Source organism: Lycium barbarum, chromosome 9 (assembly GCF_019175385.1).
Source record: "Lycium barbarum isolate Lr01 chromosome 9, ASM1917538v2, whole genome shotgun sequence".
Classification (NCBI taxonomy): Eukaryota; Viridiplantae; Streptophyta; class Magnoliopsida; order Solanales; family Solanaceae; genus Lycium; species Lycium barbarum.
This window is the reverse complement of record NC_083345.1, coordinates 25,673,475-25,745,563: the sequence shown is the minus strand read 5'-3', so window position 1 is coordinate 25,745,563 and position 72,089 is coordinate 25,673,475. Positions and strand designations below refer to the sequence as shown.

General features: G+C 38.8%; 1 pseudogene; it reads right to left on the bottom strand.

The window, feature by feature from the left end:
- Positions 1–37,463: 37,463 nt before the first annotated feature.
- Positions 37,464–39,449, bottom strand: LOC132610635 (premnaspirodiene oxygenase-like; annotated as a pseudogene).
- Between the last annotated feature and the right edge of the window lie 32,640 nt (positions 39,450–72,089).

Sequence of the window (72,089 nt, the reverse complement as noted above, 5' to 3'; positions counted from 1 at the left end):
AGATTAATAGGAATTGGACAAGTTGAAGCCATACGAATGAACTTGTTCATTCAGAGCCTATCAGGGTTAGCATTAGATTGGTACACAGAATAAGACTTTCGCGACTTTGTAGAACAATTCAAGTTTAACATCGGGGTTAGTCCAAATCTTTATAATATGCGTGAGATAGAAAGAATGCCACATGAGTCTTTTCAGGAATATGCCATCCGATGGAGATTGGAAGCTTCAAAAATACGCCCTTCATTACCCGAGAATGAGTTGATTTCAACTTTCATCCAAATACAAAAGGGCATATATTATGACAAGTTGTTATGTGCACAGTTACGTGACTTTTCTGATCTAATTCAAGTTGGAAAGCAAGTAGAAGTGGGCATTCGAGCAGGAAGAATTGTTGACACTTCATCAGTACAAGCAACTTTTCAATCTCAGACATTCAACAACTTGCAAGGCAAAAAGAGAGAAACCGACTCAGCTGTCAGGTCTACATATCAGCCGCTATCAAGACAGAACCATCAAGTTTCGCGTGATCATATATCTCTTCACGAACGAGGCTTTCAATATCAACCCGATCAAGTACAGTCTAGTTTACGACAGTCAGAGCACGTAAAATTCCGCACTTTTACTCCCCTTGAAGAGTCATTAACCAGCATATTTGAGAGAATGAAAGCCAAGGGACTCCTGAAGCCAAAGAAAGGATGGATCCCTAAAAGCCTACCGCCAGATTTTGATTGGTCCAAGAGTTGTGCCTACCACTCTAATATTCCAGGTCATGACACAGAGAATTGCCCAGCACTTAAGCATAAGATCCAGAACATGATTGAAAGGGATAAGATAAGCGTGCAACAAAATAAATTGTGCGACAATGATGGCCCACCAGTTGCAAATGCAATTATTGGTTACCGGTGATCCATCAAAATTGGCACCGAGAAATTTGAAAAGGAAGCGTGAAATTAATAGGATGATTGAAAGGATCCACCGTCACTAGCATTCTCCACCCGCTCACCCTATGATTAGCTTTCTTTCTTGTAATTTTTGCTAAAGCTTTGTATGAACTACTTTTGACCTGATTCCTTCGGGATAAGTAGGCAGTCCATTCTTGGACACGGTTTTAATATAATGAAAAATTCCATTTTTCCCATAAAGCAACACTGGGGCAGCTTTGCAAATGGCAATATATTAGCGTCACCAGATTGTTGCAATGCCATCACCACGAGAAATGCAGATTCAACGCTAAAGCTTCAATGTTCAGTGCAAGGCAACCACTTTGTTTTATACTAACAAATTTTCTTTGAGTAACGCAGGGACATATTTTAGCTATTCTTGAAGGATACCGCACATTATCCGAAAGCTCAATGTCAAGTCGGCAATTGCAAGATTCAGATAAAGCAAAGGGCAAAGCCAACTTAATATTGATTTAATTTGAAACTTACAAATTTGTTTGAGTGGAGGAACTTTTTAGATGTAAATTTTGGCAGGGTAGAAGATTCCCAAATCATTGGCACTGCATCATGAGTATTTGTTGCTGCAAGGTACGCACTGCATCAAACTCGTCTCACCGCATATGAATGTTCGCTACTATAAATCAAGCATCGCATCAAGCTCTTCGCTCTGCACTAATTTTAGTAATCATAAATTAAGCATCGCATTTTTAGGCTAGTGCGCCTTTAATAGGACATTATAGGCTCGTCCGCCTTTAATTGGACATTGTAGGCTCGTTCGCCTTTAATAATAGGATTAAACTAGGCAATGCACAAGCTCTCCTCACTGCATCATGGATATTCACTACTGCAAATCAAGCATCGCATCAAACTCTTCACTCCGCACCAGTTTTGTTTTAGATCAAGCACCGCATATAGGCTCGTTCGCCTTTAATTGGACATTTTACGTTTGTTCTCCTTTAATTGAACATTTTAGGCTTTTCCGCCTTCAATTGGACATTTTAGGCTTGTTCGCCTTTAATTGAACATCTTAGGTTTGTCCGCCTTTAATAGGACTTGATTGTTTGGGTTTGTCCACCTTAAAATAGGACTTGATTATTTGGGTTTGTCCACCTTAAAATAGGACTTGATTATTTAGGTTTGTCCACCTTATAATAGGATTTAATTATTTATTTAGGTTTGTCCACCTTATAATAAGACTTAATTATGTTATCTGGGTTGTCCACCTTAAAATTGGACGCAATATTATTAGGTTTGTCCGCCTTACAATAGGACTTAATCATTCTATTCGGGTTCGTCCGCCGTATAATAGGACTTGATTAATTTATTTGGGCATGTCCGCCTTAAAATTGGACATATTAAGTTTTACAAAAGCGCACTGATGTTGCACTTGCACTATTTTTTCCTCGAATATTTTTTGTACTAATCTCGCACTAGTACTACTTTATCTCAAATATTTTGAATTGATCTCGCACTTGCACAACTTTTACCTCAAATATTTTGTACTAATCTCGCACTAGCACTACTTTTATCTCAAATATTTTGCACTAATCTCGTATCTGCACAACTTTTATCCCAAATATTTTGTACGAATCTCGCACATGCATTATTACTTCTAAATGCCCTGCGAATGCTCGCAAATGCACCGCACATGCATTGCATTAGTACTTTCAAATGCACCGCACATGCATTGCATTATTACTTTTAAATGCTTTGCGAATTCTCGCAAATGCACCGCACATGCATTGCATTATTACTTCTAAATGCCCTGCGAATGCTCGCAAATGCACCGCACATGCGTTACATTATTACTTTCAAATGCCCTGCGAATGTTCGCAGGCGCACCGCACATGCATTGCTTTCAAATGTCTTGCAATTGCTCCCAAACGCACCGCACATACATTGCATTATTACTTTCAAATGTCCTACGAATGCTCGCAAATGCACCGCACATACATTGCATTCAAATGCCCTGCAAAGGCACTGCATCAATGCTCGCAAATGCACCACACATACATTGCATTCAAATGCCCTGCAGAGGCACTGCATCAATGCTCGCAAAAGCACCGCACATACATTGCATTCAAATGCCCTGCAAAGGCACTGCATCAATGCTCGCAAACGTACCGCACAGGCATTGCATTATTACTTTCAAATGCCTTGCGAATGCTCACAAACGCACCGCACATGCATTGCATTATTACTATCAAATGCCTTACGAATGCTCGCAAACACACTGCACATGCATTGCATTATTAATTTGAAATGCCCAGCAAAGGCACCACATCATTGCTCGCAAACGCACCGCACATGCATTGCATCGTTACTTTCAGATGCCCTGCAAGCGTATTGCATCAATGCTCGCAAATGCACTGCACATCTATTGCATTATTACTTTCTAATGCCCTGCAAACGCACCACATTATGCCGGCTTAGAAAGCCTCATTTCTCATAAATCATTCGACTTAAATAGCCCATATTCATATCCGGTTTAAGGCCTCATTAATCATCGCCAAAGGCATCATTCTCATGAATCATCGGCCTAGAACCTCATTTGCATTAGCCTCAGTAAAGGCTATCATTTATTTAAATCATCGCAGCTTTTATGGGCTTATTTTACATTGCTTTACTTTTGATATTTATTTTCACTGACTATTTTACCTAGCTTAAGTTTCGCAGGAGCTTTAGCGCAATGTGGAACTATTTCTTCGACAGCGAACTGGGGCAATGCGTTGGGAAAGATTAGCAGACTTCCCGACAAGGGTCAAAGATCTACCTCGAACACTCGCCTCCAGCTCCAAATATCCCGCTTGCATTCCAGCATACTCAATTTTCAGAATTCTCGAGTTCTACCCTAATACCCAGTGTCATCATAATTCGACACTGGGACAATATTTTGTAAAGATTCGCACAAATCAGGATACGTTATTCATAGGAGTCGTAGTTATCCCAGAATTACACGCGGCCTGATTCTCATGCAACCCGAGATATGTAGGAAACTCGGAGACCGTAGTTCGGCCATAATCCCCTCCAAATTTCTTTACCCTTAGTCCTCCAAAATCCTTTAGCCGGGACAAAATAAGCTACTGAGTCAACGTCTTTGCCCGAAAATTCTTTCATCATTACCGGTCAAAGAAGGACAAGTTGTTGACACCCAATTGTGTCCCGCCTTCCCCAAAATATCTATTTACGCTTCTACTATTTTGGCTACTGAAGAAATAATTATTTATATTTTTACTATAATTATTAACTTATATTAATACTGGCGTTTCATTATCCTGTTGGAGTCACCACTGTTATTATCTTTTATTTTATTACCGTTACTACTACCATTATTATTATTATTATTATTATTATTATTATTATTATTATTACTATTATTTTTAGCATTATTATTATTATTATTATCATTATTTTTTTTAATTATTATTATTATTATTATTATTATTATTGTTATTATCATTATTACCAGTTTTATTATAATTCGCATTTTTTATCATTTCAGCATTTTGATCAGCTTACGCACACGCATCGCATTTATCTTCGCATAATTAAATAATAGATTTATTTACTGTTGACTTTCAAAATATTATTGCACGGCTATTGCGACGTAATATAATTTTTATTTTTTTATCTGAGCACTAATAATTACATACTTTTATATTAAATAATATTTAGGCACCCGTTAATATATAATTAATTAAAATAGGTCTTTTACTTAAATTCAGAAAAAAAATTATTTTTAATCACCCAGCCCATATTTTCAGCCAACCTAGTCCACTACCCCTTTGAGTCCGACCCAGTCCATTAATCATTTTAACTTACCCGACCCGACCCGTCTGTTTAAGAAAAGGAAATTAGGTTTTAGGTTTTCATCTTTTCCACAGCGCCGCACCCTCCCCTCCTTTTCTCTCTCTTCCCGCTCCTCTCTCTCCTCACTCCCTCTCTCTTCCGCTCCTTTTTTAGCAAACCCTAATCTTCGCTTTAACCATGGACAGATTTGTCCACCCTCTTTCCGTGCCTTGTCCGTTTTCAAATACCCATCAGTTCCTCTTCAGCCGCTCATCTCTCTCTCTCTCTCTCTCTCTCTCTCTCTCTCTCTCTCTCTCCCACGAATGGCTCTGTCAATGGCAGAGCCAAGCTTGGCTTCATCCCCATTTTGGAAAAGATTTGACTATCATATATCAAGATCAGAAGATGGTGAGTCAGTTCTAAGCAAAAATCATTTTCCTCACCGCTGTATCAACATAAATAGGCAAGGCAACTTGTACTTTAATTCAGTTTCAGTTCCTTTTAGCCAAGTTCGAGTAAAATCTCAGCTCATCTCTACTTTTCTGAGTTTTCGTTCTGATGAATCCGTCCAAAATCCCAACGTTCAGATTCAAACGACTTGAAAATAATTCAAATTCCGCCCAATTTCGAACCCCGAGCAAAACCCTAGTGGAGGGATATAAATAATCCTTTCGGGGTTCATTTGAAAGGAGTTCTTTTGGTCACTGAAATTCCCCCCTAAAAAACAAGTTCTGGAACAAGTTAGAGCCGCCTGAAAATTCCCTAAAAAAAAAAAGAAGAAGTTCTGGTTAGCCGCCCAAATTCCCCTAAAATATTAGTTTTCATAATTCTTCTTGATATTGATTCAAAATACTACACATTTTTATTCCCTTTTCGCTGTTTCAAATTCGAGTGCACGCAAATTCGGAGGTTTGTAGTGTTTGAGTATGTGTCGGAGACCCTGCACCCACATCGCTGCACCCAAAAAAGGTCGGTAAACCTATTTCCTTTCTTTTACTTTTAGCGGTTCTTGCAATTTTTTTGTGTATGTACGTTCACGTTTTTAATCCCTTGTTTAGTCTTGGTTTGCTGTTTAGATTATTAGTTTAGTCTTTATTGTGGCTTAGCTTAGTTTAGACCATATTGGATACTATTGCTTTGTTTAGGTTAGTTTATGTTCCTAAGACGCCTGCGTAGTCAAATATGTGTGATTCTTAGTATAGTGGTTGATTGGTATGTGCTCATGTTTGTTGAAGCATGATTAGTTTGCTATTAAACCCATGTTTTAGTTTAGACTAGGATAGTTGCATTCAGCTACTCTGCGCTATGTGATTGACTTCTGGCAGTAATACGAGTCATAGGGTATGTTTTAAGAAGGATTAAATGCATTAAGAGCATAATCTTAGTATCTTTAGACATGTAAAATGACCTGCTAAATCTGGAAAAGTGTTCGAGATTCCTTATTTGCTAAAACATGATATGCATACTATATTATTACCCCCCTTGGACCTGTTTGAAAAACCCTGTTTAATCTACCTTTCTTGGGCATGAAATAATTCAGTTTCTTTTTCTCAGTTTCCCCCTCTGGTTAACAAGCTAGTCTGAAATTTCTAAACATATGTCTATGATGGTTTTAATACGATGTGTGTGTTTTAACTGATCTAATTCTGTATGCTTAAAGTCTGTAATTTATCTAAATGTGTCGCATGCTGCCTTGTAATTTGTACATAAAAATACATGATCTTTATGTTGTATATTTAACAAGTGTGTCGAGTATGCATATCTTTCTGCTAGTCAACTGCAAGGGATTACATACATAGAGTCCTGAAGTAATATGTTAAGATTGGTATAGGTGTCTTAAGATTCAATATTGATTGATTAAGTGTACAGAATGTTAGTTGCATCTCAAAATGTTCACTCTTTGATGCATCTGCATTTGCCTCTTTCATTTTTGACACATTGGTTACCTTCCAAGCATCATACGAACCTGTGAAAATATTTTCCTTTTCTCATAAATGCATTCTGCACGTTAAATGCTTGTGGTATATTTTTTTTCTTTCATATAGGATATGCTTACTCCCTTCCGTATATGCTGCATATTGAGTTCCCCTTTGAATATTAGAATGACATGAAATGACCTAATGTATCAAACCATGCATCTGATGGTATATTAGTACTTAATTTCTGTTTTTATGCATACCATACTGCATCTTTTTTTGTTTACCTCTTTTGTTCTTGGTACTGTCTCTGTACTTTGAAAGCAGTCTAAACATGCTAAGTAGATGTGAACATGTTCCTGTGCGGATCTGATTGTTGATTTATGGGTAAATATACCATGAATATGCCTGAATATACAAGATATATGCAGTCTTGCATACTGTTAGCATAAGGGAACTTATATATTTTGGTATAGGTTAAGTATATCACTAATATAGGTATAGATTTTGTAACCTATGCATGCAGTTTGGGTTAAGTCTCTTTTGACTATTTATTTTTGGGCCTCCTTTATGTGCTAAGCTTTTAGTTTATGTTGGGCCAGTCTGAATTGGTTTTAAGTGACCTATTTGGTTTGGGCGTTCTGTGTATTGTTTGAATTGGTTTAAGGCCTTTTCTTTTCTTCCTGTCTCTATTTCATTTTTTCTCTTATATACACAATATATACATAAATCACTTGTTTGTTTCGAATATTGAAATTATTCTATTAAGTTAGCATGTCAAGGTTTGGTCCTTGTTTGTTATTTACGTGATATCTTATATTTGTTTCGGCTATTTGCTTTCTCTTTTATTCGAAGAACAAATCTTGTAAATCTTCACTCTACTAATCCTTTTCTTTCGTTTTATGCATGACCATCGCACACGAGTCCGAGGGACTCGTCTCCTCCCATATTCGGTGTTGGGCTAAAAGCCCAACGCAATTTCTCTCTCGTGTCAGCCCAGCCGTAGCAGATATAAAAAGAGGGGATTTCTGGGCTAAGCCCAACAGCAGCCTGATCACAACAGTCCTAAAATGGGCTGAGCCCATTTAAATTATATCTACTCCTCTATTTTATTCTTTGTGCATTTAATTTGTATTGTATGACTAACACTTTGTTTTGTTAATTTAGATGAACCTTAGCTAAATTAGTGGGGTTTAGTTTTAGTAATGGGTAGTTAATTTAAGGAAAGCCAACAGTTAATAAGATTTCATTCTCTCTTTCTTTTGTTAAATTATTCATAGTATCTACAATATTTATTTTCATTAGAATAATTGATTTTTCAAATAACATGACAACATATTTTGAGTTAAAGGAATCATGATTTATTCTTGCTATCTTAGAAATTTAAAAACGTCACTAATACGCAAATATGAACTTAAGTATATTTTATAAACATTGTTTTTAAGGTTTATCCAACTATGCATAATTTTAGTCGAATAGAGTTAAATAAAGTTAATAAAAAGAGAAATAAAACTCACTTCCTTTTGCATCCTATTTATAAAAAATAAGTCTAGATTTTTTTACATTGCCATATTCATATAACATAGTTTTATCCAAAGTTCAAATTTGCTAAGTCTTCTTTTTAAAGCTATTACTTATATGCAAACTATTATATTTTATGCAAGCCCTATTTTAAATAGCATTATTTTTCATTTAAAGCCTTAGCAACATTTATAAGTCCTATTTTAAATAGCATTTAAAGTCTTCTTTTTATGCAAATCATTATATCTTCTACAAATCTTATTTTAAATAGCATTATTGTATTTTGAGTTTAAAGCCTTAACCACATTTATAAGCATTATTTTAAATAGCATTATTATATTTTCCTTAAAAACCTTAGCAACATTTACAAGCTATTTTCTTAAAATTTAAATGCTATATTTGCATCTTTAGCCCTAATTAATTAACCTAAGTTGGACGGTAACCATAATTAATGGATTCTAAAGGATGCCTAACCCTTCCCTTTAGGATAATCTAGAACCCTTACCTAGAATCATAAGTGAAGTAGACCATTAACGGAGGTTTAGTTAGCTTTACCTTAGTTAATAATTAGGTGCCCTAATTCACCTTTAAAATTAATTAGGGGGCGACTCCTTAAAATAAATAAAATAGGAATCATCAATATGTTGTGCTCCACTTTAACCCGGTTTAAATGGGTTATAACGCTAGTGGCTTGTAGACTCCATAGGACCCTGTTTGGTATGTTGTGTATAAATTGGTGGATTGTTTGTGATTTGTGAGTAAATTGGAATATGAAATTATTTGATATTGATATTGGTACTTAGTGTACGCCTCGTTATTGGTATAGCCATTGTGAGGTAGTTCGCTCTTATTGTTATGGAAATTAGAAATTCATTATGATTATTGTGTGGATTACTTGTTGATGATATTGGTGCGTTGTGTGTGGCCCAACTTGAACTTGATATTCTTTATTGTCTGTACTTGCATCGTTCCATATTCATTTCATATCATCTTATTATACTGTGTGACTGGCACTATTGATGGAAATGAGAAGGGACATTGATGATTATGGAACATGCCAAGTCACCTCTGGGCTGTGTACGGAGGGGCTGATTATGGAATATGGTAAGTCACGTCTGAGCTATGTGCGGAGGGACTGATATGGAACATCGATATTGCGACACTGGTTGATAATAGAGTCCTCTGAGCTGTGTGAGGAGTGACGGTGCTTGGACTTCACGGGTCCCCCATGGGTTGTGCTGTTGAGGTGTGGAGGTATTCCACTTTTGGAGTACACGAGTACAGGCATTGCATTGCATTCATATCTCATATTGCATTGCTTGACTATCCTTTGTGGTTGCTTATGATTTGGATACTGTGTTGGTCATATTCTTAGACTGTATTAATATGAGCTACGTGCTGATTTGACTTGATAAGACTTGGCTTTCGGTATACTTGGATATCTGTTTTACTTGGGGCTAGATGTTACATTGAGGCATTGATTTTGTGAGTCGATTTCTTGTGAGTATGACTTGTACTCTATGGTTTGCTTGTTTTCTTTTACCTTATTGTCTTTTTATATGCTAACTGGTCTTAGTCGGCCTATGATACCTACTAGTACTTGTTGTTTGTACTGACCTACACTTGCTGCATTCTTTTATGAATGGAGAATTCCAGGTGTGATTGACCTATGTTTCTCGTGGCTGATAGCCGTTCCGAGAGTTGCTGTTTAGAGTCTACAGGGTGAGCTTGAGGACGTTCACCGTCTTGAAGATTCTTCTTTCATTTATGTCTTAATTACTATTCCGAGACATATTCAGACTTTGATGTATTACGGATAATTCCAAACTTATAGATTCTAGTTAGATGCTTTTGTATGGATTAGACCAAACCCTGGGTGTATTTTCTTATTTTCGCACTTTTTCTAAATTATTATCGTCTGACTTACATGATTTATTCTTTTTCGCTTATTTGATTTATTTATTTACGTCTTTACGATCGTTGGGTTAAGAGTTCGCTGACCGAGGTGAAAAAGGTAAGTGCCCGCACGGCTTTGCCAAATTTGGTTGTGACAAGTTGGTATCAAAGCCCTGGATTACCGGTCTATAATACAAAAGCGTGTCTTGTAGAGTCTCGTGAATCGGTATGATAAGATCCGTACTTATATGCGAGAGACTATTGGACATTTAGGAAATCTCACTTTCTTTCGTTCTTCCGTGCTACATTATTCTAGTTCGTATATGGAACAATCGAATTGTTATCTGACTCTTATCCCTTCTCCCTCACCGATGGTGAGGACTCAAACAATAATAGCCCGAGACCAGGTGCAGAGCCCGCAACTATGACTGGCACTAGAGGTCGAACGACAGCCAGAGGATGCGGTAGAGCTAGAGGCCACAGGGCTTCCCCAGCTAGGGATAAGGCTCCTGCAGTAAGGCAGCAGGATCGAGACCAGGCCACTGAGGAGGATGTGGCCCCAGCACAGACATAACCCAAGATTACTTCTGATCAGACTAGGGTTACGGCGCAGACCCCTGAGTGGATACCTACTCATGTAGCATACCGTGCTGCAGCTATGGCTCCCCGTATTGATGCTGTACCAGCCCCGGGAGATGATTTTAGGCCCGTGACAGGACTTTTTATGACCGTGACTGATCAAGATCTTGTTGGGAGGTTTAAGAAGTTGGAGCCGCCGAGGTTTTCGGGTACTTTTTTTGAGGATGCTTATGAGTTCATCTTGGATATGCATGTGTTGCTACATAGGATTGGGATCGTAAAGTCCCATGGAGTTGACTATGTGTAATATCAATTTTGCGGTGATGCGAAGACTTGGTAGAGGTATTTTGTTGCTTGAAGACCTGAGGGTTCTCCTCTCCTGACTTGGACTCTGTTCTACCGGGTCTTCCTTGAGAAGTATGTGCCCTGATCTTTAAGAGAAACGCGTATGGAGGAGTTTCTACATCTACAGCAGGGGGGTTTATCTGTGGAGGCCTATGTGACTCGTTATCTGTATCTGGCTCGTTATTCTACTCTCTTGATCCCTACTGAGCCTGACAGGATTAGGTGTTTTGTTAGTGGGTTGGTCGGTTCTCTTCAGATTCCTTGCCTTCAGATGGAGGCAATGGGGGCTTCCTTCCAGTCCATCGTTTAGCATGCTTCTTTAGTCGAGGCCACTAAGGCCCGTTCATTTGGAGGGGGTAGTGAGAAGAGGCAGCGACAGATTGGGAGTTATGGTGGTTTTAGCTCGAGGGGCGCCGGTCAGTCTTCTAGGCCGTATCAGCCATATTCCGAAAGTCCCATGCAGTCAGTTTTACAGGCTTCATCTAGTGGCCCTTCCAAGTAGAGTGTTTCTGAGAGATCTTGTTACATCCGGCATTTTTGCATATTCGAAAAATTCGAGATAACTTGGCTTGTAATGAATGAGGCCATATTTGGACCTTACTTGGTATGAATGTGTCGGCTAAGAATACATTGGTGTGGAATTACGAAAGGAGGCCAAGGGCGAAATTGGAATTTTGAAAACTTGTTCCATGAATTATAATGTTTAGCCTACAATTTGGGCTCACAAAATAATAAGAAAGTGAGGCCCAAATCCAAGAGCCCAACCGGCCATGTACACATGACCCAAGTCCATGGATTAATAAATTTCCATGTGATGAATTATATTATATAAGTCATCTATATCACTTAGAAGGTTCAAGAAAACACAAAGCAAAAACAAGAACAAGAGAGCACGGCCAAGAGAGAAAGAAAGGAAAGAAAAGGAAAAAAAATTCTTGGAGCTAAATCCTTGGTTCAAAAATCCATTTCTTGTGGGATTATTACTAAGTGCAAGATCCTCTACAAAGTGATATAATTATTTTGGCAAGAAAGTAGTTTTGGTGGCAAGTGAAGAACTTGAAGAAAAGGTAAGAATCAATTCATTTTCTTATGTTATGAAGTTTGGTTTATGTTGTGGTATGTAGAAATGAGTAGAATTTATGAAAATATGGAAGTTTGTAAAGTGGGTGTGTTGTTTGAAAGTTGGCCGTGAGTATGTGTTAATGTGTAGGAAATATGAATTGAATTTTATGTGGTAATCTAGTTGTAGTTATGGTGGAATTTGTATTAGAAATGAAAGTTGAATGAATTAGTGGAAGTTGGAAATTATAGTGTGTGGCCGTGTGGTGTATGTTGATGATGGAAGGTGAACTAAATTTTGTTAGTATGTTAATTGTGTTATTGTAAAATGAACGGAAGAATAATGGTTCTTGTTGTTAAGTTGTTGTAGGAAGTTATACAACTTTATTGTAGTTTATGTAAATGTGGAAATGAAAGTAGGAAGATGCAAATTATGATTATCATTGATGAAGTTGGAAGATAGAATATGTCATGAACGTATATGCTAAAGATTAGAAGTTGTGGGTGAAATATGACTTTGGTAGGAGGCTTGTATAATGTGTATACTTTATGAATATTTGGTGAAAACGATATGATATGCCTCCGAATTATGTTGTAATGATCTTGATGAGTGATGAATATGAAAATGGTAAGATTGATTTGGAAATGTAAGGTCGGAATGAAAGATGTCATGTTATGTCGAAAAGATGGCTAGTTGTGCCATATTGTGTAATTTGTAATACTTGTTGTTGTTATTGATGTTGTTGTTGGGTGCTGTGTTGATATATTAAGCCGAGCTAAGTCTCGGGGATGTTATATATATAAGGGAAATGCTGCCGAAATTTCGGTAGGCAAGTATGTAATAAAATTTGGATTCTTAAAGGCTTGAATTTGACAATTGGTAAACATGACCATTTGTAGATTCTGGACGAAATTGAAAGTGAAGCTAAGCGAGCATAAGGCGCAATTGAGGTATGTAAAGCCTACCCCGTCATTCTTAGGCATGTTCTGAACATAATAGGCTCGGCCGCGGGCCTTAAATACGACTCCGCTCCTCGAAATTCGAGAATGAAATCCGCTCCAATTCCTTCAGTAAGATTGAGTCAATTTTCTTATAATTTGTCTTTAAAGTGAACCTTAAGTATGCAACTTTCCTAAACGGAGTCGGAATACTTCCAAATGATTATGGATGACCTCATAAGGTCTATTATCAGTAATTTACGTATGTCGCCTCAAGTCGGTCCAAGGTGGGCCTACAAGGCCCCGACACTCTTTGTATGACCTAAACTGCCTTATTTCTGTCCGTTTTTCACAGGCAACATCTGGACTATTATTCTGATCATGATATGACTGTTTTTATACAAATCTTACAAAATGGTATTTGACATCTGAAAATCAGATTCTGGTAATAATCTGTCGTGCCTTCCCAAGTAGGATATAGGCGCGTATTATGAACACTATTCGAATACTCTGATTTGACTCACCGTTTGTCCTACTTCAGTTTGATTGAGTCTGTATAATGATCTGTATGTGTGTGGTTTCTCATTAATCTGTTCGTGGATGTCTCAACGTTTCCTTCACTGCGTCCCGGACCAGGTTCTGTTATCGTGCATATTCCTCTGCATTGTTCGCCGCGTCCCTCGGTGTGCGGGCCGGGATCTGTTTATATCTGTATGATATTATGATTTGTGTATGGGGATGGCGGCTAGGATGGCATATGATCTGATTCTGTCTGTCCACCGCGTCCCGTACTAAGAGGGCCGGGTTCTGTTACCGCGCCCCTCATGAGAGGGCCGGGATCTGTATGTATGTACGTATGTGCTATCAGCATTTATATAAGCACATGACTCTGTATGACTCTGTATGACTCTGCATGCATGATTCTGTCCGTCCGTTTGGATCATACTTCTGTCTGTCCGTATGGATTATGATTCTCTCTGTTCATCTGGACTATGATTCTATCCGTCCGTCTGGACTATGATTCTGTCTGTCCATCTGGGTTATGATTATGTCCGGTACATTTCTGTCTGTCCGTTCGGATTATGATTCTGTCCGGTATACTTCCGTCTGTCTGTCTGAATTATGACTCTGTCCGGTATACCTCTGTCTGTCCGTTGGATTATGATTCCGTTCGCTATACTTCTGTGCTTCTGATTCAGACTATGATTATGTTATTATATTTTGACTTTACATACTCGGTACATTTTTCGTACTAACCCCCGGTTCTTCGGGGGCTGCGTTACATGCCTGCAGGTACAGACGCACCCGGTGATACGCCGCCAGTCTAGGGCACAGATTCTGCTATTTTGGAGAGCTCCTTTGATCCGGAGCGTGTACTTTTGGTATATATCTTTTGACATCTGTATATTCTGTACGTATGGTAATTCTGGGTACGGCGGGGCCCTGTCCCGTCATATGATTCTGTATGTCTGTTAGAGGCCTGTAAATATGTATGTGGGTTCCGGGTTGCTACGATTCGGGTAGGTACGTACGATTTTGTGACTCTGTCCGTTATGTTAGCCTCATCGGCTTATATGTAATTTCAGTATGTTCGAGTATGTGTATGTTATAGCGCGCGCTGCATTTGTATTGGCTTAATTCTGTATACAGCTAGAGTGAATTATCTGTCTGGTATGCCGATTCTGTCAGGTAGGTACGTTTGGGTATCCAGTTAGGATACCAGTCGCGGCCCACGGCGTTGGGTCGTGACAGAAGTGGTATCAGAGCGGTTAGTCCTCGGAATATCTACAGGCCGTGTCTAGTAGAGTCTTGTTTATCGGTGTGTTGTGCACCACATCTATAAACAGGAGGCTACAGGACATCTAGGATGTTACCCTTCTTTGGATCTTAGATTGTGCGATAGAACTGCGTTAGTAAGATGATCCCTTCCTAACGATTTGTTATGTTTTCAGCGATGCCTCCGAGGAAAGCAACAGCTGCCCAGAAGGGCAAAGCGGGGGTTGAGGTAGGAGAAACCAGCCGGGCCCAGAGAGTTACCAGGGCCAATGCGCAGCTAGCGCTTGAGGATGAACCCCCGTCAGCCGGATCTGTTACACCCCCCTTACCGGAGGAGATCGGAGCAGCAAAAGCTGCTGATCAGGAGACGGCTCCACCGCGAGCTCCCGGGGTTCCAGTGCCCGAGCCTCCAGCTCCACAGCCAGGGGCGGAGGATAGGGCCATGCGAGATGCGGTTCAGTTATTGACCACACTGATGACAGAGCAGGTTCGCAGGCATGGATTTGGGGGTGGTCGTGCGGACAGATATTAAAGCTCCAGGGCTCGTGAGTTCTTGACATGTAATCCTCCAGAATTCTCCGAGACAAAACCCGAAGAGGACCCCCAGGAGTTTATCAGAAAGATGGAGAGCACGATACAGTTGATTAAGGCTTCGCCGACTGAGTCCGTTGAGTTGGCCTCGTATTGGTTATACGAGGTAGCGGCGAATTGGTATGAGTCCTAGCAGCTATTCAGGGGTGACGGTGCTGCCCCAGTAGTATGGGTCGAGTTTACTAAGGCCTTTCTGGGTCATTTTCTACCTCCAGAGCTACGGAGAGCTAGGGTTGATCGATTCTTGCACCTGAAACAGAACGGTAGAAGTGTTCGAGAGTATAGCCTAGAGTTCGACTCACTGGCTAGGTATGCACCCGTTATAGTAGCGGAGATGGCCGACAGGGTGCACCGGTATGTGATGGGGCTAGACCCTTATTTGATCGATGGTTGCTTGGCGATGGCTTCTCAGCCGGGGATGCATGTTGCCCGGGTACAGGCATACGCCTAGGGCATGGAGGACCGACGTAGGGAACGTCGGCCTGATAGGGGTCACGACAGGAGCCGGCCTAAGAGAGCCAGATCGGCCGGGTATTCAGGGGGATTTCAGAGTGAGTTTTCTCAGCGGCAGGGTAACAGGTATTCGTCCCAGCCTGCACACAGTACGCCCCCACAGTTCTCGGGCCAGAGCTCCAGAATTCCAGGCTCACAAGCGAGCAGAGGTCCCGGTCAGTCGAGGTCACCCATGCCCCCATGTTCCTACTGTGGGAGGCCCCACCCGGGGGAGTGTTATCGCGCTACAGGCGCTTGTTATTTTTGTGGCAACCCAGATCATTGTGTGAGAGAGTGCCCGCATAAGGGTGGTTCAGGCTCAGTCCAACCTACTGGGTCCGTTGCTGGCTCATCTTCTCCTTCGGCAGCCATACGCCCCACAGGGCGAGGAGCACCAGCACCAGCGCCAGCGAGTCGTGGCAGAGGTCGAGGTGCAGCTTCTGGTCACAGCGGTCCTACGAACCGCGTATTTGCTTTGACCGGCCGGCTGGACCCAAGAGCGTCTTCAAGTGCACACCCAGGTATGTTAGTGATCTTTTCTTGAGGGATATGTGTATGAATGGGTCTATACTTTATCATATTATGTGACTTTCTTCTTCTGGGTATTAGTAAGAGTAAGGTAATTGTCAACTTAATAGACATTGAGGATTCGGAAGGGCGATATGATAATTGTATGGTTTAGCCCGGGGTGGGACCCATTATGAGAATTTTCCGAAAATTTACTAAGATCCCGATCTGCCCTAAATTACGTGACGAAGGTCATGCGGGGCAGTCGACGAAATTATACTGGCCTTAATGGGTCCAAACGCATGAAAGTTTCGAGGTTAAGCGTGCTAAGGCTAGAGCAATTTTGGGATGGGTGACCCCTGGGAAGGATACAAAAAAAAAAGGGAATAAATAAAAAATATATTTTCACAAGTATAAGTAGGATTTATATATATATATATAAATGGAAATATGGGGTAACCAACAGGGAAAGAGAATGTGTGGAATAGCTGGTGCCCTTACAAGAGTCGCGTAGACCGAGGCGGACTAAATGGGCGAAAGGAAGAAGCGTAATACCGCTCGGGAAATTGAGCGAACTTGAATAACGGTCGGAGACGTTCGCAAGTAAGATATTAGTAAATGTATATGTATGTGTATGATTTTCGTCTGGTGACCATATAGATCAAGAGCTGAGTCCCGACGACTAATGTTGTGATAGACGAAAGGTTTTACTAAACCGAATGCATGAAACGAAGCGGAGGTGAGGATACGAATGTTGTCAAAGGATAGGAAAAACCCTGATTACATTACAAGTTGGTTTAGTGCGACGATATCTGAAAAAGAAAATGAGTATGGATAGTAGGAAAGATGAAGGATAAGAGATGTGATTAAGCAAAACTTTCGAAAGAGTCGATAAGCGACACGTAAGACAATTCGTATGACAATTTGACGAACAAGTTTATGAATGAGTGAACAGGTTTCGATGAGATAATCCGTGGTATAATTGTCGGGGTGAATAATGAAATGTCGACAAAGGGAAATTTTCGCAAATCACTAGAGCCTTAATAGGAGTGATCTAATTCTAATCAAAACTCTATCTGTTATACTTCTGCACCTCTGACTTTGATGAGGTTCTGCCTATTACGCCTCTGTACTTCTAAATCCGATTACGCTTCTGTCTGATATACCTCTGTACGATTGACTCTGGATACGAATCTGTCTGATGCATCTCTGTACGTCTGATTCTGATTACGAATCTGTCTGGTACATCTCTGTACGTCTAACTCTGATCACGGATCTGTCTGACATACTCCAGTATATCTGACTTTGACTACGAATCTGTCCGCCATAGTTTAATATGTTTGCCTCCGATTACGAATCTGTCCGATACGCTTCTATGCGTCCGATCCCAGTTATGAATCTGTTTGGTATGACGTGGGATTATGATAATGTGCTAAGGAACCGAGAAGTGTGACAAGAAGTGGTATTAATTATAATGTTTGAAAAGCTTTGAAGGAAAGGAAGAAGGGACACAACGTCTGTGAAAGAGCGAAAAGCATCCATCGGTTACTAGAATGTAGTTCATGGCCCTGTGACTGTGTGGGATATAAGAAGATACGTTATGAAAGCATATGAGTCAGCAATGTGAAAGAGTACTCCATCACATTGGTAAAGAATCCATATCGGAAAGTCAATAAAGGACGATTATAAAACGAACCCTCCCGAGGTCAATTTAACATTCGAGGACGAATATTTTAAAGGGGGGGGGGGGGGGGAGGATGTTACATCCGGCATTTTTGCATATTCAAAAAATTCGAGATAACTTGGCTTGTAATGAATGAGGCCATATTTGGACCTTACTTGGTATGAATGTGTCGGCTAAGAATACATTGGTGTGGAATTACGAAAGGAGGCCAAGGGCGAAATTGGAATTTTGGAAACTTGTTCCATGAATTATAATGTTTAGCCTACAATTTGGGCTCACAAAATAATAAGAAAGTGAGGCCCAAATCCAAGAGCCCAACCGGCCATGTACACATGACCCAAGTCCATGGATTAATAAATTTCCATGTGATGAATTATATTATATAAGTCATCTATATCACTTAGAAGGTTCAAGAAAACACAAAGCAAAAACAAGAACAAGAGAGCACGGCCAAGAGAGAAAGAAAGGAAAGAAAAGGAAAAAAAATTCTTGGAGCTAAATCCTTGGTTCAAAAATCCATTTCTTGTGGGATTATTACTAAGTGCAAGATCCTCTACAAAGTGATATAATTATTTTGGCAAGAAAGTAGTTTTGGTGGCAAGTGAAGAACTTGAAGAAAAGGTAAGAATCAATTCATTTTCTTATGTTATGAAGTTTGGTTTATGTTGTGGTATGTAGAAATGAGTAGAATTTATGAAAATATGGAAGTTTGTAAAGTGGGTGTGTTGTTTGAAAGTTGGCCGTGAGTATGTGTTAATGTGTAGGAAATATGAATTGAATTTTATGTGGTAATCTAGTTGTAGTTATGGTGGAATTTGTATTAGAAATGAAAGTTGAATGAATTAGTGGAAGTTGGAAATTATAGTGTGTGGCCGTGTGGTGTATGTTGATGATGGAAGGTGAACTAAATTTTGTTAGTATGTTAATTGTGTTATTGTAAAATGAACGGAAGAATAATGGTTCTTGTTGTTAAGTTGTTGTAGGAAGTTATACAACTTTATTGTAGTTTATGTAAATGTGGAAATGAAAGTAGGAAGATGCAAATTATGATTATCATTGATGAAGTTGGAAGATAGAATATGTCATGAACGTATATGCTAAAGATTAGAAGTTGTGGGTGAAATATGACTTTGGTAGGAGGCTTGTATAATGTGTATACTTTATGAATATTTGGTGAAAACGATATGATATGCCTCCGAATTATGTTGTAATGATCTTGATGAGTGATGAATATGAAAATGGTAAGATTGATTTGGAAATGTAAGGTCGGAATGAAAGATGTCATGTTATGTCGGAAAGATGGCTAGTTGTGCCATATTGTGTAATTTGTAATACTTGTTGTTGTTATTGATGTTGTTGTTGGGTGCTGTGTTGATATATTAAGCCGAGCTAAGTCTCGGGGATGTTATATATATAGGGGAAATGCTGCCGAAATTTCGGTAGGCAAGTATGTAATAAAATTTGGATTCTTAAAGGCTTGAATTTGACAATTGGTAAACATGACCATTTGTAGATTCTGGACGAAATTGAAAGTGAAGCTAAGCGAGCATAAGGCGCAATTGAGGTATGTAAAGCCTACCCCGTCATTCATAGGCATGTTCTGAACATAATAGGCTCGGCCGCGGACCTTAAATACGACTCCGCTCCTCGAAATTCGAGAATGAAATCCGCTCCAATTCCTTCAGTAAGATTGAGTCAATTTTCTTATAATTTGTCTTTAAAGTGAACCTTAAGTATGCAACTTTCCTAAACGGAGTCGAAATACTTCCAAATGATTATGGATGACCTCATAAGGTCTATTATTAGTAATTTACGTATGTCGCCTCAAGTCGGTCCGAGGTGGGCCCACAAGGCCCCGACACTCTTTGTATGACCTAAACTGCCTTATTTCTGTCCGTTTTTCACAGGCAACATCTGGACTATTATTCTGATCATGATATGACTGTTTTTATACAAATCTTACAAAATGGTTTTTGACATCTGAAAATCAGATTATGGTAATAATCTGTCGTGCCTTCCCAAGTAGGATATAGGCGTGTATTATGAACACTATTCGAATACTCTGATTTGACTCACCGTTTGGCCTACTTCAGTTTGATTGAGTCTGTATAATGATCTGTATGTGTGTGGTTTCTCATTAATCTGTTCGTGTATATCTCAACGTTTCCTTCACTGCGTCCCGGGCCAGGTTCTGTTATCGTGCATATTCCTCTGCATTGTTCACCGCGTCCCTCGGTGTGCGGGCCGGGATCTGTTTATATCTGTATGATATTATGATTTGTGTATGGGGATGGCGGCCAGGATGGCATATGATCTGATTCTGTCTGTCCACCGCGTCCCGTACTAAGGGGGTCGGGTTCTGTTACCGCGCCCCTCATGAGAGGGCCGGGATCTGTATGTATGTACGTATGTGCTATCAACATTTATATAAGCACATGACTCTGTATGACTCTGCATGCATGATTCTGTCCGTCCGTTTGGATCATACTTCTGTCTGTCCGTATGGATTATGATTCTGTCTGTTCGTCTGGACTATGATTCTGTCCGTCCGTCTGGACTATGATTATGTCTGTCCATCTGGGTTATGATTATGTCCGGTACATTTCTGTCTGTCCGTTCAGATTATGATTCTGTCCGGTATACTTCCGTCTGTCTGTCTGAATTATGACTCTGTCTGGTATACCTCTGTCTGTCCGTTGGATTATGATTTCGTTCACTATACTTATGTGCTTCTGATTCAGACTATGATTATGTTGTTATATTTTCGCTTTACATACTCGGTACATTTTTCGTACTGACCCCCGGTTCTTCGGGGGCTGCGTTACATGCCCGCAGGTACAGACGCACCCGGTGATACGCCGCCAGTCTAGGGCACAAATTCTGCTATTTTGGAGAGCTCCTTTGATCCGGAGCGTGTACTTTTGGTATATATTTTTTGACATCTGTATATTCTGTACGTATGGTAATTCTGGGTACGGCGGGGCCCTGTCCCATCATATGATTCTGTATGTCTGTTAGAGGCCTGTAGATATGTATGTGGGTTACGGGTTGCTACGATTCGGGTAGGTACGTACAATTTTGTGACTCTGTCCGTTATGTTAGCCTCATCGGCTTATATGTAATTTCAGTATGTTCGGGTATGTGCATGTTATAGCGCGCGCTGCATTTGTATTGGATTAAGTCTGTATACAGCTAGAGTGAATTATCTGTCTGTTATGCCGATTCTGTCAGGTAGGTACGTTTGGGTATCCAGTTAGGATACCAGTCGCGGCCCACGGGGTTAGGTCGTGACAGATCTCATCTCCGACCTGCTGGTAGTGTGGTTCTGTCTGAGTCTGTAGCTTCTATTTGTCAGGTTCAGCCTTCGAGGATTTGTTATGTGTGTAGGGAGCCTGGCCAATTTTTTAAAGAGTGTACTCGACCCAGGCAGGAGTTTTAGTCTCCGAGGACTCCGGCACCGTTTGGTGGACGTGGTGGTGCTTCTTCTAGTGGCGGCGCTCAGTCAAGCCGCGGTGGTTCATAGGTTTCTCGAGGTGGATCTCAGGCAGGGCAGCCTAGTCGGTGTAGACTTTATGCATTTTCGGGTAGAGGCCTCTAATGCAGTGATCTAAGGTACCATTTCTGTCCGACATAAGCTGCTTCTGTATTGTTTGATCCGGGGTCTACCTATTCATGTGTCTGCCTGTCATGCTATAGGGCCCTGTTGTGTTATGACTTATCTTGTTCTATTGTTGTTGGCTTGATGCCACGAGGAAATAGTAGATATTGGAGACTATTGATATATCTTTATCATGAGATTGTAGTATCTTACTTGTTGACGTTTGATTTTATTGTGATATTCTCATGATGTATTTGTGATATACGGGTTCAGTCGAGAAAGGTATAGTTGAATGTGAATCAATAAGAAAAAGGTACGTCTTCGGGATTTCTTGGGCCAATACGGATTGTGGTGTCGTTTTCTTGCACATTCCAGTTGAGATGTTATTGTTGCGTAAGCATAAGAAGGAAATCTACAGTGAATGATTTAACTTTCTTTAAGAGAAAGGATTGTGGAATTCCTATCATGTGAGGCTAGAGTTATATTTTCGGGGAGGGACCTTACTCGTGGTAATACAAGATGATTTCAAGTAATATTGACTGGACAGTTTGGGTAAGCACGTGGGAACAATTGCGTGAGATTTAGAGCGGTAGTTGTTAGATCAGATACTTTCGAAGAATTTATGGGTATATTGAGGTGATACAATGAGAGGCTCAATGTTATATAATTAGTATATGAGACTTTAGGTTTTGCGTCGAAAATTTTGGAGTTGTATCGCTTTTGCGCATCGGGTAAAGGTGGAGATTTAAATCATAAGGTATAGTTCGTTAGTTGGATAGGACTCAACTTGTGGAATCGAGGGTGACAGTCAGGATTTGTTATGTGTGGTATGACAGTGATTGTATTCAAAATTCGGAGTTAGTTATAATGATTATTGGTGATATTCGAGAGTTGTGCATTAATTCAGGGTTAGCGTTGTTTGAGTTAAGCTTAAAGGTCTATGATTATCCTTCCAGGAAGATATCTAAGGATCCGAAGCATTTCGGCTCAGATTTGAGGTATGACAGATTTACCGAGCTTTGTCAGGGTTTTCTAGTGATTTTGATGATACTTTCTGAGGACAGTTATTTAGACAGAATAATGGTATACAATGAGCTTAGTACGGATTTAAGGAGGAACTGTTGTGCGAGAGGTCTTTATAGTGATCGGTTGGGTTTCGACGGACATTGCTCGGCGAAGTATTCAGTGGTATGGTTCCTGTATTGTGATTTGAAGGTTTAAGAAGACTTGGAACTAGCCAAGTTTGTTGTCACTAAGATCAGTTTTGATAGAACTGTGTAAAGAACTCAAATGAATCAAGGATTCTTCTGGCGAGAGTAAGTCATGGTATCAGGTTTGTGGTGTGTGTGTACAGGTATTCTAAGAAATCACGGTGCAGGAAATGGATTTAAGGAGTACAAAGGAAAGGTTAAAGGGATAAGAATATCTCCCCGGTTCAGAATGGGCTATGGTTTGTGGTCATGTTTCAACAGATTGGGTTGGTTTGTGAAAGTGTTTGTGGGGCCTATTGATCGCGTTCAGAGTTGCGATTTTATCAAATCAGAGGATTCGAGCAAAAGCAATTCGTTTGTTCGAGGATAAGTTGTGAGGGAAATTTGAATACAAAGATATGAAAATTGGAGCTTGAGTTAAGTTTAGAGAGTTTTGATTGGTAAAGTGAGCGATCAGACTTTCCTGAATGTTACACCCAACTAGCGTATAATGCGATGTGGGAAGGAGGGCAAGTGAGCTCGAGGCGTGTTGGCCTATTTGAGACTATTCATTGTATCGATCCTATGTGTTATGAGTTAGTTTTTCACCAGGCCGGTCAGGTGTTCATCTTGTCTTCCATGTCTCTATGTTGAAGAAGTGCCATTCAGATGGTTTCTATATCATTCGTTGGGATTCAGTTTTATTCGATGAGAATCGTTCCTATTAGGAGAAGCCCGATATGTGTTCGAGATAACCCCTAGTTTTTGCAGGCTCAGGTATCTTTCCTCGTTCCCTTCCTTGTCGCTCGAGGACGAGCGATTGTTTAATTGGTATATATTGCGCTTTTTACCATTTTGCCCCGTTAACCCGTCCCCGATCCTTATTAGTACCATTTTGACCGGCGGGGATAGTTGGCATGGTTCCTTAGGCATTGGAGTTAGTTTTGATGTGACTTTTGGAAAATTTGGCTTTTAAGTGAAAATCGTTTGACTCATAGTTGGCATTTCGGTAAACGGACCTTTTTTGAATATCCGTTGATTTCGAGAGGTCTGGATAGTTGTTTAGAACTTGTATGTATATTCGGTTCGGTTCCCAATGCACTCGGGTGGATTTTGGGGCTTGGATTGGAAAGTTGATTTTAGGTCGTTTGGGAGTTGACTTGAAAAACAGGACATCCGTTGGGAATTTTGAGGCCATGAGTGAGTTCATAGCGCGTTTTTATGTATATCTGCATATTTAGTTAGTGTCCGGAAGGTTCTGGGGTAGTTTCGGGTGTCGATTTCATGTTTGGAAGATACTAGAATTTTCTGGTGTCTGGCGGGCGCTATGGCGGTGGGGTGACCGCTATAGTGGTGGCGCTCTGGAAGTTGGGTGACCGCTATAGAGGTTGCGCTATAGCGGCCTGTTGACCACCAAAACGGCCGACGGGCAGTGACTAGGTATTTAATGATATAAAACACCAAGTCTTTTCATTCATTTATTATTTCGAAAAAGGTTCATCTTGGGAGCTTTTCTAGAGGTTTCTTGGGGTAAACTCTTAGAGGTAGCTCATCTATCATTTTTACCGAATCTTGATTCTTTATCTCACCTAGTTATCATTAATCCATGCTAGAATCTTCCTAAAGTTATGAGAACTAAGATGGTCTTGGGTTATCTTCCTCTAATAAACTTGTGAGTATAAAACCTTGTTTTGTTAATGAAGTTAGCATGGGTAGCATGGAGTTGATGGGTAATGACTATAGTAACTTGAATCTTCCATCTCTAAGGTTTAATTTGTGAATTAAAGGCTAGGGTTTATGTCCAAATTTGGGGGTTTTCTATATAATCCGAATTTTGAGTAATTGTTAGCTAAATTAGTTGAATGTTGATGGAAATTGAACATCTAGAACACTAATTCCATGATGAGAGCCTTAGATAGTTATTTTGACTTTTTTAGTTTATGAACCCTAGTTTATGAGTTGGAATTTGGGGATTTAATAAGAGTTAAGTTTATTAAATGCCTTCTTTTTCTTTCTAATTCCGCATTCGAATATGGTAGACTTTGATTATCTTGAGGCTCAACATAAAGGAAGGGCTCAAGTTTGACATGCGATTGCTGCTCAAGTTTATCTTGTGGTGGGACTTCGACTAGCGAAGCGTATATTCAGATGATATGTCGGAGATTTGATGTAAACCTTCGGGTATGAAGTTGAGTTGGATGTTGCCTTAGGGTTTGGTATTGCTTGTGACTTGTTTGATAAGGCTAGTGGCCTGTAGACTCCATAGAACCGTGTTTGGTACGTTGTGTATAAATTGGTGGATTGTTTGTGATTTGGGAGTAAATCAGAAATATGAAATTACGTGATATTGATATTGGTACTTAGTGTACGCCTTGTTATTCGTATAGCCATTGTGAGATAGTTGGCTCTTATCGTTATGGAAATTGGAAATTCATTATGATTGCTGTGTGGATTAATTGTTGATGATATTAGTGCGCTGTGTGTGGCACAACTTGAACTTGATATTCTTCATTATCTGTACTTGCATCATTCCATATTCATTTTATATCATCTTATTATACTGTGTGACTGGCACTATTGATGGAAATGAGAAGGGACATTGATGATCATGGAACATGGTAAGTCACCTCTAAGCTGTGTGCGGAGTGACTGTGCTTGGACTTCACGGGTCCTTCATGGGTTGTGCTGCCGAGGCGTGGAGGTATTCCGCTTTCAGAGTACAAGAGTATAGGAATTGCATTGCATTCATAGCTCATATTGCATTGCTTGACTATCCTTAGTCGGCCTGTGATACCTACCAGTACTTGTTGTTTGTACTGACTTGCACTTGCTGCATTCTTTTATGAATGCAGAATTCCAAGTGCGATTGACCTCTATTTCTCGTGGCTGATAGCCGTTCCGAGAGTTGTTGTTTAGAGTCTACAGGGTGAGCTCGAGGACGCCCGTCGCCTTGAAGATTTTTCTTTCATTTATGTCTTAATTGCTATTCCGAGACATATTCAGACTTTGATGTATTATGGATAATTCCAGACTTATAGAATCTAGTTAGATGCTCTTGTATGCATTAGACCAGACCCTGGGTGTATTTCCTTATTTCTGCACTTTTTCTAAATTATTACCGTCTAACTTATGTGATTTATTCTCTTCCGCTTATTTGATTTATTTATTTTCGTCTTTACGATCGTTGGATTGAGGGTTCTCTTACCGAGGTGGGAAAGGTAAGTACTCACACGGCTTAGCCAAATTGGGTCGTGACATGATGCGTATGAGCCTTTAAACACTTACTTCCCTGACGAAGAGATTAATTCAGTTGAGGAAGAAGTTCGGGACGACAATCACGTTTGGAAATTATACTTTGATGGGGCGATCAATATTAAATGTATCGGGATTGAGAAAACTCTCATTTTACCAACCGGGCATCATTATCCCGCCACAGCACAACTTCATTTTTTCTGTACCAATAATACAGCGAAATATGAAGCTTGCATTATGGGTTTAAACATGGCAATACGTCTGGATGTACATGAGTTAATAGTTTTGAGAGATTCCAACTTACTCATTCGACAAGCTCAGGGTGAATGGGAAACTCGAGACATTAAGCTCATTCTGTAGAAAGAATGTTTGGAGGACCTTAGGAAAAGGTTCAAGTCAATTGAGTTCAGATACATTCCAAGATTTCGTAATGAGCTGGTTGATGCTCTGGCCACCTTAGCCTCAATGCTTCCATACCCAGGCAATGCTGACATTGACCCGTTAGAGATTCAGATTAGGGATCAACACGTTTATTGCAATACAATCGAAGTAGAGCCAGATGGTGAGCCATGGTATCACGACATCAAAAGATTCCTAAAAACAAAAGAATATCCAATACATGCCGATGGAGACCAAAAGAGAACTATTAGTTGACTTGCCAATGGTTTCTTTTTTAATGGGGAGATCTTATACAACAGGACACCAGATTTGAATTTGTTGAGATGTATGAATACCCAAGAAGCTGAAATGATCATGAATGAAGTGCATTCGGGAGTATCTGGCCCGCACATGAAATGTTATGTTCTAGCAAAGAAGATTCTTCGGGCAGGATACTATTGGCTTATCATGGAGCGAGATTGTTTCCGCTTTGTTCGTAAGTGTCATCAGTGCCAAATTCACAGTGACCTGATTCATTCTCCCCCTTCAGAATTGCACCCTATGTCTACTCCTTGGCCTTTCGTTTCTTGAGGGATAGACGTTATTGGGCCAATTGAGCCAAAGGCTTCTAATGGGCACAGATTCATTCTAGTTGCTATTGACTACTTCACCAAATGGGTAGAAGTTGTTACGTTCAAATCAGTTACCATGAAAGTGGTGGTAGACTTTGTTCATTCCAACATCATATGCCGTTTTGGTAGACCGAATACTATTATTACAGACAATGCATCCAATCTTAATAGTCATCTCATGAAGGAGGTATGTGAGCAATTTAAAATTGTGCATCGCAATTCTACCCTTTATCGGCCTAAAGCGAATGGAGCCGTTGAAGTTGCAAACAACAACATCAAGAAGATTCTTAGGAAGATGTTACAAGGATCTAGGCAGTGACACGAGAAATTGCCTTTTGCTCTTTTAGGGTACCATACAACTATCCGCACGTCTGTTGGCACAACTCTTTACTTATTGGTTTATGGAACTGAGGCGGTCATACCAGCAGAAGTAGATATCCCCTCTCTTCGAATCATTGTTGAAGCAGAGATTGACGACACTGAATGGGTCAAGTCTAGACTAGAACAGTTGTCGTTAATCGATGAAAAGCAGTTAACGGCGGTTTGCTTTAGCCAATTATACCAGCAAGGGATGGCTCGCACTTATAACAAGAAGGTGTGTCCAAGACATTTTGAGTTTGGCCAACTTGTTGTGAAACTCATCCTTCCTCACCAAGAAGAGGCGAGGGGAAAATTCACCCCAAATTGGCAAGGTCTTATGTCATCAAACAAGTGTTGTCAAAGGGAGATTTACAGTTGTCCGATATAGAAGGAAAGGTGGCTGACATAGCCATTAATGCAGACTCAGTCAAAAGATATTATATTTGACATGCTTTGGCTTCGGCGCTACGATACTTGGATTTTTCAGGTTTGAATGACGAAAGACTATCGTTCTCACTACCCAAACACCGGTCACCCCTTTCTAGCCCTTTTTGAGCTTTGTTTACATTTTTTTTGTTTTCCCCTCTTTGGAACTAATGTAGTAACAAAAAAAAATCAAATATGTTTTTATTGAACTACGTTCGACTTGATTCCTAAAATGATACGTAGGCAGTCCTATTTCGGGTTCGGTCCCACCACTTAAAAGGAAAAAAATCATATTTGCCTAGTATTCGAAGAAACTGGGGCATTTTTTTTTGGACAGATATTTCATAAAAAGGTTTCAAAGTTGTAATTCAATCTATGATTATTTTTCCCTTACCCCTTTAAGACCTTCTGATCGATCTTTGAGAATGCCAAGTTCAGCGTGCCACGACTATGGTGCTATATACAACGCTTTTTTTGAACGCAAAGGAGGAAAGAAAGTTGAGAGAGTCTTATTGGTGAAAACCCTCACAGGAACTATAAGCCGATTGTAAGTTGAGAGAAACAAAATGAGAGAGTCTCCTTGGTGAAAACCCTCACGGGCACTATAAGACGATTATAAGTTGGGAGAAATAAAACAAGAGAGTCTTATTGGTGAAGACCCTCAAGGTCACTATAAGACGATTGTAAGTTGAGAGAAATAAAATGAGAGAGGTCAGTTGGTGAAGACCCGGAAAGGGAACCATTGATCGAATGGCTTTCTTCTATTCCGGCATGAACACGATCAAGATAGAAAGCTCGTTTTGGATTGAAGGGTACTATATTTAGACAGCTCAGACGGATCAAGCGTCCAGTCCAAAATACATGTCATGATTCATTGAAGTTGGCATATACCTCCAGATAAGCTTCTTCCCTCTTTCCCCGAAAGGGGCACCTTTTGTTTAAACATAACCCCTTTTATTTTTGTCACTTTCCTTTCCTTGCCTCTATTATATTCTTTGAGTCCCTTTCGGTATAATCTTGCGTCAAATGCAAAAGCAAAGAAAAGGTTGCAAAATTGACTTCGGGTTTCTAGTAGTACAGAGCAAAGACTATTGGGCATGCACAACATTGGCAACGACATAAAGCTATCTGTGATTTACCTTGATAAGTGATATGCATGGAAACCAAAGCATTATTTTGAGGTACCATGGGGAAGGATCAGCAAGGCGAGGATATGATTTTAGAATAAGATTGACTAGACCGTAGATATAAAATGGTACTGGGTACAAAATAGTCAAGGTGGGCATTGAAAGACAAATGTCTCTCGCAAGCAAAGACAGTCTCTAAGCAATTTGGTCAATCACCATCAGACTCGATTTTCTTGAAGTGGGGGTGGACTCCAAGTCAATTTCCACAACTAATCAAGGCCACAAACCGACCACTATTTTAGAACTAACAAGTTTTCTTTGTTGAAAATAGGGGCAAAGAAATTTGGGAAAATAGTTCGTAGAAAGATGAACGCCATAAAGTGAAGTTCTCAATTTTTGCTTTTCCTTCGATATACATATAATCATATTATTGTTGGTTCGAATTTAGGGAAAACATCCTACCTTTTTCATGACTTCACAGGGTACGACATTCCCTAGTTGCATTTTAGGGAATAAAAATCCCTTTTTCTTTTTATGCCTCCATAGGGTACGACAATCCCTGGTTGCATTTTAGGGCACAAAAACCCCTACTTCTTAATTCATGACCTCACAGGGTACGACATTCCCTGATTGAATTTTAGAGAAAAAAATCCCTATTTCTTTTCATGCCTTCACAGGGTACGACAACCCCTGGTTGCATTTTAGGGAACAAAAATCCCTATTTCTTTTCATGCCTTCACAGGGTACGACAATCCCTAGTTGCATTTTAGGGCACAAAACCCTTACTTCTTATTTCATGACTTCACAGGGTATGACATTCCCTGACTGCATTTTAGGGAACAAAAATCCCTATTTATTTTCATGCCTTCACAGGGTACGACAATCCCTGGTTGCATTTTAGGGAATAAAAATCCCTATTTCTTTTCATGCCTTCACAGGGTACGACAATCCCTGGTTGTATTTTAGGGCACAAAAACCCTACTTCTTATTTCATGACTTCACAGGGTACGACATTCCCTGGTTGTATTTTAGGAAACAAAAACCCCTACTTTCTTTCATGCCTTCACAGGGTACGACATTCCCTTGTTGCATTTTAGGGGGGAAAAAAACCCTAAATCTTATTCCATGACTTCACAAGGTACAATAATCCCTAGTTGCATTTTAGGGAACAAAAATTCCTATTTCTTTTCATGCCTTAACAGGGTACGACAATCCCTGGTTGCATTTTAAGGAACAAAAATCCCTATTTCTTTTCATGCCTTCACAGGGTACAACAATCCCAGGTTACATTTTAGGGCACAAAAATCCTTGGTTGTATTTTAGGGCTCAAAAATCCCTATTTCTTTTCATGCCTTCACAGGGTACAACAATCCCTGGTTACATTTTAGGGCACAAAAATCCCTACTTATTATTCTGTGCATTCACAGGGTACAACAATCCCTGGTTGAATTTTAGGGCATAAAAACCCCTACTTTCTATTTCATGACTTTCACAGGGTACAACAATCCCTGATTGCATTATAAGGAACAAAAGTCCCTACCTTTCTTCATGCTTTGACTGGGTACGACAACCCCTATTTTCATTATAAGAAACAAAATCCCTACTTTTTTTCTTGCCTTCACAGGATACAATATTCCCTGGTTTCATTTGATTTTATTTTTGTTCTTTTCTTATATTCTTACCATTTTTTTCTTTTAGTAGTTAGTTTCTAGTTTTTACTAATAACTCACAAAAATTTCCTAGTGCAAACTGGGGCAGAAATTTTTTATTCGTTTTGTTCATCTTTGATGGCTTGCAGGTTCCCCGCAAAGCACAGATTTGATGACAAATGGAGTTCCATCTCTTATCGGAGAAAAGAAGGATGTTCAATCTCGAAGATAGCTAGAGTCAGCTTTGACACAAAAGGTAGCCCAACGTACATCTTCTCATCTTCTAATCAAGAAACAAGCATCCAAGAATATTTTGCGAACTGTTATTCGGAAGAGCATTAACAACTCATTCCAAGTTGCAAGTTGAAGTCTCAAATTCTAACTTCAAGATCACACTTCAAGATCAAGGTACCCACTAAAATAAGGTGAGGTGATAACTGAAGATCCAAGTGAAGGATTAAAGGAAGACTCAAGACAAGTAGAAGAGATAGGATCTCTTATTTCCTTTCCTCTTTTGTTGTATTTTTCATTTTTTTAACGGAAAAGGGCCAAAATTACCCCTGAACTTTGGGAAATAGTTCATTCATACCCTTCGTTATACTTTAGGGCCAATTATACCCTTACCGTTATATTATGGGGTCAATTATACCCTTATGTCTAACAGCTGCCACGTAGCATCATCCCAGCCCTTCAAAATTATTTTCCCCTCAAATAAATTTTTACCCACTAAAATAACCCAACCCAACCTGATTTGTTTTTCCAGCCAAAGGGTAATGGGTTGGGTCCATATCAGTTTTGCTGGAAAAAAAAATCGGGTCGGGTTGGGTTATTTTAGTGGGTAAAAAATTATTTAAGGGGAAAATAATTTTGAAGGGCTGGGATGATGCCACATGGCAGTTGTTAGACATAAGGATATAATTGACCCCATAGTATAGCGGTAAGGGTATAATTGGCCCTAAAGTATAACGAAGGGTATGAATGAACTATTTCCCAAAGTTCAGCGGTAATTTTGGCCCTTTTCCCTTTTTTTAATGTAATAAGAGGAACCACGGACCGGAACCTCGACAGGACATCATTCGACTCTCCACCTCGTCATTTCATCCCTCAGTCCACTTTAACTGCACGTGACCCAATTCCCTTATAACCCGAGATATGTTGGATGTTCAAAACCAGGACTCGGTCACATCTTTTTCTTTTTATTTCTTTCGCCTTTCAAAGAATGGTCAGGTCAAAAATTAGTCACAGTGTTCACTTTTTTGCCTGAAAACTCTTCATGTTTCCAAGCAAAGAGGGGCATTCTATGAACACCTAATTTTTTACCGAATTTAAGTCTTTACACCAGTTTAACATTTAAATATTTCTTTTAGGTCTAGATTAGATATTTTAATTTTTATTTCATTTTCGTAAGTTTTACTTGAAAATTTTGAAAAAATACAAAAACTAGAGTCACATTTTAAGATAAATCTTGTCTTCATTTTCGAAAAAAAAAAATTACAAAAATATATTTTCTTTCAATTTAGGTTTTAATAAATAAGCTAGTGTTTTAAGTATTTTCTTAGTTACATTTTATTTTGGACTAGTTGTTTAATTTGATTTCTATTAAGTTTAAAAAATAATTAGATAATTTTCTTAACTTTTAACTTTAATACAAAAAACAAAAGAGCAAAATAGCAAAAAGGGAAGAGGACGAAATAAACAAAAGACAAAAATCTAAAAAATGGAAAGAAAAATACTAACCTAACTAAAACTTATCTGCTAGTAATTCAAAAAAAAAACCCATTCCCAATTCCCTCCAATCATGCACGTCTCTCACCCCATACACACACAACTAGGCCTGTGCACAAATCGATTCAATCCGAATTTCCGAACCGATTCGAAACAATTCGAATAATTTAATTTGGATAATACAATTCGATTTCGATTTACAAATGCGATTGTAAAATATTACGGTTTAACGGTTCGGATACGATTTGCTTCAATTATCAACCGAACCGATCCGAACAAACTGAATTTATATGCCACTAGTGACTAATATGACTAATTTGGTATATGTAACGTGGTGTTGGCGGATTTGTATGCTTGCACAAGTTGTCAAGCTCTTGTTTTGCTATTTATATGCTATTATGCTTGCAAGTTTATGGTTTTTTCTTGGTTAATGTCTTGGTTATAAGGCTGCAAGTTTAGGATCTCATTATTTTTTGTTATGTTTACTCTAAAACTGAAATGAAATAGTTGCTTGTTTAAATTTCGAATAAACCGAACAAATCGATTTGTGTAACCGAATCGAAATAATAAAAACGAATCAAATTGAACCTAGAATGGATCGAGTTTGGTTGAGAATTTTAGAAAGTCGAAATTCGAAAATTCAACTCGATGATAGCCAAAACCGAACCGAACCGATTCGTGCACAGGCCTACACACAACTACACGTTTTTTTTTTCTTTCTTTTTCTTGAACCTATCCTAAACAAACAATATTTCCTTCCCTTAAATATCTCCTCAAACAATTATCCCTAGATAGTCCTACTCCCCCACGTTCTCTCCTTTCAGTTAACACACATACACACACAGTAACACATCACAGAGAAACGTAAAACACAAAAAAAAAAAAAAAAGGTTCTCTTGTTTTGAAAAATTAAGTTCGAGTTCGAGGTTTTCTTTTCGCGGTTTCGAGTTCGTGGACCTGAAAGTTAGCTTTTGTTAACTTTGGAAATCAGTATATTGTAGTTGTTATCTTGTGGGGAATTAATCTTGACTAAAGATAACACTCAATCCTCTTTTGTATGGTTGAAATATCATGATTATATGAGACCTTATTCCAATATTATGAAATATTTCTCAGATTTCGCGCATGTCTAACTGGTTATTATTCTTCAACGTTATAAGATGAAGTATGTTGAATTTTTGTCTCGTTAAATCTAGAGTATAATTGGTAAAACACGTGATTATTTCTTGCATGTGTTTGGTCCATTCTTCAACTTTCTCTACTATGAGTTTCTTGGTTATTTTAATTTGATGCTCAGGTCTTATGATGCCATTTCATTAATATTATCTCCTTTATGTGTTTATAGATTGTGATCAAATGCATGCATAGTTTTAAAAATTGTTATTAGCTTTAGTTGGGTTTGGATCTGTCTTATTTTAATTTAATGCTTGATGATTTGAAATGCTTGAGGGTTAGGACTTGCGTTAGTTTATTTAGACAGAAATTGAGAATAGGTTAAAGAATTAAGTGGCGGCCCATGTCGTGTTTAACAAATTTGTTTATAAATAAAGTGTAATAAGATGACAAGAATGATAAATTAAATCTTAAGAGAAATATGAATTAAGGCATAATATAAAGCATTATAGTAGATTAAAGAAGAAAATATTGGACCTTTGTGGTTTTATATTATTGCCTAATTCTAAATATCATCCTGTTCCAAATTACCAGAAATTTGCCAATATTTTGTATATCAATTATTATAATCATGCATATTATAAAGTATTGCTTGTTTATACTGTACTTATACCATCAGACTACAATTAGAATTTTAGTTTTATGATGTCCTCAAAATCCATACGTAATTCAGATTCCTAATTGAACTTAGGAAGAGAGAGATTAGTATGGAACTCCTCATCTAGTAGTGCAGACGTGTAGTGGCATTTCAACTTGGATATGCTATTGTATTGTTTGAAATTAAATGCTATATTTGTTACAAAAATTGTTATTTTAAACCAATTAAGAAGTTTGTGCTCTTTTGTGCATAAGTTACTAACAAATGTTCAACCGGGTAAAATTGTCCTTGATTAGTACATGAAAGATGGTGTGATGCTATTGTGTGAATTAATTGAAATTTGAACGAGATCTTAATTTAAAAGGTTATAATAGTGCTTATGATTATGTTTATCTTGGATAGGCTGCGGATTTCTCATTTTTGCATAAAGTAATTACCTTGACGAGTTTTTAAATTTTGCAAAAGCTAATAAAAAATGAGACAGTTTTTCTTAAAAATAATTTTAAAATAAATAAAGAGGTAGTAATTAGCATTCTTAAGCTCATAAGCATAATGTATCCCAAAATTAGGTTAGCCAAATATAAGTTGATATAGCGACCGTGCTAAAACCACGAGACTCGAAGGGTGCCTCACACCTTCCCCCTCAGTAAACAGAATTCCTTACCTAGACTTTTGTTTTCGCACGCCAATAATAAATAGAGTCATTTCCTTTTGATTAGGGATTCAATAAGGTGACTTGGAACACCAAAACTCAATTCCAAGTGGCGAATCTGAATAAATAAAATAATCTCTTCTCAAAATGTCACTTGGAAAGACCCTTTTTAAAATAAATTCAAACTAAATTTAAAATTTATTTTATGGTAAAAAAGGGGTGTGACAGGTATAAGTGTCTGTATATGTCTGTATATTTTGGGCTATTTTTCATAATGTACGTTTTGGACTATTTTTCTTAATGTAAGTTTTGGGTAATTTTTTTTGTAATGTAAGTGACCAACTTGTATATTTCTGAAATTTTCCCTTTTTAATTCTAGATTCACCTAGGTTTACTTTAAACATTCAAATTTAAATTAGTAATATGCACGAATAGATTAGGTATTCTCAGTGCCCTATATATTATACAATCTATACAAGTAATTCCTTAAAAGAATACAGCTGGAATTTCCGAGGAACGTACGAATATAGCGGCTTGCTCAGCTGTCTGTAGACAAAATTTGCGTACATCTTTCACCAATATAGCACTACCTGCTCACTGAAACAGAAAAAGGACTGCAATACAATCCACTGCAACACTCTCAAGAAAAAAACAAACACATTCAACGAACTAAAAGAATCTTGAACATATAGTATGTTGGTCTCCGAGGAATAAATTACTTAACATTCTTTGCATTTCCCTAATCTTCACCATCTTCTTATTTTTCCAACATGATGAAGATAGCTAGAATAGAAAAAAGTCAAACCACATGTTTGGTAGGAAACATAGTTTCAGACAAAATTCTTGATAGAAGATACGTCGAGTGCATCACTCAAAAAATGTGGCACTGTAAAGTCAGAGTAACAGAAATCAAAGGTAACATTTTCGTGTTTTATTTTAACAAAGGAGATGATTGTTACAGAGTTCTTCAAAATACTCCATGGACATTTCAAACTGGAAGTCTTCTCATTCTCAAACTGGAAGTCTTCTCATTCTTTCTCCATTGTTTTCTAGTAGCATAATGCATTATGAGTTACCCTTTTGTTACTCACCTTTTGTGGGTTCAGGTTCATGGATTACCAAATTACTCTTTAACTGAACTTAATGCTTTCAAGATTGGTCAATATTTAGGGGAGTATTTGTATGTTGACAAAAGTACTGTTTGGAACAAGTTTTTGAGGATTCGGGTGAGGTAGGATATTAGAAATCCATTGGTCAGTGGATTTTGGGTTAGTCCTCATATCTGGATTGGTTTCAAATATGAAAAATTGGGATTGTTTTGCAACAAATGTGGACGTATTGGAAATCACCAAAAAACATGTAAATTCCCACCTGGAAATGAAAGATTTGGTCCTTGGTTACGTGTTGAATGTTCCAGTAATAGGCTCACAGGGTCCATTAGAATGGAGAACTCTATGGTCAAGAAACATTCAGAAAAATTCACACTGATTCCTTCACTGTTTACAAAAACTGACCAAATTCCATGAATAAACACTGTTTACAATTGTTGTTTTAAAACCAAAAAAAAAAAAATCTATGTCCAAAAGGGAGTGAAGTCAATTTAAAATTATACTTATGTTTAAGGTAGTGATTTTGTGTGTCGTGTGTAAACAGGAATAAGTGGGCAAGGTTGATGATCAACGGGGTAGATTCGATGATCGTGATGGTGAACTGTGTAGTTATAACGTGGCAAGTAGCAGAGGCTAATGAAGTTAAAGGATATGAGTGGTTGATTCTCATGATGGTTGCTTATTTCTTCTACTTGGTGATCAAATTCAACGTTGTAGTACGGCAATCTTGCTTCTTCCACAAATTTAATACAGGAAACTCCATGACAGAGTATAGTCCAGTTGCTCACCTGAAGGACGTGCTTTTCTTACTCATGTTTTGTGTTAATGTTTCTTCTGTCTTGTTGATTAGGAGCTTAGTGTAGTGCTCTTTTGGCAAACTTAAAGGGCCTAAATTGTTCAATGCTTACTTAAGGACTATTTTGAACCTTCCCGCAAAAGGAAGGGACCATTTTTGTCATTTTCTCCTGCTATAGCCTTGAGTAGATGTTTTGCCAAATAATTGACTAGACAGGTAGGCTGCTAGGATGGTTATGTCCTGTTTGAAAAATCCATGAAAGACTCCTCTTTTCGTTATGGACTAGGTATAATTCTACTGTTGTTGTTATCTTCTTTTGGTTTTTAATAGAAGTATGTATTGTTGATTTCATATTTCTCTAAACAGTTTTTATCAGTCTTCTACTTAGTACTATATGAAAATAAATTAAGGGAGCATGAATAGTAAATCAAACTTTGAAATAAAAGAAAATTAAAGAGACTAAAGTGTCCTCTGTATATCTTTGGAAAATATAGCACTTGAATTTCTATTGTAAGCTTTACGTGTAGCACAAAACGACAGAAACTAGGAATCTTTTGTTATTTCTTTGAATGGAAAGTACCAAAACAGAAGTCTTAAATCTACAAGGAGAAGAAACTTCATTCTTAAGCATACCGTCCCGAATCAACACATCTTCTTTATGTTTGTGCCCTTCAGATGCCAGGAATCCTTTATTACGAATTGGATAATAGGAAAGACGAGGGAATTTGGATACAACTTTATTCTCATAAGTAGGACCATAGATATACGATTCATTCCCAGCATTAGGCATGAACACAGGTCAAAGGAATCAAGAACAAATTATTTTTTCTTTCAAGAGCATTGCCAAATTTCTCAGTCATGTCCAATTCATGAGGGTTCATTCCATTTGGAAGCTTCCAATCAAAATGGTATAGCAACAGTGCAATACTAAGCTCAACAGTAGCCATTGAAAATGATAATCCTGGACAAATTCTTCTTCCTGTGCCAACGGCGTAAACTCGAAATAAGTTTCAGTAAAATCAAGGTGACTTTCACTAAATCTCTCAGGATCAAATGTTTCAGGATTTTGCCAATAATTTGGATCCCTTTAAATTGCCCAAAAGTTCACAAGGGCCATTGTGCCTTTAGGTATAACATAGCCATCAATCTCACACTCTTCCCTGGATTCTCTTGGAGCTAATAATGGAGCTAAAGGATGAAACCTTACAGTCTCCTTAACTACCATTTTTAGGTATTTGAGTTTCTGAATATCAATTTGGTCAATTACATTTTCCTTTCCTTTGAATACTTCTCTCATTTCATCCTGTGCTTTCTTCATTATTTTGAGATTTTTCATTAGTTCTGAGAAAGCCCATTCCATTGTTGATGTTGAAGTTGTAGATCCTCCTGCAAATAAGTCTTACATATCAAACTTAACTAATTAAGAACTATAAAAGATTTTAAATTCAGCTAGACTACACTTCATTAGAAAATTTAGGAACTATAAGGCTCAACGGTCAACAAAGTGGGTAAAAACTATGTAAGACTGAAGTTTAAATTCCAGCCGAGTCAAAAAATGCTAGGTGATCCTATCCCTTCTGTCAAAGGTGCGTGCTGGTTGGATATAACAAGTATCTAGTGAAATAATCGAGGTGTATGTAAGCTTATCATACACCACCGTCTTAAATGCACATATATATATATAAGAGAACTATAAGGCTCAACTTCTTGATCTCTTACTTTTTTTCTTTATGGTTTTGGTTTCTTGTGAAAAATCTAAAGGCTTTAAAATACTTGAGTAAGCAGAACTAAGTAGAAAAATTACAAAGCAAACGGAAAGAAGTTAAAGAGCTGCTACTTACAATGATTATAGCTTTGATATTATCCCTTGGGATAGGAATTGAAAAATCTTGGCTCTTTTGAAGCCTTAGCAGAAAATCAACTATGTCTTCTTCACTAAGCTCACCATTTTGGAATTCATGTTCATTGATAATTTATTCCCAAAGAACATCAACCTCGTCATGCATTTTACGCAGTTTGTATTTTAATCCACTCATAAAATGAATTATATTCACCGAGGGAAAAAGATCCGCAAGATGAAACACTCCAGCTGCACCTACCACTGTTCTCATGATTTCAATCAAAGACCCCTGATTTTTACAAGCCCTGCCTACACTTGCTTTGCAAATAACCGAATTCGTGTACAAAGATAACATTTCGGTCATGCTGATTGGACCTCCCTCAGAAGCAGAATTTTTAATTGAGCTAACAAGATTGGTTATCTCATTGAGCATCTTGGGATAAAACGACAGGATATTTTTATGACTAAGGAGTTCTTGAATACAAATTTTACGCATTTGTCTCCAGAAATCGCTGTAGTTACAAAATTCCATGTCAGCATGGTCGTAAAACATTTCCGTCCCAACCAAAAGCACCGGTCGATTAGAGAAATTAAGATCATGTTTTCTCATTACTTCTCTAACCATTAGAGGCGACGACACAACAATGGCTGAACGTTCGCCGAGTTTCATGTGCATTAAAGGTCCATGTTTTGAGGCTAATTTAGCAAGAGCACGATGGGGTAGTAACTCAGATGATTGCCAGTCAACAAGTTGGTGTAAATTTCCTATGAATGGGAGTTTCCAAGGGCCCGGAGGCAATTTTTTGTTACTATTGCACTCTTTGTACCACTTAGTGACAAGTAAGGGCAAAAGAAGAAATAGAGCGCCAAGAAGAAAAGATAGCTCCATTTCCATTATGTATTGAAAGATTCTTAGCTGAACTTGGGTATGTTTATAGCATAAAATTGGTCACCTATTTATACCAGTTTAAATCTATCGTGATCGAATGGAACTCCTAAAGGACATTCAAATAAATCATTCTTGTATAAATATCTTTTTCTAATTTGTTACTATAGAAGCCCGTCACATAGGACATTAACCTGGTACTTGGTAGTCAAGTTCAAAGTTAGACTTGAAATATACTAGTAGCAGGCTACTTAAGTGTCCAATCGAAGCAAACAATATGCTTGCTATTAGTTTGGCGATTAATATTTACAAATACTGATCTTCAATATTTGTAATATTTACGGCCAGGGGCGGAGCCAGGTGTTGGGATTTAAATAATCAGGTGTCATGCGGAAGCTATCAATTGCAAACCTTAAACAATAACAAATCCGACAACAACAAAAATATACTAGAAAGACATTATATTATAATATAGTTTGGTCAAGTGACCTACATATTGAAAAACTAATATAAGAAAAACATTAAAACTATGAGAGAATAATCTCCCCCCTAAACGAAACTCGTTTAATGACTACATTGTGGATGCTCTTTTGTGTTTGTTGTATGAGAGGGTTTCTTTAATTTATAGAGGTCCAAAACTTTTTCCTCCAAGAAAAGGACTAGCCAAATATGAAAGAGAATAATATTTTCCTTTCAGGAAAAGTAGAGCAATTATGGTTATACTTTGACTTTTCTTCAAGAGAAAAGTGAAACTCAAACATGGTAAGAAAACCAGGGCAAAAACCTAACAAATCTCCCCTTTTGGCCTGGATTTTCTTGGAAAAAGTTGATCCGTCTTCTTCACATAATTTTCATCACTGCTCCTTGCTATGGTTAAAAGTAGGCATGGGTTAAAAATTTGAGCTTTATGCATTAAAAGTGAGCACATGTTGATAGTGAAGCCCATGCGTTAAAAGTGAACATGGGTTGAAATTGGCCCAAGCGTTTAAAAGAAGCACATTTTTTTGTGCTGAATGCCCTTCAAAGGTACTGGTCTTTAATTTTTGCCCCTCAAAGGTACTGGTGGTCTTTTATTTTTGCCCTTCGCTAAAAACTCCTTGGTTCGGGGTTCGAACCCCCGCTTAGTAAAAAATAAAATAAAAAATCACAAGGTAGAGTTTGGATTCGTAACGCAGAGTTTTGCCTCAAACTCTACCTTCAAACTCTGCCTTAAGGTAGATTTTTGCCTTCAGGCATGGTAAAACTCTCCCTTAAGGCAGAGTTTTGCCTTATACCTGAAGGCAAAACTCTACCTTAAGGTAAAGGTTTGCATTAAGGCCATTTTTTTTATTCAGTTAGAATTTTGCAAAAGTCTGCCTTAAGCCCTAACTTTGCTATGAAACTCTGCCTTGCGAATTTTTTTTTATTGAGCCGGGGTTCGAACCCCAAACCTCATGGTATTTGGAAAAAGGCAAAAATTAAAGACCAGTGCCTTTGAAGGGCAATTGTGCAAATGACCCAAGAAAGCAAGGGTTGAAAATTTGAGTTCATACATTAAAAGTAAGCATGAGTTGAAAATTGGAGCTCATGCGTTAAAGTAAGCATGAGCTAAAAGTTGTTTTTGTTTTAAAAATATGTAGCAGCGGGATTGTTGAAAATATGATTGAAAATTGTCTCCACATGTAGTACTACAAATATCTTTTTTTTTGGACCAAAAACTTCATTGTCGTCAAGTTGGTTGCTACTTGAACTGATCCACCTTGTACATGTCCTCAACCTTGTTGAACCATTGGCATTATAACGACCTGTTAGGTCATTTTGGTTATTTTTGTGTTTTTGCCTATTTTCCCTTGTGAACCCACCCTTGCTTGTTTTTGGGTTTGTTGTGTAGTGGGCGTGGTTGGCACGGTTCCCGAGGTGGTTGAAACCTCCTAAGTTGGAAATTTGCTAAGTGGAAGAATCTTTAAGTGTTTGGGTGGTTTTAGGCATCATTGGGGGTAATTGTGTCTTTTTGGGAATTTCGTCGGTTCCATTAGCTTCGAAACGTCGAATATAGGTTGTTTGAGTGTTTGGTTCAGTTTTTTAGGGTCTTGGAGGTATTTTGATCATTTGGTTAGAAAGTTGGTTTTTACCCATTCAGGGTTGGCTTGGTCAATGAATTCTGAGCACACGGATGACTTCGTAGCGCGTTTTTGCATGTGTCTGCATATTTGGTTTGTGTCGGGGAGGTTCCGGGAGAGTCTCGGGATTTCGGGTGAAAAGAGTCAAAAATCATATTTTTGCTGGTTCTGGTGTATTCGTAGGCGCGCGAGTGGTCCTGCCCTTGCGGATACCTCCAGCAAGTAGAAGGTCGCAGTAGCGACACCCTGTGGACCGAGCCTTGGTCTGCAGCGGCGAAGGTGTTACCGCCGTAGCTAGCCCGCAGCTGCGAAGATTGTCCACAGCAGCGGGAATGAGATATTTTAGTAGGATTCGCCGCAGCGAAGGAGTGCCCTCCAGTACGAGTTCGCATGTGCGAACTTAAGTGCCCTGGTGCGCAAATCGCTGGACAGAATGTGATTTTTAGTATGTTCTTCCATTAGAAACCCATTCCAAATTTCCTAAGTTTGAGAGTAATATTGGAGGAGAATTGAAGGCAAATCTAAGGAAGAACCATTTGGTAATATCCTAACTTGATTTTAAGGTTATTTCAATAAATTAGATCCTTAATCCATGCTTAGAATGTTGAAATTAAGAGGTTTATGGAAGGGTTTTGGGAACCCAAATTGAGAATTGGGAATTGAACAATTGACCGTGAATTCATAATTGTTTATGGATGATTTTAGGTATATGAGTTATATGAAGTATAAGGATTGTGATTTTAAGCTCAATTTACTGTTTTGCCCTTTTTGGGTTCGAAATCCTAATTTTAGGGCTTATTTTGGGGGTTTTGGATTATGTAGCAATATGAATGTTGTTGGACTCGTGTTCTAACATATATTCCGTATTTGACTGAACTTTGTTAGTTTGGAGACTTCTTAGAGTGGCAAGGGGTGTCGTGACTCGAGATTCGGCCTACCAGGCATGTTGAGATCTTGAACTCTTTCTTGAATGTGTGTGTTGTTTGAAACGAATCTAATAAGAAGTAATTGGGAGAATTAAGGGGGGTTCTGATACTTGTGAGGTGACGTGCACTAGTATCGGATACTGGTCATCATGTTTGGGTATTTGTGTTATTTCAATTGTATAGTTGGTCTAAATGCCATGTCTGGGCACTAGCTGATAGAATAGTATGATCCTTTGGATCTGTGATTGGGGTCCGATACTCATACTTTATTTCTTTTATCGTTGTTATTTGGTTGTCTTTTCTGTTCGTGTGCATATCACTCATACATATATCCTCGTTGAAATGAAAAGAAGTAAAAAGATGAAGCCTTTATGGTGTTATGAACATAAGAATGGATTACATGATTTTACACTTGTTCTTGACTTGATACATGCCATATTCATGCTTTACATGTATTCGTGCATACGATTTGAGGATATAATTGTGAGTCCGATGGGATCTTATTCCAGACGAGTGATGATGTTCGGCACGTTCTATTGGTACTTGAGCCCGGTTGTCTAAGAGACAGTTTATTGAGATATGATATGATTGAGGCCGTGATCTGAGGAAACTACCGGAGCGGTGATATATGGGCCTCATGAGCCCCCCATGGATCACGATTCATTAATATTCTAACGTGTGTATATCCGGAAGTGGAAACAAAGGCCTTGCATTGCATTGCATATCATTCATCCATTTTCTACATTGTTTTTATTCTTGGTATTTGTTACGTGGGTTTAGCTGTTATTATGATTTTCTTGTATTTGGACTAATCGCGGACAAGTGTGGTTATGATGTCGAAGACTAACCCTCGTCTCCGTTCTGGAAAGGGTCAGTCAACGATGCATGCTAAGTACCCGTTATTTATTGTACTCACGCTACACTTGCTGCATCTTTCCTTGTGTGCAGACTCGCTCCCTAGAACTCGTGGAGGCCGCAACTACCAGGTTCCTCGTTAGAGCTGCTCGTTGAGATTCAGGGTGAGCTCCATGGCTTCTGGATGGCTTTGGATTTCTTCTTATCTTTATTTCACTGTCTTTCTTATTTTCAGACAGCTTATGATGTATTAGACTCTTATTACTCTTAGTTGGTCCTTGTATTATGGTGACATCTGATTTTGGGGGGTTTAATTGTAATAACTACTTAGTATTTTATTCGAGATTTATTAAGACTTATGAAATGACTTATATGCTTTATTTTCGCACTTACATTTCATTTTAATTATGGTTTTGTTGGCTTGCTAGTACGGTGGGACTAGTGCCATCACGACTTGGGATTTTGGGTTGTGACAAATTGGTATCAGAGCCCTAGGTTAATTAATCTCACCAATAGAAGGACAATGTCTATTAGAGTCTCGCGGATGGTGCGAAGAGCTCAATACTTATCCTCGTGAGGCTCTTGGACATTTAGGAAAATTCACATCTTTTGATTCCTTATCGTGCGTATTTGCTTCTAAGGTGTTCTAAGATTTGTTTTGTTTTGTTCTCTTATATGAATTTATGTATTTTTTGTCACATCCCAACCTGGGGGTGTGGCCGGCACCCGACACCCAAAGGGCTGAGCGAACCAACTGTGATATCTGAACTCTGTAATGTGAATCATAGGTCGACAAAGCCGCTGAATAACAATTGTAAGAAGTATATCATGGCAACCTACAAGCAAAAAAGGCCCAACAACACATATATGCATAACTAGGGACGACAAGGCCACAACCAAGAAAGACATAGTCAGAAGGCCGGCAAGGCCAAACACATTACCTGTACACTGACTGATAGTCTGTAAGCCTCTAAGAGTACTAATATGCATCAACTGATCAGGACAGGTCCCCAACGTACCTATATATATATATATATATATATATATATACTCTGAGCAGTAACTCCGGAGAATGGAGTGCGAACATCCCTGCTGACTGTGTATCCTACTGAGAAAGGTACACCAATCCATCTACCTGTACTTGTGGGCATGATCACAGTGCACAAATTGCGTCAGTACGAAAGATGTACCTAGTATGTAAGGCGGTAAGCATAAACATAACATAAGCATAGGAGATACAAATAACATGGGAAGAGATGTAGAGATAACCTGAAACTCTGAACGAGGCCACTGAGGGTGACCATAACCATGACATAAATGTAAATGCATGCTCGTAAAATCATCCCTCATGGTGGAGGCTTATAACATATCATATCGTATAATAATATATATATCCCTCTGCGGGGTGAGCTCATCATCATATCATCAACTCTGCCCAACTGATCAGTGGTATGCACAGCTACGTGCCTGCCCGGCCCTCTATAACACGGCGCGGTAATGAAAGAAATCTATCTAGGTGCACATCTACGTGCCTGCCCGGCCGACTATAGCGCGGTGCGGTAATGAAAATAAATACATACATATATATATATATATATATAAGTGCAATGCAAGACTGACCTCGGAAGGGATATCATAGAAAGAGTCGGACTTACCTGTTGTCGTTACCCTCTGACTTTCATTATTGTCGCTACGTACTTTAGTTTTCAATCAAGAAGACCACAAATGTGAAGGATATGAAATATACTTGATACGAATTACACATGAGGTAAAGATCAACTCAAACGAATGGAAATACAACTGCCTCAACTTTGACATGAAGAGTACAATAATGAACATCAGTCTTCATTTGATAAACAAGAGGGATACGAAATGCGAAACGTACTTCAATACAAGCTATTCATGAGAAAAAGGTAAGCTTAATCATTTTGGAACATAATCGACACAAGTTGAACGGAAAGTCTTTTAATTGACAGCCAAAAGGAGATGTGGAACATAATTTGGTACAAGTCATAGATGAAGTATGTGTCAGCTCAATTATCATGGAACGCGATTGATCCAAGTTAACAGAACAACTTTTCAATGAAAGGTCATTTTAAATCTAGTCATGCCACAAAGAGAATAGAAAGCCCTACATACCTCAACAATGAAGTTTTTACACGCTTCCCGAAGCCTCGAACACTTTACAACTAACTTCCTATAGGACACAAACAATTCGAGATCAACTTTGAGCAGATATCCAATAAAAATCTTCATTTGGGCATTTTATCGAGCAATTCGTAAGCACGAGTTTGTAAGCTCTTTCGTAGTGCAGCTTCTTGTAAATCACTACCAAAAACCTACTTTTATACTACTTCTTACTACCATGATTAAATCCATACCATCATAACTCCAAAAAATACAACAAACCCAACACAAATAGCTCAACAAGTTAGCCATGTCGTCGTCCATGGAAGTTTCAAGCTTTAACCATAACTTATTCATATGGGATTTTCCCTCCATTTTCTTAGGTTTAATACTTGGAGAAGCTTAAGAGAATCATTAAGATGAGGAAAAATACCTTAATTGATGAAGAACACTCCAAAACAAATATTACTTCAAGTTGAAGAATTCTTCCGAGAAGCAAAACGATGAAGAAACAGAGGTTCTATGATTATTACGAGATTCCTTGCGTTGAGATGACTTGATTAGCCTTTGGATTTGCTTATTATTGATGGAGAAATGTTTGAGAGAGTAACCTAGGGTTTTCCAGGTCTTTGAAGAGGAAGAAATGAGGAAAAAAATCGTTTAAGGGGTCCTATATATACTTGGCTTAAGTTAAGCCACCGACCAAGTTTCTGTCCCGCGACAGTTTGCGTTCCTGGACAGAAATGCAAATTTCTCTCTACTCCAATGTTTTATTGATGAAAGGTAAAATGCACTGGAAACTAGATTCATATACCTTCAATTTGATAGGTGGATCACCCCATAACTCTAAGTAGATGCTGACTTTTGATGAAACTCATGCTTTTTTGATTCATTCACCCTCCAAACCTTCCGCCACTTACTAATATTATTTATAGACTCTTATAGCCATTTATATTAATAAGCTCAATCCCTTTTAACCTCAAGATAATTTCTTTTAAACTTGCATCGACTAACTCATGATGCAACTTTAATGTGCGAAAATTCGGGGTGTAACATTGTTACTCTTACTATTTGAATATTATGAAAATCTTATTCACGATTTTAATGAGATTTATTACTGTCGCACAAACCGTTGGCATTTCCCTAGTTATAAGTAATTTTCCAAATTGTACCCTCATGACTTTGATCTGTTTCTTGAGATTCAATTTAGTGTTTGCTATCTTAGAATGTTGCCAAGAGATCATACTTGATTCGGTCTAGCGGGACATTTCTAGAAAAGCATATCAAATTGAGATTAAGAGATTCACGAGAAGAGGAAGATCATTAACTATTATCACATTAATTGTGTTCATTGACCAGCCCTTTATGTTTGGGTTTGAGAAAAGAACATAATGATGAACTCAAATTTAAGACAAAGAGATTATGAGAGATATGAATGTGACAAATGATCTAGGGTACTGCATACTATAATCTACTCTAAGTTTCATTGAACGAGAATAATTAAAAGAGATTGTAATCTTACCTCAAACACACAAGATCAACTTCAACTCCAGGTTGCTTCACCTTGAAGGAAACTATAACTTCAACACAATAAGATCAATCCAATTGTATCAAAGGTTTCCAGCTTCTTAATACACTAGTTACTTCGATTTGCCTTAAATTTAGTCTATTCTAGTAGGGAAACTTAGGGAGAGGGTTTTAAGGAGCTTAGGGTCTGTGTAGGTTGGAAAATGATCAACCAATGAAGCAAACGGAATTTATAGACTTCACTTAAATCTGACCGACTAAAAGTATGACCACCATGTATGGTCCGTACCTGGGACTGTACTTGGGATGAAATTTCTTAAAGTTTCTATTAAGAGGTACGTGACCCCTTACGAAAAGTATGGGTCGTACATCCATGTACGGGTCGTACAAATCTGCTCCAAAATCGATTTTCGTCGAAATGTATTCTCTTTGATTCGTTTAACCTCTAAACCTTCCGACACTTACTACACATGATTTTAAACTCTCGTAGATTTGGTTCAATCATGAATCCCTACTCATAATTGAAAAAATAATCACACTCATCGAGTCCACGTCGATTAACCTACAAAAACTTGACGTACAACAGTACGAGGTGTAACAGGCGTGCACATGAGATTGTCTATGGCAATTGGGAGGGCTCTTTCAAGACGTTGTCGAGATACATGGTAGCTCTACAACACCTCAATGCTGGTACTGTTGTTAAATGGAGGCTTAAGTTGAAACCAGTGTGGCCGGTAATATTTTTTAGTTCGTCTTTTGGGCATTCAAACCATGCATTGATGGTTTTGCTTATTATCGTCCAGTAATATCAATAGATGGCACACATGTGTATGGGGTATGCGACATCAAGCGACTAATTGCCGCTGGAATGGATGTGAATGGTTCTATATTCCCTTTGACTTTTGCAATTGCAACTAATGAGAGAACAGAGACATGGGGTATATTTTTGACCTACTTGAGGCAGCACACTATGTTTTTGACCTACTTGAGGAAACACGTTATTAAGGACCGAATGGGTATATGTGTTATATCAAACAGAAATGCTTGCATGTTGAGCAATATGTGGGACTTGTATGGGTGGCAGCTACCCTTTGCCCACCATCGTTATTGTTTAAGGCATTTAAAGGCAAATTTTTAGAAGGCATATTGAATCCCACCACTGAAAAATTGGATGTGGGCGGCTGCAACAGAGCATCAGGAGAAGAAGTTTCATATACGGAATGGAGTTCATTAGACGGGCGGATGAGGACACCTACCACTAGTTGAATAAAATTGATAAAGAAAAATGAACATTACACAAAGATGAAGGTAGGAGATGGGGGATGCTAACAACAAACAGCTCTGAGTCATTCAATGACTTGTTGAAATCTGCACGGGGAGTACATGTTACTGCAATCGTGAGAATGACTTTTAAGATAGCCGTGGAGCGGTTCGTGACTAGATCAAAACGAACACAACTATTCGGTACAAATTTAATTGTCAGCAACAATTAATGACTTAGTACAACCCGACATAACGTATAATTGAACTCACAACAAGTGTGCACCAAGGGTGTGGAGGTAACATTCACACAATTTGTGAGATGTCAAGAACATGCACATGTGACAAGTGGAAAACATACCACATGCCATGTTCTCATGCCTTCAAGTGTTTTCACACAATTAGAAAGAACGTTTAGCAATATGTGGCCTCGGAATATACCATGCAAAATTATGCAAAAGCGTATGCCGGTCGGTTCTACTCACTTGGTGATGATAGTTATTGGCCACCAGAGCCTTTTTTCATGGTTGCTAACAAAGCAATTATCCGTAAATTGAAAAAGCGAGCACTCATCTGTATTCCCAATGAAATGGATATTCCATTGGGGAGATATACTCGAAAATGCTCAATTTGAATTGATGTTGGTCATGATAAGCGTAAGTGTCCCCTACGGGGTCATGGTGAAACTACATCACGTGGTGGAAGTACCTCTCATGGCGGAAGAAAATTTCACGGTGGCGGCACATCTCGTGGCAGCGGAACATCTAGTCATGGGCATGAATTGATGAATCTATTTTAGGTATTTTCTTTGATGATATATTTTAAGTAGTTTCGGTTTGTTGTTAATGATGTACTTTAAGTATTTTCAAATTGTTATGAATGATGCAATTTAATTTTTTTGATATTGTTATGAATGACGTTAGCTATTCAAAAATAACTGATCTTAAAAAAAAAGGATAAAAACATAACTATGATAAAGTCTCGTAAAATAAAATGATTAAATGTCGTCACTTTTTGGGATGACTTCGTCATCATCGTCATTTTCATTTTTCTCTTTACTTACTTTCTCTTCTTCATTGACTTCCCCTGCTTCATCTTCGTCATACTCATTGTAGTCTAGATCAGAGGCGTATCTGGCCTACAAGGTAGATGTTCAATTGAACCCCAAACTTTAGACACGAAGCCTAAATTTATGTATAAAAATTTATTAAAATTGTAATAAATAATAGATATGAACTCACCATTTAAAAAATATAATGGGTTCAATACTAAAAATCTTAAGATTGAATCCATAAAATTTAAATCATGGATCCGCCTCTAGTCTAGATCCTAAGTATCATCATTAGGAGCGCTTGCTTGGTTTACGCAACAATATGGCGCTCCAAAATCTAATGATTGTGGTAAATATTTTGGAAGGCTAATCTATTCTTGAATAACTGAAAAAATGGATAAGAAGAATCTCGCTGAAAGTTTTTATTTTCTAACAATTTCGAATGCTCTTCTTTATCCACTCCACGAAAGTTAAGATCTTCCAAAGAATGACACATGCCTAATGCTTTTTGCATTTCTAAAATTTCTTTCATCAAGTGTTAAATGAGTAGTGGTTCATCCTTGAATTTGGTGGTTTGCAATGTAGCCAACAATGCTTGTGGCACGACCAAATTATGCCAATGATATAATACCCCATAATCACACATTTTCGAATATAATTCAACCCATTGAAGCTTTTCACCCCAAATTTGAACTCCCTTGAATTTTGAGGAGTGTGCAATGCCCTCAATGATGTGTCAAACAACTTTTAAATCAACATGAATACAGTCTATTTTCAAAGGGCCGAACAACACTATACCATTTTTCAACTGATAAATCTGTGTAACATCCTAATATATCTTTTTGAAAATATGATTCACTCGTGTTTGTTTCTGTCCTACCATGGGGATTACTTAAGTTACCTTCACCTTTTTGTCTATTTCTAAACCAACTATTGAATGTAATATTTCTAGGCATATTGAAAATGTGGGTTGTTTTACCTCAATGAATACAATTATCGTTGTGTTTATGTCATAAATCCACCATGCATAATGCATATAAAATTAGCGTTATATAGGTGTGTCATATAAAGTGGTCAAACGCATGCATTGTGTTGTCAATCAGTGTTGTTATTCAGAGAAGTCATAAATCCACCATGCATAACACATATAAAAATTAGCGCTACATAGGTGTGTCATATAAAGTGGTCAAACGCGTGCATTGTGTTGTCAATCAGTGTTGTCATTCAGAGACGTCATAAATCGACCATGCATAATGCATGTAAAATCAACGTTATATAAGTGTATCATATAAAGTGGTCAAACGCGTGCATTGTGTTATCAATCAGAGTTGTCATTCAGAAACGTCATAAATCCATCATGCATAACGCATGTTAAATCAACGTTATATAAGTGTGTCATATAAAGTGGTCAAATGTGTGCATTGTGTTTTCAATTAGGGTTGTCATTTAGAAATGTCATAAATTCACCATGCATAACGCATGTAAAATCAACTTTATATCAGTGTCATATAAAGTGGTCAAACGCATGCACTGTGTTGTCAATCAGAGTTGTCCATCATAAACGTCATAAATCCACCATGCATAACATATGTAAAATTAGTGTTATATATCAATGTGACTGCTAGCGATATAACGTAATTGACAAATAACTAGCAACCACAGAAAATAGAGTTATTATGCCATTCTTTAACCAATTTGAAAATATTAATCAAATTACATTGTTGTTTCCAGGAGACATATTCGAAGTAATGGGTAGAACATGTGAATTGGGTGAATATTTTAAATGCTTGAATAACCCAAACGAGAGATACAATCAACGTTACAACAACACAATGACAGATGAGTGAAATTGGCGTGTTAGGTAGGTTGCAACACTGGAACAAAACTGGAGGGAATTTGGACTTAAACACCCAAAAAGTCGTGCTACGTCAATGCCTCGGCACTCCACAAGAGTTGAATTTTGCGCGAAGAGAACAACCGAATGAAAATACATTGCATTAGGGCTGATATAGTCGAAATGATTATGTCACATCCAAGTGGGACTCAGACTGTGAGATGTCCGATGACGATGATTCCCCATGATCTTATTAATATTTGTTTTAAATAAAGTAGGTGGTGTCATAGTCATTATCCCACAATCTATTGAGTTTGATACTTATATAAGTAGCCTTTTGCCACCTAGTAAATTTAAAAATTCAATGCCGAATAGGAGAAATGTAGATTGGTCGATATTCTTTCCAAAGGATCCGAATAGCAGTGGTGATGACAGCTCAAATTATAGCAGCTACTGCGGTGATTCCTCAACCAATAATAGTGAATTCGTGCTAGACGATATGAAGCCCACCTTTTAATAGAGCGTAATGACGATTTTTTTGAGTCGAAATATTCAGATCCATGTGAATATTATTGTGGTTTACATCGCGAAAGGGCATATCGGTACGCCGAATCATAACGTCTTATTCATGACTTGGAAAATCTCAACACTCCAATCCCAACAAGATTCTTAATAAGCATGCCTAAAACTGATCAAGATTCTTGCGAGGTTGCGGTAAAGAGGATTAGGAAAGAGAACAACCGAATGCTAGCACGACATTGTAGATTTTACATGCTCAAGTTGTCCGAACAACAAGCATCATCAACCGTAGGGAACTAACATCTACATAAAGAAGATCTGTCTTACTAAACCCAAGATATTTATCTGAGAAGGATATTGAAAACTTCAATTCTGATGATTAAGAATCTTGTGATTTTAATTATATTTTTAATTTATAATGATGTCATTAATTAGAAGAATATTAGTATGTTTAGTTTTGCATTTATTCTTCTATTTTATTATTTACTTACTTAAGAATGTTAGAATTGACAAACATTATATACATAAAATTACATCCAAAGTGCAACGATAGAAAACACAAATAAACCACTACATAAAAGTGACGATTACATAATACTTTAGAAAAACCATAGAAAATACATAATAAATAAAAAGTGAAACTAATAAAAATAAAATCAAACTACATAGGAAATAATAAACCTAACCGACAATGCAAATGTTGACACCGAATTTTGGCTCATCATACTTAAATATAACGTCTCAGGGGCCCCCAATCCTTAAAAAAAAACACACACACACACACACAAAATAGCACTTTTTACACATTTTTCAGCAATTTGTTGAAAATTATCCTAATTTCTGCAATATTAGGATTTTAATAAATTTATTGTCATTTAAATTAATTTCAACAATCATTAGTTTTTCATAGTCAGCTGCACATACACAGTACAAAACTACAATTTTAGTCCAATAAATAATCATTTTTAATTCTTTATAGCACAGTACGTTTTTCAAGTATCAATTACATTTGTTTATATATTTTTGATTACATATTAAAACTTTATTTTTTTTATGTATATTAGTTATATTTTAATACGTTCAGTCAGCACAGGAAAGTGGAAGAGTTTATCACAAACACAGTTAATTCAGAGATATCTCAAAATTTTCTCTGTTGTACAATTAAAGGGAAAATAGCTACATTGCACCCTAACGTTTGGCCGGATTATTTATAATACATATAACCTTTGCGCCTAGTACCCCTACAAATTTTTAACTGGTATTATTAAGCTCCCAAGGGTTGAGTTGGCAAAGAGAGTGTCTTTCACTCTCTTCGAGAGAGTGAGGAGCACTAAAAATGTTTTAAAAAAATTATAAGCATTATTTAGGTTTTTCTTTTTCTTTTTTTTTCTTTTCATTCTCTCTCTCTCTCTCTCTCTCTCTCTGTCTGTCTTCTTTTTTCCTCCTTTCAATCATCTTTGCCAATTTAAATCATCTTCTCCAATTTCATAACAACTCACTGAAAAGTATATCTCTATGTTCTTCTAATATAATTTTTTTCCTACATCCATTTGAATTGCTTTACCTTATCAGAACAACCCCAAAACGTAGAAAAAAAATTCCCAAATTTCCTTCAGATTTGTGAAGAAAAAAAGAAAACAGAGCTCACTGGAGAAAATCTAGTTTTGGGTTTCGTACTTGGTTTTACACCTCAAAAATTTTCGCGTCGTTTATGTTGTGAGTAAACTAACGTAAGCTTGGAGAGGTCATGGAACCCTTATAAGGTTAAGGAGTACTCTTAACAAGTGTTAAGCAAGTATCTAAAGGTTCCGGGATCAAGCAAATCAAAGAAAATAAGCTTCTCGAAAATTTGGGAAAAGTTTGGATAGAAATTTTGGGTCAACTTCAGAGAGGTATATCTCTGGGTATATCAGGAGTTTTGAGGTGTTTCAAGCATCTAAAATGAAGTTCGCCGAGTGTAGTTTCCAACGCGACAAACCATTCGTTAATGCGACATCAGAGTAAGGAGTTATGAGAATTTTAAAACGGACTGCCAGAAGCCCGCGAACCTACGCGGAAATTCTAGAAGCCACTTAAAAGGCCCACCAATTTCGGCCCACCAGCCCACCCGATTTTGGACCACTATATGTACCCCCCTAAGTTGCCTAAATCACCTAATTTTTCACCATTTCTCATCCCCGCACTTCTCTAGAACCTCCCAGCACATTCATCCAATATCCTTACACCAAAACATAGCAAATTTAGGAGTTCCTACATCAAATTAGGCTCGGGTTTGTAAGATTATCAATGAATCTCGCTGAATCAAAGAAGGGCCACGACTTTGGGGCTCATATTTTCACCAAAATAGAATCTACTAGGCCTTAAGAGCTCTCTCCAACACTCCAAACCGTTCCAAATCAAATCAAGAGAAGATCAAGCCATAAAATCCTTAACTAGTTCATGGAAGGAACTTGTTCGTACTTCTAATTGAAGTTGTGGTGGATAAAATTTAGGGTAAATTGCATGAGGTGAAGTTCTTCAAGTTATAAGGTATGTTTTTCATCTTTATTTTGATATTAAGTCATTTCTTTTGAGGATTTTAATGGCTTAAAGTAAAGGAAAACATAGCATAAAGGTCGTAGATAGATATGTTGTTGTAGTTGGCTTATGGACTGATTTTCAAAGAACGTTTTGGATGAATTTGTATATGTTTGTCATGTAGTATCTTGATTATGTTATGGTTAATGTTGTTAATGATGTTTGGGAGTTGTTTTGGAATTTGGAGGAAGTAGATAATATAGGGGAAATGCTGTCTGATTTTCGTTGTCTCATTTATTAGTCTAGCTTGACCTTATGAGAGTTTCAGTGGCTTGACCTTGGTATGAATCATCTTGAATGTAGATTTGAAAGTTCGGAAGAATAAGCGTTAAGTATTTAAGGAAACGACAAGGTATGTTAAGGTTGTTCCTTCTTTTCTTGTCATGATTCCATATATAGTAAGAATGCAATGAACCTTATGACTAGGGATTTGTCAAAGTAGGGCTTGTCATATTATTGCATAGTTTCCGAGTGTTATGTTATTCTTTCCGAGAGGCCATATCCCCTCCCTATGTCCTTGAGTTTATAGAGAAACAGGAGAGACATGTTACAGTATCAATATTTTTTTTTCTCAGCATATTCATAAGATACTGTATGTTATACATATCTATTTTCTTTAACCTGACCACTGGGTCAGAGAGACAGCTATGCCTGGCCTACGAGTCAGTGAGACAGATATGCCTGGCCTACGGGTCAGTGAGACAGATTGCCTGGTTGACGCGTCAGCGAGATACATTGCCTAGCTACTTTGCCAGCGTGATTTTACAGTTGCCTAGCCGCTTGGTCAGTGAGATATATAATAGTATTATCTTGCATTTCATATGAGATGGGTCAGGTGAGATATTCCGAGAATCTTTTGACCTCTAGATTGTATTGTTTTAGTTCAGTTTCAGTTATCGCTTGCCTTACATACTCGGTACATTGTTTCAGGCTTGTAGACAATTCCTGTATATAGTAGGTCTGTGTGATAGCCTTGCCGGTTTGTATATGTCTATTGGATACTGTTGGTTTTGTACGATCAATGCAGCCTCGTTGGCTTGCTCAGTTGTGTATATATAATTTTGGTGTGTGTTTCAGTTCATACAAGACAATCATATATATATATATATATATATATATATATATATATATATCCTGATTTAGTCATTATCAGTTAAGTTTTGGGTTACTCCCCAGAATTTTAGATTTAGAGTGGTTCGCTCGGGCCTAGTTTTGCATCTAGTGTCGGTCACGCTACTGTCGATTTGGGGTATGACAAACTTGGTATCAGAGCAGGTCTGTCCCAGGGAGTCTACAAGCCGTGTCTAGTAGAGTCTTATTTATAGATGTGTTGTACACCACATCATATAGTCAGGAAGTTACAGGGCATTTAGGAATTGGTTATCTTTCTTTCAGATTTAAATCGTGTTGTAGAGCCAAGTCATAAGAGATTTGGGTTGAACTTACCCTCCTATATTTTTACACAGCTATGCCGTTGACTAGGAAGGTTGTGGCTAACTGGAGAGGTGACACGGAAGTTGGTGAGGGGAGCACTAGGGCACACCCGATAGCTGAGGCCCAATTCGAGGGCCAGGGTGAGACCCTATCCCAGCCATCATCGACGACTCCAATCGCTTGAGGAGCTCCTGAGGGAGGCAGTATCTCCAGTACCCCCTCCCCCACTAACAGACCAGGATCTTAGGAGAGCGGTGCACTTATTGACTCAGCTCGTGACAACATAGTGACAGTCGAGAGCACCTACTGGAACAGTGACCACTGATGGGTCTAACAGTTCGAGGGTTCGTGAGTTCTTAGCACTTGACCCCCAGAGCACTCAGGGGTTAAGCGGGATGAGGATTTACAGAACTTCGTCGATAAGCTACAACATATTTTCAAGGTCATACATGCTACCGAGACTGAGGCAGCAGAGTTAGCGGCTTTCAGGCTTCATGATATAATGGTCTTATGGTATGAGAGGTGGAAGCATGCCAGAGGTCTTGAGGCGCCTCCCGCACGTTGGTCTGAGTTTTTAGAGGCCTTTCTTGATCATTATTTACCGTTGGAGATACGAGAGGCGAGGGTAGAATAGTTCTTGACTGTCCAGCAAGGTAACTCCAGTGTTCGTGATTATTCCTCTGATTTGATTCCTTGGCCAGATATGTTCCATCCTTCTTTGATTCATCGAGGGCCAGGATTCACAGGTTCATATTGGGTTTGCACCCCGATTATGTTGAGGCTTGCACCACTGCAACAGTGAACGATAATATGGACCTTGCTCATATCCAGGCATTCGCACAAAACTGCGAGGATCGTAGGAATCAGTGGGGGCGACTGAGAGCATGGAGAGAGAGTATCATAAGAGGGCTAGGACTACTGGTCAGTAAGGTGAGAGTAGGGGGAGTTTCAGACCCCAGTACCAGGGTAGGCCATTTAGGACACTATCAACTCAGTCTCAGGGATAAATATAGGGTATTATATTCCATCTGGACCAGAAAAGAGTTCCCGTACGTCCGGGTCACAATAGCGGAAAGGTCTAGAGCAGGCTAGATCACTACCACAGCAGTGTGGCAATTGTAGTAGAGTGCACTATGGGCGATGTCAGATGGGTCGAGGGCTTGTTATACTTGTGGTAGCCCAGATCATTTTAAGAGGGACTTCCCATAAGGGATACCTACTGGTATGGCGCAAACGACAGGTTCTATAGCAGGGTCATCAGCATCTGTGAGTCCTCTTGGGTGTGGGCCTGAGCCTTTAGCAGGTAGACGCAGAGGTGGGGGAGCTTCTGGTGCAGGCGGGGCTCAGAACCGCATCTATGCTTTGTCAAATCATCAGGACTTGGAGTCCTCACCAGACGTTGTAACAGGTACATTGACAGTCTGTTTATATAACGTTTATGCGTTGATAGATCTGGGGTCCAATTTGTCTAATGTCACTCGCCATATTGCGGGAAAATTCGGTATAGCGCCAGAATTGTCGAGTGAACCATTTTCTGTGTCTACACCTGTTGGTGAACCTATTATTGGTCAGAAGATTTATCATGGTTGTTCTATAGTTGTTTGTGGTCGTCAGACCATAGCAGATCTTATAGAAATGCATATGGTCGACTTTGACGTCATTATGGGGATGGATTGGTTAGCTTCTGTTTATGCTAATGTAGGGTGTTGGACGAAGACTGTCAAGTTCCACTTCTCGAGGGAACCAGTTCTGGAATGGAAAGATAATACGGCTTCGCCGAGAGGTATGTTTATTTCCTATCTCAACGCGAAGAAGATGATTTCGAACAGTTTTATCTATCATATAGTTCGAGTTCAAAATACGGAAGCAGAACCGCAAACTCTTCATTCCCTTCCTGTAGTTAATGAGTTCCCAGATTAGCTTCCAGGTCTCCTACCAGAGCGAGAAATTGACTTCGCTATAGATGTACTACCGGGTACTCAGCCGATATCAATCCCTCCTTATAGGATGGCCCCTGCTAAGTTGAAGGAGTTGAAGGAACAGTTGAAGGATCTACTGGAGAAGGGCTTTATCAGGCCTAGTACGTCACCGTGGGGAGCCCCAGTATTGTTCGTAAGAAAGAAGGAAGGTTCGCTATGGATGTTTATCGACTATAGGCAGTTGAATAAGGTCACAATTAAGAATATGTATCCACTTCTGAGGATAGATGGTTTATTTGATCAACTGCAGGATGCTAGATATTTTTCGAAGATAGACTTGAGGTTAGGTTATCACCAGGTCAGGATTAGAGGGAAGGGCATTTCGAAGACAACATTTAGGACTAGATATGGTCATTTTGAGTTCCTCATTATGTCTTTCGGGTTGACTAATTCTCCAGCTGTATTCATGGACTTGATGAATCACGTATTCAAACCCTTCCTAGCCCTGTTCGTGATTATGTTTATAAACAATAATCTAGTTTATTCTCGATCGGAGACTGAGCACGCCAATCATTTGCGTGCGATACTCAGAGTCCTTCAGGACCAAAAGTTGTATGTGAAATTCTTCAAATGTGAATTATGGCTAAACTCTGTGGCTTTCCTAGGGCATATTGTTTCAGATGAGGGCATCAAAGTGGATACTCAGAAGATAGAGGCTGTGAAGACTTGGCCTTGACCCACGACGCCGACTGAGGTTCGTAGTTTTTTGGGTTTAGCAAGGTATTACAGAAGATTTGTGAAGGGATTCTCTTCTCTTTCTGCCCCATTGACGAAGTTGACTCAGAAGGCAGCCAAGTTCCAATGGACAGATACTTGCGAGTTTTCAGGAATTGAAAGATAGGTTGACTTTAGCACCAGTCCTGGCGCTTCCACAGGGATCCGAGGGTTATGTTGTCTGTTGTGATGCTTCGAGTGTCGGATTGGGTTGCGTACTGATGCAGCATGACAAGGTGATTGCTTATGCTTCTAGACAACTCAGGAAGCACAAGAAAAAGTACCCCACTCACGACCTAGAGTTAGCAGCCGTGATCCATGCACTTAAAATCCGGAGACATTACTTATATGGCGTTCATGTTGACATCTATACAGATCATAAGAGTCTTCAGTACATCTTTAAGCATAAGGAGCTAAACTTGCAGCAGAGGCGGTGGTTAGAATTGCTGAAAGATTAAGACGTTGATATTTTATACCACCCGAGAAAAGCGAATGTGGTAGCAGATGCCCTCAACTGCAAATCTATGGGTAGTTTAGCATACCTGCGGGCTGGAAAAAGGGAGTTGGCTCATGGGCTTCTTCAGCTAGCCAATTTGGGGGTCAGAGGGATAGATTCAGGAGATACAGGAGTTACTATTCAAACTACAGCAACGTCATCCTTAGTAGCCGAGGTAAAAAGGCGTCAGTATGAAGACCTTTCATTGACCCATTACAAGAATACAGCTCCGCAAAAGAAGAAATCACCATTCGGGATTACTAGAGATGGAGTCCTCAGGTATCGAGGTAGGTTGTGTGTTCCCAATATTGCAGGGTTACGTCAGAAGATTATGGCGGAGACTCATTGCTCCCGCTATTCTATCCATCCAGGGTCAACAAAGATGTACCGCGACATCCAAGAGGTTTATTGGTGGGATGGAATGAAGAAGGATATAGCTGGGTTCGTGGCCCAGTGTCCTAATTGTCAATAGGTAAAGATTGAACATCCGAAGCCCGTGGGATTATTGCAGGCTATGGAGACTATAACTTGGAAGTGGAAAGTAGTTAATATGGATTTCATTTCGGGCCTACCCCGGTCTCAATGTAGGTTTAATTCTATATGGGTAATTGTTGATAGACTGACAAAATCAGCATATTTTGTGCCTGTCAGGACGACTTACTCCGCCGAGGATTATGCGGAGCATTATATTAAGATGATAGTCGGACTTCATGGTGTTCCTGTATCCATTATCTCCGACAGGGGTGCGCAGTTTGCGGCGAACTTTTGGAGATCCGTTCAGGAGAGTTTGGGGACTCAAGTGAATCTTAGCACAACATTTTACCCCCAGACAGATGGACAGGCTGAGGGCACTATTCAGACCCTTGAAGATATGTTAAGGGAATGTGTGCTAGATTTTGGAGGTAATTGGGATGACCATTTACTGCTTATTGAATTTGCGTACAATAATAGTTACCACTCCAGTATTCAGATGACTCCGTATGAAACTTTATATAGACAAGAGTGTAGTTCACCAATTGGATGGTTCGAAGTGGGGAGACGAAGTTAGTAGGGCCAAATTTAATGCAGCAAGTGGTAGAGAAAGTTAAGCCTATTCAGGATCGATTATTAACATCCTAAAGTCGACAGAAGTCTTATACGAATAATCGCCGACGAGACTTTAAGTTCCAAGTTAATGACTAGGTATTCCTAAAGGTGTCACGGATGAAAGGCGTTATGAGATTTGGTAAGAAAGGTAAGCTTAGCCTTCGATACATCGAACCCTACAAGATTGTACGCAAAGTATGCCAAGTATCCTATTTAGATCTACCTTCAGAATTGGGGACATTCCATCCGGTCTTTCATGTGTCAATGCTTCGTAAGTATGTTGGAGATCCTCTAGAGTGGTACCTATGAATGATGTCCAGATCACTGAGCAACTATCCTACTAAGAAGATCCCATTGCAATCCTGGATAGACAAGTTCGGAGGCTAAGAACTAAAGATGTAGCCTCAGTTAAAGTTCTTTGGAGAAATAATAATAGGGAAGAAATGACTTGGGAAGCTGAAAAAGATATGAAGTCCAGATACCCACATTTGTTTCCACTCTCAGAAGAAGTTCAGACAGAGACATCAATGTCTTCAGGTGCGTAATGCTTTTCTTTTTATAGTTTCTTAGTAGTGTAGGGGATATTATTGTCATTGTTGTTGTAGCCATGTGAGGCACTATATATTTTGGATTGTTGTGACAGGATAGTAGTCCGAAACGTCCATAGACTCTCCGAGAGTTTAACATTCAAGGATGAATGTTTTTAAAAGGGGGGGAGAATGTTACACCTCGAAACTTTTCGCGTCGTTTGGGTTGTGAGTAAACTAGCCTCAGCTCATAGAGGTCAAGGAACCCTTATAAGATTAAGGAATACTCTTAACAAGCATCTAAAGGTTTCGGGAACGAGCGAAGAAAATAAGTTTGTCAAAAATTTGGAAAAGTTTTGGATAGAAATTTTGGATCAACTTCAGAGAGGTATATCACCGGGTATATTAGGAGTTTTGAGGGGTTTCAAGATCCTAAAATGAATTTCATCGAGTGTAGTTTTCAACGCAACAAACCCTTCGTCAATGCGATATCAGAGTAGGGAGTTATGGGCATTTTAAAAATGGACTGCCAGAAGCCCGCGAACCTATGCGAAAATTCTAGAAGCCACTTAAAAGGCCCACCAATTTCGGCCCACCAGCCCACCCGATTTTGGACCACTATATATACCTCCTAAGTCACCTAAATCACCTCAATTTTCCCGATTTCTCAGCCCCACTTCTCTAGAACCTCCCACAACATTCATCTAATATCCTTACACCAAAACATAGCAAATTTAAGAGTTCCTACATCAAATTAGGCTCGGGTTTGTACGATTAACAACGAATCTCGCCGAATCAAAGAAGGGCCACGACTTTAGGGCTCATATTTTCACCAAAACAGAACCTACTATGCCTTAAGAGCTCTCCCTAACACTCCAAACCATTCCAACTCAAATCAAGAGAAGATCAATCCATAAAATCCTTAACTAGTTCATGGAAGGAGCTTGTTCATACTTCTAATTGAAGTTGTGGTGGATAAGATTTAGGGTAAAAATGCATGAGGTGAAGTTCTTCAAGTTATAAGTTATGTTTTTCATCGTAAGTTTAATATTAAGTCATTTCTTTTGAGGATTTTAATGGCTTAAAGTAAAGGGTTACATGGCATAAAGGTCGTAGATAGATATGTTGATGTTGTTGGCTTATGGACTGATTTTCAAAGGAAGTTTCAGACGAATTTGTATATGTTTGTCATGTAGTATCTTGATTACATTATGGTTGATGTTGTTAATGATGTTTGGGAGTTGTTTTGGAATTTAGAGGAAGTAGATAATATAGGGGAAATGTTGTCCGATTTTCGTTAGCTCATTTATTAGTCTAGCTTGATCTTATGAGAGTTTCAATGGCTTGACCTTGGTATGAATTATCTTGAATGTAGATTTGCAAGTTCGGAAGGATAAACGTTAAGTAGTTAAGGAAACGACAAGGTATGTTAAGGCTGTTCTTTCTTTTCTTGGCATGATTCCATATATGCTAAGAATGTAATGAACCTTATGACTCGGGATTTGTCAAAGTAGAGCTTGTCATATTATTGCATAGTTTCCGAGTGTTATGTTATGCTTTCCGAGGGGCCATATCCCCTTCTTATGTCCCTGAGTTTATAGAGAAATAGGAGAGACATGTTACAATATCAGTATTTTGTTTTCTCAGCATATGCATGAGATACTGCATGATATACATATGTATTTTCTTTAGCATGACCACTGGGTCAGTGAGATAGCTATGCCTAGCCTACGGGTTAGTGAGACAGATATGCCTGGCCTGCGGGTCAGTGAGACAGATTGCCTGGCTAATGGGTCAGGGAGATGTATTGTCTGGCTACTCTACCAGCGAAATTTTACAGTTGCTTGGATGCTTGGTCAGTGAGATATTTAATAGTATTATCTTGCATTTCATATGAGACAGGTCAGGTGAAATATTTCGGGCATCTTTTGGCCTCCAAATTGTATTGTTTCAGTTTCAGTTATCGCTTGCCTTACATACTTGGCACATTATTTTGAATTGACGTCCATTTTTCCGAAGGCGTTGCATTCATGCTTACAGGTGCAGATTGACAGACTGATAGACCTCCCCAGTAGGAAGGATCTGATATCAGCTGATTGGTGAGCTCTCTTTTTGTTCGGAGTTGCCAGGTCTTTGGAGTCCCTCTCTTTTGATTACAAATTGTATGGGCTGGGGCCCTATCCCGACCATAGTATAGTCATACTTTCCCTAGAGGCTTGTAGACGAGTCCTGTATATAGTAGGTTTGTGTGATAGCCTTGTCGGCTTGTATATGTCTGTTGAATACTGTTGGTTTTGTACGATCAAAGCAGCCTCGTTGGCTTGCTCAGTTATGTATATATATTTTGGGTGTGTGTGCTAGTTCAGACAAGACAGTTAGTATATATATATATATCCAGATTTAGTCATTATCGATTAAGTTAGGGTTACTCCCCAGAGTTTCAGCTTTAGAGTGGTTCGCTCAAGCCTAGTTTGGCATCGAATGCCGGTCACACTACTCCGGATTTGGGGCGTGACACTTGGTTACTTGGTATTTGTTGTTGAAATTCTTTCCTTTTTTTCAAGTGATTCTAAATTAGATTTTCAAGCTGGGTTTTTGGTTTTGCGTTTCGTACTTCTGCATTTTCACTTCTGAAACTTTTGTTGTTTCCTTGTTGTGCATGCAATTTGGGATGACCAGTTTTTTTCCCCATTTGGGTGCCAAAAAGGAAAATGGGTTAGGCTTTCGTTATCCTATTTTCATTGTTAATTAGAGAACCCCTAATTTGACTTACAAGACAAATTATTTAGTTTTGAAATGAACCTGAATAGAGAAATTGGGTATAGAGGATTCTAGATTGCTACCTATGAATTCAAATAATTAACTAGGTTAGATAAAAAGGAAGAATAGAAAGAGCAGTGAAGGAGGCAACGATGAAAAAATGGAAGAAAATGAAAAAGGAAAAACAAAATATAATTACCCAAAATGAGGAAAAGGAAAAGAATATAAATTACAAAAAAAGATTGTAAAATGTACACATGTCGGTGCATGCACAACACGTTCAGTCATAAATTTAGTTGTACAGTTTTAGAATGGAGTTTAATTCAGTTAAAAATAGCTAAGAAGGATAATAAGACCCTATAAAGGTGTTACACCTCGTAGTTTCGTCCGTTGAGATTCGTTAGGTGTTAGTTGTCCTAATCGTGGAAACTGGGGTTATCTTCTAGGATATATCAGATTATATGTTCCCATATTATGGTTATGGGGGTTTAAGCTCATGAAATAAGCAATGAAAGGATTTGAGAACAAGCAAATTAAGGAATTGAGTTAGTCGGAAATTTGGGAAAAGTTGTCAAACATTTTGGACAGGATTTTGGTCCAACTTGGGAAAGGTATATCTCCTAGAATATGAGGAGTTTTGGTGTGTTTCTCTTATCCAAATTGAATTTCATTGAGTCTAGTTTCTAACGCAACAAACCGTTCGTCAATGTGACGTCGGAGTAAAAAGTTATGGGTGTTTTAAGACAGACTGTTCGAGCAGAACAGTTTGACGGACCGTAGAAATTTCTGCGGCCTATCAAATTGTATCTTCCCAGCATAAAACAGTCACAGTGAGCCATGTTTGGCTGGGCAGTTTGACGGAGCTTTTTGACGGCCCGTAGGAATTTGGACGGCCCGTCAAAGTGGGCACAGGATTGCCCGATGGGATTTTAAGTTACGATTTATATATTTCATTTCACTTTATTTGGGCATTTTATTTTCTCAAATTAGATACAAGAGATCTCCAAAAACCCTCTCTTCAACTCCATATACTAATCTAAGCCAAATCCAAGAGAATTAAGAGATTCAAGTGCTAAGAAGCTTGTTAGGGCTTATGGAGCTCAAGTTTTCCTTGGGTATTGATGTTAGGGTTTTTCACTTTGGTGGAGTAAGTTGATCCAAGACTTGTTCTTGTGTGATTAAGGTAATATTTCACATCTTTTACATATGGTTAAGGTTGTTTGATTGTTATGCCATGTGGGTAAATGAAGAAAATTGGAAATAGAGTTCAAATATGAACATGGAGATATTATGAGATATAGGTTAACTTGAATTGAAATTCTTGGCATGTTAGGAGTATAATCTTGTTGTGGATGTTATAGATGATGTTGAGGAAATATTTTATGTAAGCATATATGGTGTTGTGTTGTAGCCATTGTTATGAATGATCATGAAAAGGAGTTTTAGGATTGGATGATGCTTAACTTGAATGAAATCTCTTGATTTTGGTATTGTTGATAATGTCATTGTTGATTGGGAGTTGTTTTGGAATTTGGTAGAAGTAGATGAAATAGGGGAAATGCTGCCCAATTTTCGCTATCTTACGAATTATACTCGTTTGAACTTGAGGGTGCCTTTGAGGCCTAACCTTGGTATGAACCCTCTTAAATGTAGATTTCTCGGGCTTTGGAGGTGAACGTTAAGTAGTTAAGAAGACATAAAGGTATGTAAGGCTAACCTTTCTTTTTTAAGGCATGATCCCATTGGTGTATACCTTCATGTGAAATTCATACTATCTTCCATGATGATTTCATTCCTAGAATAACTAAAGCTCATGATCTTGATATTCTCACGATACCATTGGTCCCATCCTATGATAGTTGATCCTTTAAGGAAGGATATAATGAAAATGAAAATGATGGTGATGATGATGATGTTGAGGACATGTATGTACTCCTATGTATATATATTTATATATTAAAGTATGACTACTAAGAACACCGAGCTTATATGGCCGGGTATGATATCTATCGCGCACACACCACTACAGTTGGGTACGGATGACACTGAGCCTTGGTAGGGCCTGGTATGTATAACACCGAACCTTATCATAGTCGGGTATGTAAAACACTGAACATCTATGGTCGGGTATGATACTATTATATGTATAAATGTATGAAATGGAAGTTATCCATTAGAAAGAGGGTAAGTAAATATGATGAACGTCGCTGGAGGTATAAATGGCTCTTTCATTCCATGACTTTTCTATGTTATTTCTCATGCTTCCATTATGTTGTTGATTATGCTTTACATACTCAGTACATTATTCGTACTGACATCCTTTTATTTATGGATGCTGGGTCATGTCCGCAGGTGGACAAGGAGATAGACTTGACCCATAGACTGCTTGTGCAGAGACTGCATAGAGGAGCTCCATTTAATTCGGAGCTGCAACTGTTGGTACTATTCTTTTATGTATATGTATGGGCATGGCGGGGCCCTATCGCGTCCTTATGATGATATTCATACTCTTCTTAGAGGTTCATAGACAATCATGTATAGTAGATGTCTTTTGCCTTGTCGACTCACATTTTGGTATACTATTTTATTAGCCTTATCGGCTTGTGTCTATATGTAAGGGCTTAGTTGTTGACGTTGATATATAAAGGTGTTTTAGCTATTGAAAATGGCATTTTTGAGGCATAGAATTGTTAATAGGCTATGTGGCTCACCTAGAGATGAATGTGAATGTACGATGAGAGGTGCCCGGTGGGTTAGCTCCGCGTGCCCGTCATTGCCCTCCGGTTGGGTCGTGATAAAAGTGGTATCAGAGCAGTTTCTGTCACACCCCGATCTTACTAGGGTGTGATGGGTACCCGACCCTTACTTAGGGCCGAGCAAACCCTCAGACTTTTGCTGCACATAAAAATCACGTCAAACTTTTTAAGTCAAATAAGATAAAATACATAGTAAAATCTTTTTTTTTTCAGAAGTATTCTTTCTCGTAGCTTCCAAGCCGAACAAATCTATAATCATACAAAATTCAGTACACAACACAGACCGACAGATCGGCTGACGGAGCTGCTTACAGACAGACAACCAGTACCCACGACGCTGTCTGCAAAGTCTCTAACATCAATCAGAAGCCTTTACCTATGTACTCTGACTCGGCAGCGCTCCAGGAGCAAATGGAGCTTGCCAATTACGCTGGAACATCTTCTGTAATAACTTCAACTCATCTGGGAGTACCTGCGCGGCATGAAACGCAGCCCCCCGAAGACAGGGGGTCAGTACGGAATATGTACTGAGTATGTAAGGCATGCATCACAAAGAAACAGAACCATAACTGAAACATACAGAACTAACAAGTAAGTATAGTATTCAGAGTACCAGACGCTTATTGTTCAGACACAAAGCATACATACCTGTCTCACATATCAGTGAAAGTACAGAAAGTAAGTGTGTTAACTGGAGTACCAAAATGTTTATTTTACAATTACAGACCGCATGTCCAAAGAGGTGCAGAAAAGACAGAGTGCAGAACGGAGTACAGAATGTACAGAGGTGATGTCACACGCCAGACGGAGTACAGAACGTACAGAATGCTCAGATGATGTCATATATCGGACGGAATACAGAACGTACAGAATACTCAGATGATGTCATATAACGGACGGAATACAAAACGTACAGAATACCAGAATGCTTACTTTCCGGACACAGATTATGCATATCAGAATCATATAATATTTCCACAGATAACAGAACTCGGCCCTTTACGAAGGGACGCGGTGAACAGAATCATATACCAAAATCATATATCACGTGTGCTCATAACAGAACCCGGCTCTGTGATAAGGGACGCGGTAAACAGAACCATCATGTATCAAAATCATATATCATATATACATGTAACAGAACCCGGCCCTCTAGTGCGGGACGCGGTGGACAGAATCATCATGTGCCATCCTGGCCGCCACTCCCATATCATCATACATATACATATAATAGAACCCGGCCCGCCTATGAGGGACGCGGTGAACAATGCAGAGGAATGTGCACGATAATAGAACCTGGCCTGGGACGCAGTGAACAAAGCAGAAGAAGGGCACGATAACAGAACCTGGCCCGAGACGCAGTGAAAGATACATTGAGCCATGCACGAGCAGAGTCGTGAGAAACCATATGCACATAAATATAGACTCGATGGATACGTACACTTGCCGACATTCGAAGGCTCAGAAACGAGTTTTGGGTTCTTCCAAGTTAGTATCAAGAAGTTATGAGCATTTGAAATACAGAAACCTCTTCGGACTTTTTAAGCGATCCGAGATCGTACACGAAGAACATTAAGACTTACAGAGAATACTCATATCAGAATACTCGGATCCGAAGTCTCTTGTCTAGATACTCATAGCCGAACACTTATATCGGAATACTTGTATCAAACACGTATACCAGACGCTCGTATCAGTATACCTAACTCAGAATACTCATATCAGAATGTTTATATCGGATTATTTATATTGGAGTGCTTATATCAGAATACTTTTATCGGAATATTTACATCAGAATGCTTACATCAAAATATTCGAATCAGATCGTTCGTATCGGAGTGTTTATATCAGAATAGTCGAGTCAGAATACTTATATCTGAGTTACTAGGTACTTATAGCAAACTCGGAACATTAGCCAAAGTTTCCCTTAATTATCGTACGGAAATAGGGCAGATAAAACAATTCAAATAGGTCTCGCGAATTATGGGCCCACCTCGGGTCAAGTCAATGTGACATACGTAAATTATAAACATTTGGTCTTATAAAGTCATCTACGAAAGTTTCAGGGAAATCCAGTCCCGTTGGTGGAAGTTACATATGTGCAAACTACCTTTTTCAACTAAACATAATATACATAATTCAATTATACTGAATGAAAAAGGGTCAAACATAAGCTCGGACTTCTAAGAGTAGAGTCACCCCCGAGGCTCGAATCGTAACCTATCACATCTAGGACATGCCAAGAGAAAGAGAGGGTAAGCCTTACATACCTTTTCCGCTTCTTAAGCTTCTCCAAATTCGAGTCCCGTTTTCTCCAAAATCTACAAATGGTCATGTTTACCAAATATTAATTATAGCTTTTAGGAATTCAATCTTGAAGTAACATTTGTCTATAGAAATTTCGGCAGCATTTCCCCTGTAAATGCGCCATCCCCGAGAATTCAACTCGGCCAAAGGTACAACAACAAACCCGAGAATGGAACTCGGCCACATTACCCACAACAACACTAACAATTATGCCAACATCAACAACAAATTCAAAACGCATTTCCACCAAACCTATATTCCACCCAAAACTTCCAACTCCCAACGTAGACTTTCACAACACATTTTCATCTTCCAAATTCATAAACCACATTAGCAACTAGCATGTTAACTACATCATTTGCACAAATACAAGAAATGACACTATAGTCTCATTAGCTTCCAAATCAGTCCATAACCATTCCAACATTAATTTAAGTTATCAAACTCTCATTTCCATCACAAATTACATAACCACATCAACTAACATACTATATAGAAGTGTTCCATCATCTCTACACATAACACACACACACGGCCCCATGTCCAACATCACCACTTCAACCAAAATCATCAAGCTTTCATTTCCAATATAGAGTTCATAACAACCACAACTAGAACATTACATAAAATTGATTCATTTGCTTATACCACATCTAGATACACACAGCCACACATGCATACATACCAACACCATGCAAACTTCCATATTTTCATGAATTCTATCCATTTCTACTTACAACAACATAAATGAACCTTCTATAACATGTAAAAAGGGATTGAATCTTACCTTTCTTCTTCAACTTCCACACTTAGCTAAGGTTGGAATTTTGCACCAAAGAGGGATTCTCTTGCTTCAACAATTATACCATGTTGAAGAGCATCCTTGAATTAGTAGAAATACATGAAGAAATAAATTTTTAGAGCAAGATTTCCAATGGCTATTTTTCCATAGCCATGGCCGAATAGGCCTTGTTTGTTGCTTTTCATTTTGCTTTCTTGAAGCTTCTTGAGAAATAAAGAATTATGGCCCCTTCTCCTTATTTATCACATGATTTTTTTTATGGGCTTGGACCATTTACTTGGACTATGGCCGGCCACTCTTAGTTGTTGGGCCTTTTTCTCTTTTTTTTTTAGCCCAATTCATTGGCTAACATTTGTAATTTCATGAAACAAATTTTTCAAAATTCCACTTTCGCCCTTAGCCTTCCTCGGTAATTCCGCATCAATCTTTTCATAAGCAACATATATGTTGAACAAAATCAAAAATATCGCCTTGCTCATAGCTTCTCGAAATCTATCTTGAATTATCCGAAGGCACAAAGTGCGGGATATAACAGTTTCGTCCTAAGGTGTGTCTACGAGCCTTGTCCAGTAAAGTCTTATTTATGGGTGTGTTGCGCGCCACACTTATAAACAGGAGGCTGCGGGGATTTTAGGAATGAATGGCCTTCTTTCTTCATAAGATCGTGCGATAGAGCCATGATATAAGGATTTCTTTTCCTTTAACCGTGTGTTACGTATTTCACAAATGCCTGTGAAGAGGAAAGCTACGGCAGCCCAAAAGGGTAAGACAGTGGCAGAAAAGTGGGCTGAAAGAGTACCGCCAACGGTTATAGAGGAAGGTGAGTCCCAGAATGCGGTTAAATCTCAGTCCTCTCACTCGTTGCCTATTTCTGAGGAGCATGAGGCAGCCTCAGCCCCAGTTCCAGCACCCCCAGCTCCTCCACCAAAGGTTTCGGGCCATGAAATGAAAAGGGCCATTCAATTGTTGACTTAATTGGTTGCCGCTCAGGCCCAGCGGCAAGGTATAGGTCATGGTGATAGTGCGGTTAGTGCAAGAGCCCGTGATTTTATTAGCTTGAACCCTCCGGAGTTCTTCGGGTCAAAGCCGGATGAGGACCCTCAAAACTTTATTGACGGAATATTGAGGACACTTCGGTTAATGCATGCTTCCAACATTGAATCGGTGGAGTTAGCATCGTATAGGTTGCGGGATGTTGCGGTTCATCGGTATACGGTGTGGTTGTCTTCTAGGGGAGTTAATGCACCTCCCCCAGTATGGCAAGAATTTGTTGATGCTTTCCTTGGACATTACTTGCCCCTAGAGGTTCGGCGGGCTAGAGCCGACAAGTTCTTGAATCTTAGGCAAGGAAGTATGAGTGCCTTAGAGTATAGTCTCCGCTTCAATTCTTTGGCTAGGTATGCTCCGGCGTGATCGAGTGCACTGATTTGTAAGTAGCTTAGGTCCATATTTGATGGATAAGTGCTTGACTGCGTCCCTTCAGGACAATATGGTTATTTCTCGCATTCAAGCTCATGCCCAGAATTTGGAGGAAAGCCAACAATCGCAAAGCGGTGAGTGTGAGCTTGACAGAGGTTATCACAAGAGGGCTAGATCTTCGGGTCCGATTGGTGAGTTTAAAGGAGGGCAAAGACAACAATTTTCTAAGCATTCAGGCCATTCCACTCACTCCGGGCCGATTCGGAGTTTTAGGGCTTCAGGTTCTCATTTCAGAGGCGACTCGGGTCAGGCAAGGCTACCCATGCCACGATGTTCTCAGTGCGGGAAGTTACATTTGGGCCAGTGTCGGCCAGGCCATATCATGCGTGACTGCCCCTCGATTGGTGGTAGGGGTAGGGTCCAGCACTTAGGGTTAGCAGCTAGGTCTTCATCATCTATACGCCCTCCAGACAGTCATCATCTTAGAGGCTCGTAGACAGTCATGTATAGTAGATGTCTTATGCCTTGTCGTCTCACGTTTTGGTATACTATTTTGTTAGCCTTGTCAGCTTGTGTATATGTGTAAGGGCTTAGTTGTTGACGTTGATATATAAAGGTGTTTTAGCCGTTGAAAATGGCATTTTTGAGGCATAGAATTGTTAATAGGCCATATGGCTCACTTAGAGATGAATGTGAATGTACGATGAGAGGTGCCTGGTGGGTTAGCTGCGGGTACCCGTCATGGCCTGTAACATCCCGTATCGTTAGAGTTCAAGTGGAAAAACTGAAGGTTTGAACGTTTTCTGAAAATGGTTGACAGGCGTACTTCGGGAAACTATAAACCCTTTATTAGTTGGGAATTTGGAAAAGTACACTTAATGAAAGTTGTAGTGCATAGCAATATCTTTACAGACATATAAGGATCAGGCCAATCAGGTTCCAGACCAAGGAGATATGATCGTCTCAAAATGGCTAATAGAGGGGTGTTCAGATTCGATAGAATCAGCTAAGTTTTCGATATGTCTGCCTTCCAGCCGAATTTATGGAAAATTCGTTGGGAATTTGAGAAAACGTAAAACATAAAAGTTGTAGCCTTTTGAAATATCATTCCAACGGTATATTATGGATCCAAAACGGAGTTTTGTGCTAGGAGTTATGCCCATGTTACCGAACGCTGTTATAATGGCCTAGGGCGCCGCCCCAAGCCAAAATTTGCAAAAAAACGTAATTTTCATCAGGGCCTGTAGTATAGGCCTAGTGCCCCGCCTTGGGCGACGCCCAGGGCGATGCACCAGGCCAAATTATGCCTGAAACGTCCTTTTCGAATTTTATATGTACCCAACTCCAAAAAACTTTTCCCACTTCTTTCTAAACTGTCTTTTTGGAGAGAAAACACTCTAGTGCTTCCACAAAGCATACAAGGTGAGTTCCTACTCAAACCCCATTGATTATTACATCAATCTAACAAAGATTAACGCTACAATCCCAATCTATTCCATAGATTATCGATTGAATCTTCGTCTTGGACAAAAGAACCCTAGAATCCGAATTCAAGAGGATTGAACTTCAAAAAGGTAATACTTCTACTCTATAATCACTTATAGTTGT